Source organism: Henckelia pumila, chromosome 2 (genome assembly GCF_033568475.1).
Source record: "Henckelia pumila isolate YLH828 chromosome 2, ASM3356847v2, whole genome shotgun sequence".
NCBI classification, from domain to species: domain Eukaryota; kingdom Viridiplantae; phylum Streptophyta; class Magnoliopsida; order Lamiales; family Gesneriaceae; genus Henckelia; species Henckelia pumila.
The window spans coordinates 121,349,302-121,421,142 of NC_133121.1; the positions used below are offsets into that span (position 1 = coordinate 121,349,302).

General features: G+C 33.7%; 6 protein-coding genes and 1 long non-coding RNA gene across 11 annotated transcripts; 3 read left to right on the plus strand and 4 right to left on the minus strand.

Annotated features, from left to right (window-relative positions):
* Nucleotides 1–13,558: 13,558 nt before the first annotated feature.
* LOC140883311 (probable ATP synthase 24 kDa subunit, mitochondrial) lies at nucleotides 13,559–18,129 on the minus strand. The gene is made up of 7 exons (XM_073289732.1): nucleotides 17,994–18,129; nucleotides 17,742–17,844; nucleotides 16,390–16,534; nucleotides 15,467–15,577; nucleotides 14,465–14,611; nucleotides 14,120–14,242; nucleotides 13,559–13,979 (listed from the first exon to the last, which is right to left on the minus strand). Exons 1-7 carry the CDS (start codon nucleotides 18,033–18,035, stop codon nucleotides 13,916–13,918), a joined length of 735 nt encoding a protein of 244 aa, XP_073145833.1. The 5' UTR covers nucleotides 18,036–18,129; the 3' UTR covers nucleotides 13,559–13,915.
* Nucleotides 18,130–18,859: 730 nt separating this feature from the next.
* Nucleotides 18,860–22,991, minus strand: LOC140881426 (ras-related protein Rab7). 2 transcript variants are annotated; one of them, XM_073286724.1, is made up of 8 exons: nucleotides 22,828–22,991; nucleotides 22,691–22,717; nucleotides 22,399–22,498; nucleotides 22,140–22,286; nucleotides 21,570–21,650; nucleotides 21,347–21,492; nucleotides 19,623–19,735; nucleotides 18,860–19,272 (listed from the first exon to the last, which is right to left on the minus strand). In XM_073286724.1, exons 1-7 carry the CDS (start codon nucleotides 22,878–22,880, stop codon nucleotides 19,672–19,674), a joined length of 618 nt encoding a protein of 205 aa, XP_073142825.1. In that variant the 5' UTR covers nucleotides 22,881–22,991; the 3' UTR covers nucleotides 18,860–19,272; nucleotides 19,623–19,671. The 2 variants fall into 2 exon arrangements, with proteins under 2 accessions (XP_073142825.1, XP_073142824.1); XM_073286723.1 differs by having other exon boundaries at nucleotides 18,863–19,272; nucleotides 19,627–19,735.
* A 3,774-nt stretch (nucleotides 22,992–26,765) lies between these two features.
* LOC140884176 (uncharacterized) lies at nucleotides 26,766–30,507 on the plus strand. Of its 3 annotated transcripts, none has more exons than XR_012150576.1 (4): nucleotides 26,766–28,873; nucleotides 28,979–29,083; nucleotides 29,908–30,140; nucleotides 30,296–30,507. It is a non-coding gene; the product is annotated as an uncharacterized lncRNA (long non-coding RNA). The 3 variants fall into 3 exon arrangements; XR_012150577.1 differs by having other exon boundaries at nucleotides 26,766–27,510; nucleotides 28,551–28,873; nucleotides 28,979–30,140; XR_012150575.1 differs by having other exon boundaries at nucleotides 28,979–30,140.
* A 2,215-nt stretch (nucleotides 30,508–32,722) lies between these two features.
* Nucleotides 32,723–35,629, plus strand: LOC140881895 (NAC domain-containing protein 17-like). Its single transcript, XM_073287548.1, has 3 exons — nucleotides 32,723–33,027; nucleotides 33,775–34,920; nucleotides 35,198–35,629. The coding sequence occupies exons 1-3, from the start codon at nucleotides 32,859–32,861 to the stop codon at nucleotides 35,584–35,586; spliced, it is 1,704 nt and encodes a 567-aa protein (XP_073143649.1). The 5' UTR covers nucleotides 32,723–32,858; the 3' UTR covers nucleotides 35,587–35,629.
* Nucleotides 35,630–39,039: 3,410 nt separating this feature from the next.
* Nucleotides 39,040–42,171, minus strand: LOC140884204 (laccase-14-like). 2 transcript variants are annotated; one of them, XM_073290884.1, is made up of 6 exons: nucleotides 41,956–42,171; nucleotides 41,603–41,751; nucleotides 41,286–41,530; nucleotides 40,863–40,991; nucleotides 39,501–40,442; nucleotides 39,040–39,402 (listed from the first exon to the last, which is right to left on the minus strand). In XM_073290884.1, the coding sequence occupies exons 1-6, from the start codon at nucleotides 42,043–42,045 to the stop codon at nucleotides 39,272–39,274; spliced, it is 1,686 nt and encodes a 561-aa protein (XP_073146985.1). In that variant the 5' UTR covers nucleotides 42,046–42,171; the 3' UTR covers nucleotides 39,040–39,271. The 2 variants fall into 2 exon arrangements, with proteins under 2 accessions (XP_073146985.1, XP_073146984.1); XM_073290883.1 differs by having other exon boundaries at nucleotides 41,603–41,754; nucleotides 41,956–42,170.
* A 10,638-nt stretch (nucleotides 42,172–52,809) lies between these two features.
* Nucleotides 52,810–55,348, plus strand: LOC140884205 (laccase-14-like). Its single transcript, XM_073290885.1, has 6 exons — nucleotides 52,810–52,971; nucleotides 53,089–53,240; nucleotides 53,351–53,595; nucleotides 53,711–53,839; nucleotides 53,993–54,931; nucleotides 55,022–55,348. Exons 1-6 carry the CDS (start codon nucleotides 52,882–52,884, stop codon nucleotides 55,150–55,152), a joined length of 1,686 nt encoding a protein of 561 aa, XP_073146986.1. The 5' UTR covers nucleotides 52,810–52,881; the 3' UTR covers nucleotides 55,153–55,348.
* A 1,670-nt stretch (nucleotides 55,349–57,018) lies between these two features.
* Nucleotides 57,019–59,634, minus strand: LOC140884206 (laccase-14-like). The gene is made up of 6 exons (XM_073290887.1): nucleotides 59,545–59,634; nucleotides 59,252–59,403; nucleotides 58,559–58,803; nucleotides 58,336–58,464; nucleotides 57,310–58,239; nucleotides 57,019–57,212 (listed from the first exon to the last, which is right to left on the minus strand). The coding sequence occupies exons 1-6, from the start codon at nucleotides 59,632–59,634 to the stop codon at nucleotides 57,079–57,081; spliced, it is 1,680 nt and encodes a 559-aa protein (XP_073146988.1). The 3' UTR covers nucleotides 57,019–57,078.
* Between the last annotated feature and the right edge of the window lie 12,207 nt (nucleotides 59,635–71,841).

The following is a 71,841-nucleotide window of genomic DNA, read 5'->3' on the forward strand; positions in this document are numbered from 1 at the left end:
ACGAATCTTGATGGCAATGAAGTTGAATGAATCAATTCTCGATCGATCGAAAGAAGCGTTATTTACTCTATTTGTTGAGTCGAGTTAAATAGAGTCGATATGATTTATTTAACGCTTTTGATATATTGCTTATACTGAGATGATTTCTCACCGGAGTTTATCCGGCTGTTGCTTTGTTTTGTATGTGTGCATTGCAACAGATGGGGCAGGAGCTAGTCTGAGAGGACGTTGATAGCTCGGGAGCAAGATTTAGCAAGTGTGGACTCGGGTTTTAAGTTGAAAAACTTGACATGAAACTTATGTTTTAGAAGCTCACTTTTGAGACTTAGTGTAGCTTGTAGTTTCATGCCTTTTGAGCTATTTATTTGATGTAATAAATGCATGATTTGATGTTAGAAACTTGATATACGAATGTATGCATGTTCTTAGATTTTATAACATGTTTTAGACTTGAATTTGATAGCTTGGAATGGATTGAAGGGATCAAATTGCTGATAAAGAAACAGAGCAGATTTTTTGCCCAGGATTCGCCCGGGCGGCAGAAAACTACAGCCCGGGCGCACCCCGGGGCTTAGCCTACTGTTTTGGAAAAAAACAGGGGCGCTCGGGCGGCTGTTTTTAACCGCCCGGGCGCACCCCCTTTTGAAAAAAAAAAAATTTGTTTGATCCTTATTCTTTCCTTATTAGATTAATGATGCTTATTCATTAATTGCCCCTTAAGATTTGAGATTAGCAACCCGAGGCCCCACAACAGGTGGTATCAGAGCATAAGTTTCTCGGACTGAGGTAGAAGTTGAGCGGGGTAGATTGAGTCACATGCATTTATAGTATCGCATGATTATGCATTACACGATTTGATGATTTGATGATGTGATGATTTGCATGTGAGCGTGATCTATCTTTGAAATTCAACTGCCTGATTTACTGATTTGTAACTTTTTGAATTTCTTACTGATTTTGTTATAAGATTTTTCTCGGGTGATGTAAGCACCCAAAATTGAATAAACCATTGTTCTTTGTGTGAAGTAATCACCCCAGACTGACAGAATAGTATGGCCAGACGAAACAGATTGGTATGGTCAGATTGAACAGAACAGTATTGCTCAACTGAAAGAAGTATCTCTGATTGAACAGAACAGAATATCAGCGAATGAATAGATGTTATTGCAGGTAGAAGTTGGCCTGAAGTACTTGATCAGTTGTTCAAATACCTGAAAGATACAGATGAATATCGTATCAGATCGACTGTCTACCAACTTCAAGACCCAGCAACCAGCTGATAGATTTTGACGGTGAAAATGATGAAAGAACAGAGGTATATTAATTTGTTGGTAAGTTCTTAGAACATGATTTTTGTTTATAATTCTTTGCCACAACAGATATAAATGATGAGAAAGAAAAATATACCATCTCGAAGTTGAATATTTTGAATATTGAAGAATGTTTTATTAGAATTTTCAAGCCTACTATAATTCTTTGAATTGTAGTTAATGAAAAAGCTCAAGATTGAGTGAAGTAATTAATGGCTTGAATTTGAAGATTATGTCTGATTAAATGTTGACGACTGAAAGATTTTATGAAAGACATAGACAGGACTAAGAGAACTGAAATTGACTGATGAAGTAGAATGAATGAAATTGTAGATATGCCACAGTGTATGAGATAATCACCATTGGCTGCAATTTTCCTTCCACAAGAGATATGAAAGTAGTTCTTTACCTCTAATAGACCGATACAGATAACATACATTGTAGATGGAGTTATCTGGACAAGCAGATGTGGTAGATTATATTTGAAGCAAATCAGGTTTTAAGTTGATTTGAATGAAGAACAGTTCCAGAAATATACAGAGTAAGAGAATGAAAATGCACCTGAGAATGAAATTGCAGGTAACAGATTTATTTTGTTTTAACCTGTTTATGTTAAATAGTGTAAGAGATATATGATAGCGGAAAGCTTATTATATGATGATCTCTGTATCAGAAAAGAGAATTTGTGAATTGAACTGAAGAATGGAACTATTGCTTCGATGAACTGAAACTGAACATGATTGTGTTCATATTGAAATATTTGTTTATGCTGCATGATAGATGATGATGCACTAATAGAATACAGATGAGCAAAAGAATTGAGGATAAAAAGCTATAAAATTATATCAGCAAGAACATAATGGGCATATGAATATGATGATATGAAATAGAATCTCGAATTAAGATTCTGTGATTTCGGTTTGATATATGATGTTTGATTACAGAAATATTCCGAAATCAGTATATTCGATGCACTAGATATGTTCAAGATCTAAATCAGCATTGATAGATATGTCAATGAATAGAGATGACAGATAGATTCCAATAAGAATTCGACTTTAGTTTAAGTTGTGAATTGGAATTGTATAGCGACTTGATGAATTGATGAATTGAATGCTGCTTTTGAGGTTTATAGAATAGATGATGATATGAAAAATCAGTTACAAATGAGTCTTTTCTGATATTACTGAAGTTATTACATCATAAGGTCATGATTTTTGAAATTCTTGATATCGATTCTGAGGTTTTGTATTCGATCTCAATTGATTTTGATGGACTCTTATTCTTTGGTAGAGTCTGACTTGTTTTACTCGTCTTGAGTTGAGATGCTAGTGAGTTGTTTTCACTTAGCAGATTGTCATTCATACTATTGTTCTTTGGATGACCTTAACTTGAGTGAGTTTCTTTGATTATGAATTTCAAGAATTGTTGATTGTTTGATGTATACATTCAGTATATTTTGATGTTTTGGCTCGTAACTGATAGAATTTTCAATTCTGATTATCGGAAAAATTTTGAGTTGATGATATAATTTGTTGAGAATTGGAAAATAGAACGAAGAGACGAGATGAATATTTGATTGATTAATCTTTGATTTATGTGCTTGAGTGTCGAGATAGATACTTACACAAGCAGAATTACTGTAATTCAAGCTCAATTAGAATTGATTGGGAAAGATTAAAGCATATGGAGATGAAATCACGTGATTAGAATTCGATTGAGAAATAGGAATGAGGAATGAGATAGACATTTGATGAATTGATTTCAGATTTATGTGTATTCTGGTTTGAATATTCTGATGAATATATAACCAATTAGAATGATTTTCAATTGGAAATGCATCAGAATTGATACAAAGATGAAAGAAACACAGAAAGTAAACTGAAGCGATGAGAATTCAGTAAAGAATGCCATATTGAGATATGAATTAAAGTCTCAGACCAGAATGGATGAATTTTATTATACTTGATTATCTGATTGTGCTTGATATTTTCAAAAAGAGATATCAGAATTTGAAGAATTGCACAAAAATGAATTCAATATTCGTTCACTAATTGTTTTATCAGAAGATAAAGCAAATAGATGTAACAGAATCAGTACGTTTTCGAAGTTAAACGTATAGAGAGTTTCTGATGAAGTTGGAAAATTGCTAACTAGATGAGTTCAGTGATAGTTTAGAAACTCCAAAAAATTGAAACGAGATTATGATTTGAAAGAATAATTTTGTGAAACTACCAATATGAAGCAGTACATATGAGGTAAACAGGTGGTAGTTATGATTAAATTGACTGAAGTTACTGACTAAGGTGATTTGTCTGTACGAATGAATCACTGATCCGTGATCAGAACGGTGTGAGATATCACAGTAAGCCAAGAATTATTGTTTCAATTGAGACATTAGGTTTACTAGTGAATTGTAATGCAGACAATCAGAAGGCTCTGAGTACTTTTTGGATGTAAAAGTACGAGATGTTATTCTTGAATTAAAGAATAGTCAGAGCAGATGAATCGAATTTTTGAGACTGAACTTTATCTGACATGATACCGATTATCAACAACTCTGAATGTGGATACAACAGATTATAATTTGATTAATGAATAGTCCAAATAGACTATTCAGATTTTGCAGAATATACTGTCTGAGATGTGAATAACAGCTATCTATTCAGATCTGTGAAGAAGATAGAGATGTGATGAAAGTACAGGAATGATTAAAATCTATAGTCAGGATTAAGAATTTAGATGTATTCAACAGAATGTGGCATCGATTGATTGATTGATGTTCTGAGAGTTGGTTGATGTGATTGCATTATCATATTTTTCGATTGATGGATTATCTGAATTGATTTTCCAGATATTGAGAATATTCTCAGAACGTTAATACCTGATTTGGTATTAATTGAATTGATGTATTGCCACTGGATGAATTTAATTCCTGTAACAGCTATCGAATTTATCTTGAGAAAATGTTATGATAATCTGATGAAAAGAAATCAAATTTTTTTTTACCGAAGTATACGACGTTAGATCAGACATGAGTTGTCGATATCAGATCAGATTTGATTTGAGACATATAAAGATTTTGAAGATGAATCTGTACGAAATGAAACAGAGACGAAGTAACAGAAGTAGTAATTGAATGATAGATATAAATTTTGAAGCTGAAACTGATTAGTTAAGCGGAAAAGTTATTCTTGAAACATCATTCCATTCAGAATAGAAAAGAGCAGAGTTTAATTTATAGATTCAGAATACGAAGTTGAATATTGATCTTGAAACGATGAACTGAATGACAGTGTAGACTTGATATATTTTCTATGCATAGCATAGAATGATAAAGAGAATGAAACAAGTCGTCACTGAAGATGAATTTCATTGACTGAGATGTCGGACCGATCTGATGATGGGATTGATTGATTTATTCTTTTCAGTTTGATATGATGGATCCAAGTCATTCCACATATCTAAGATAAGGAAATGTCAGTTCGATTATTTCCTATGTACCGTCACTAGATGAGATAGCTATCGAAAAGATTTTGAGTTAAGTCGATTAGTCGACAGATCCTTGATTGAGGGAAGAAACAACTTAGAACGAATTCTTTTCAATGACTTGAAGTATAACTGAATAATAGAAAAAGATTTGAAGAAATAATCTGATATGAGATGAAGAGATGAGATACGAAGATCAGAGTTATATGATTGAAGTGAGAATAACTTCAGATAATCATTCAGCCTATCAGATTGAATAGTTCTATTGAATACGATTTCGAGGACGAAATAATTCCTTAGAGGGGAGGAATTGTAAGGCCCGAAAATATTAAATTATTAATTATGGGATTTGATAATTTAATTCCATATTATGGGCTAATATTGATTTAAGAAGTGAAAGAAATTATAGATTTAATTTTCGAGCCAAAAATATTTAATTCGGAATTTTCTGGATTTTGAGAATTAAATTTCGAGAATTCTTAAATTAAAAGAATAAATATTCGATTTGAATATTTATGAAATTTGAGATTAAATTCCATATTTCGGAAATTAAAAAAGATTAATTTTGAAGATACAACCCGATCAGGGACTGATTTGAGAATATCGAAGATTCGAGGACTAAAGAGCAATAGGCCGGGATTATTGATTTAATCTGAATTTATTTAATTTTAATCTGAGTATATTTAATTTGGGAATATTTTGAGTTTCGATTTAAATTCTAATATTCTTAAATTATTTTGGATTGAAATTGAATTAAAAAGAAGGTCGAGGACTGAATTGCAATTAATGAAGACTTGAGGGGCTAAATTGCAATTTATGCAATACATATCTGATTCTTAAATCATATTGTCAGTAATGAAACGTGGAGATGGCATATGTATTCAGAATATTGAACAGAGGAAGCCGAACCCTTCTCTTTGCTTTTCATTTCTGATTTTCAAACCGCCGTAACTTTTGATCCGCTCGTTCGATTTTGATTCCGAAAAGTGTTCTGGAATCCTTGCAACGAGGCCTTCGATTTGATGTAAGTATTTAATCATCTTGGCATGTTTTGAAGAACGAAATTTGGTAGAGATCAGTACTTTGGTATATGATCATGTTCTTGACGTGTTGTATCGTTTATTTTCAAAACCGGATCGAATATGGATTAAGGAATGAACTTGTCATGATTTACAGCATGTATATAAAGAGTTATAGCTGCTGATTGTGTTTAATATGCTGGTGTATGAGGTTATAGTGATGATATATCACACGTTTATGAAATTAAAGAAGTTAACGTCGAATTCGATATTTCGTCGGTTACCGATATTTAATCGCTACGCCGTCGATTGATGTTTTGAAGCCGTTTTGATAGCCAATGACTGAGATAAGACCTTCTTTGAAATGTTATTGATGATATAGCATTTTTATTTCTCAGTTTCAGATGAGTTTCGAAGGCTAACGACTCACGACTCCGAGTTGTATCGAAGAAGAAGATGTTGAGGTTTGAAGCGATATGATTGATGACATATTGATGATTTTGAATCGATATTGAAATGATTATATAGAATGAAGATTGATATGAATGTTTGATGCTTTGTTTCAGATTTGAAGCGTTCAAAACAGAAGAAATACGAAGGTATAATGACGACATCACGAGTCAGGGACTTTGAAACTCAAGAACGACTATTCTTGAGTTATCCCGCCAAAACCACATACGTATTTATTGTTTTGATTTGATTTTGTTGTTGTCAATCCATCCCAGGTAGTGGATCTTTGATTTGAGTCGATATGATTATGATACGAGACTATATTGAATTGATTCTATGCCAAGGTTGCGGTTAACCTTATTTTCTAGCCCAGAATGGCTACGTTAGATGAATATTCATATCAAGATCGGATACGAATCTTGATGGCAATGAAGTTGAATGAATCAATTCTCGATCGATCGAAAGAAGCGTTATTTACTCTATTTGTTGAGTCGAGTTAAATAGAGACGATATGATTTATTTAACGCTTTTGATATGTTGCTTATACTGAGATGATTTCTCACCGGAGTTTATCCGTCTGTTGCTTTGTTTTGTATGTGTGCATTGCAACAGATGGGGCAGGAGCTAGTCTGAGAGGACGTTGATAGCTCGGGAGCAAGATTTAGCAAGTGTGGACTCGGGTTTTAAGTTGAAAAACTTGACATGAAACTTATGTTTTAGAAGCTCACTTTTGAGACTTGGTGTAGCTTGTAGTTTCATGCCTTTTGAGCTATTTATTTGATGTAATAAATGCATGATTTGATGTTAGGAACTTGATATACGAATGTATGCATGTTCTTAGATTTTATAACATGTTTTAGACTTGAATTTGATAGCTTGGAATGGATTGAAGGGATCAAATTGCTGATAAAGAAACAGAGCAGATTTTCTGCACAGGATTCGCCCGGGCGGCAGAAAACTACAGCCCGGGCGCACCCCGGGGCTTAGCCTACTGTTTGGAAAAAAACAGGGGCGCCCGGGCGGCTGTTTTTAACCGCCCGGGCTCACCCCCTTTTGAAAAAAAAAATTTGTTTGATCCTTATTCTTTCCTTATTAGATTAATGATGCTTATTCATTAATTGCCCCTTAAGATTTGAGATTAGCAACCCGAGGCCCCACAGATATGTCAGATATTAACTCTCTACCTACTTGTGAGTCTTGCCTGAAAGGAAAAATGACTAAAACACCTTTTAAGGGAAAGCCTGAGCGTAGTCAAAATCTATTGGATTTGATCCATACAGATGTTTGTGGACCATTTAGTATTGGTACTAAATATGGCCATGCCTACTTTATTACCTTTACTGATGATTATTCAAGGTATGAGTATTTATATTTAATGAAATATAAGTCTGAATCATTTGAAAAGTTCAAAGAATTCAAGACTGAAGTAGAAAACCAGCTAGGTAAAAGTATTAAAGCACTTCGATTTGATCGAAGTGGTGAATACTTGAGCACCAAATTTTTAGACTATCTGAAAAAAAACGGAATTCTTTCTCAGTGGACTCTTCCTGCCACACCTCAGCTTAATGGTGTAGCAGAGCGTCGTAATCGAACTGTGTTGGACATGGTTTGATCTATGATGAGCTTCACTGAGCTCCCACCTTCGTTTTGGGGCTATGCACTTGAAACGGCGGTATTGTTGTTAAACAATGTCCACACTAAAGCAGTGAATTAAAATCCATACGAATTATGGACTGGCAAAACTCCTAAGTATTCGTACTTAAGGATTTGGGGATGTCATGCTTACGTGAAGCAGACAGTGGGAGATAAGTTGGATAGTCGATCTACCTTGCGTTATTTTGTAGGGTATCTGAAGAATTCGATATGATATTACTTCTATCATCCTACTGAAACAAAAGTGTTTGTTTTTAGGAATGTCACCTTCCTGGAGAAGGAGTTCTTACTTGAAAGAAAAGGCAAGATGATGGAACTCGAAGAAGTCCGACAAGAACCCGAGATACAAAATAACGATCTCACACCTCAGGAACCAATAAATGACACGCCACTTCTTAGGAAATCCAAAAGGGCTTCTAGACCTCCTGTTCGACTTAATCTCCTACTTGAAGGGGATCAAAGTAAACCCATCATTGGATGTGATCCAAGAAACTTTAAGGAAGCAATTTCTGATGCCGATTTGAATTTATGGCTTGAAGTCATGCAGTCTGAAATAGACTCCATGCATGCAAACCAAGTTTAGTCTTTAGTAGATCCTCCCGATGGAATTGTTCCTATAGGGTGTAAATAGATCTACAAGAGAAAACTTGGGCCTTATGGTAAGGTGCTAACCTATAAGGCACGATTGGTCGCAAAAGGTTATATACAAAGACAAGGTGTTGACTATGATGAAACCTTTTCATCAGTCGCAATGTTCAAGTCCATAAGAATCTTAATTGCCATAGCAGCATGGTATGACTATGAGATATGGCAAATGGATGTGAAGACTGCGTTCCTTAATGGAAACATTAAGGAAGAGATCTATATGATGCAGCCCGAGGGATTCACATCCATGGGAAACGAGCATAAGGTATGCAAGCTTCAGAGATCAATTTATAGTCTCAAACAGGCATCAAGAAGTTGGAACCAGAAATTTGATGAAACAATAAAAGACTTTGGTTTCATCAAGAACCCGAAGGAACCGTGCGTGTACAAGAAAGTAGTTAAGGATGCTGTGACATTCTTAGTGCTTTATGTTGACGGCATCCTACTCATTGGGAATGATATAGGGATGTTGCAGTCAACAAAGATATGGTTGTCAGGTAGATTTTCGATGAAGGACTTGGGTGATGCATCCTATATTCTAGGAATACAGATCTATAGAGATAGGTCTAAGAGAATGATAGGACTCACTCAAGCGACCTACATCGACACCATATTGAAGAGATTCTCTATGGATGAGTCCAAGAGAGGACATCTACCTATGTGTCATGGAGTTTCTCTATCCAAGTCAATGTCTCCCAAGACTGACGAAGAGATAGAGAAAATGACACACATACCATATGCGTCAGCTATAGGTAGTATCATGTATGAGATGATATCTACCAGACCGGATGTAGCCTTTGCTCTGAGTGTCACGAGCAGATATCAGGCCAACCCCGGTCAAATGCATTGGAAAGTTGTGAAAGATATTCTTAAGTACTTGAGAAGGACTAAGAATATATTCATGGTTTATGGGGGAAGAGAATTGAAATTGGAAGGCTATACCGACTCTAGCTTCCAAAGCGATGTGGATGACTCGAAATCAACCTCTGGGTTTGTATTCATGCTCAATGGCGGTGCTGTCTCTTGAAAGAGTTCCAAGCAGGACACCACAGCGGATTCCACCACTGAGGCAGAGTACATTGCAGCATCAGCTGCTGCTAAAGAGGCGGTTTGGATGAGGAATTTCGTCCAAGAGTTGGGGGTCATTTCTGAAGCTGTTGGTCCAGTCTCGGTGTACTGTGACAACACTGGTGTCGTTGCTCAGGCAAAGGAACCAAGGTCTCATCAAAGATCCAAACACATACTGAGGAAATACCACATCATCCGGGAGATCGTGGAAAGAGGAGACATTACTGTCGAGAGAGTGGCCTCTGCAGACAATATCGCTGATCCACTTACTAAGCCCTTTCCAAGACCATTATTTGACAAACATCGCGAAGCAATGGGACTACATAGTATGACTAGTTGGCTTTAGGGCAAGTGAGAGATTGAAAGAGTGGGTGCCCTGTTAGCCAACTTGTGGCTAAGAGCCTTTATCACTCTATTTGTAAACAATCTTTGTTTAATATAATTTACACTTTATATTGGCATTTACGTTATCTTTTATCATATTGTTATATTGTGACGTGCTATATGATGTTTAGATAAAGATCTTGAATATACTAAAGTGAATGCAAGATGTGATAGTGGATATGGATGACTATCATAAAACATTTCTTGTAATCACTGTATATTCTAAACCAGTTTCTAGTCAATTGAGCCGTCCGCAATAAGGATAAGGATCGCTCAAGATTGAGACTAGCATTTGCGATGCCGAGTACCACATTTTATTGGTATGGAACATAGAGATGTTCGAAGCATGCAAATGGATATTCATTGGATGAATGATCGAACTACCCTATTCGAACTTTCCAAATGGTTTTCACTAATTGAGTGGAAAAGTCTGTGGTTTTGGTTGTACATCATTAGTCCTTACTACTTGAAACATCATGGAGACTCTATATGCTAGTACTGTACTTTGACTCGTTTACCGACTCTATGAGGGTCATCAGGTATCGAGATTGGGTACAGTTAGACCACATATAGGAGTCAATACTTTATTGTCAAGGATTCACCACACGCTTGCGAGTGTGGATATCCTATGCGATCTGAGGAGATATTAGTGTGACAAATCTCTGGCCAAAGTACATGATGTGCTTTAGGTTACTTGGTTTCCTAGTTGCACATGCGATGTCACTATTTGATCTTTAAGAAGTATTGCATAGTTATCGAATCTCGAATGACTCTCGATATACCAATGGTTGTTGATTCGATCGGGATATATGGATGAAGGGATCGTACTGTACGCTAACCAAAACCCATTGGTTCTTGCAGGCACTATCAGTGATACCTAGGGAATCATGGGGCGATGTTGCTAGGCGCTCTTACCAGGATTCGATGGGCAAGTCGAAAATTGTTGTTCCGAGTCACAAAGGAGTTGTGGGCCCACGGCTAGCTGTATCCCTGAACCATTGAGGGTTACACAAGTAATAGATTTCTAATCCCCGTTGAGATAATTAAATTTAATGAGTTAAATTTAGTGAATGAGAAGTAGGACTTCTTATTAATGAGTAGAGGGAGTGAGATTTCCTAAAATGACATAGGGATGTCATTTGTGAAAACCACTGAATTCGGATTCAGAAAATTTATCTTGACTTTAAAATGTACAGAAAAGGTTTCTGTACATATTGGTAAAATTGGTTTGTCAATTTAAGTCACGATGAATTTTATATTAATTTTTGAACATGCGGGTTTTGCTTGTCAGGCTTGAACTTATGACTAATGGGCCCTAAGTTGTTAGCAGCTCATGTTATAAATAAGTTATTGCAGTACAGAAATTAGATAAGACAGCTCAAAAAATTTCGAAACCTAGAGAGCTCTCTCCCTAGGGTTTCGGCCGACCCCCCTCCTCCGTGTTCGAATTTTCAGTCTGCAAATTTTCGAATTTGCAGTCTATTTTAACAGATTAGATCTGTTTATTCTCTTCGTAGAAACTTCTGATAAACTTTCTAGTGCAGTCTGTCAGAGGGATTAAGAATTCTGTTCGTGGACCTGATTCAGGAGTTGATCGATCGAGTCATCAGTTCCTGGGATATACAAGAAAAGCAGATTTATCTGTTGGAGTCCATAACCTTAAGTTGAGACTTGAGAGGTAAAATTTAATTGTTATTTTATTTTACTTATTTGTTTTAATCGTAAGGATTTGATACCCACGATCTGAAATCGTTTCAGATCAGAAAATAAAAATTTTAAACCTTCCGCTGCCTTGGATATCATATCTACGGATCCGAGAACGTGTTCCAACACTATTCAAAGTCTGTTAAGAGATATGTCATATGTCGGTTGGATAGAGTTCCTTGGAATTCAATATATAAACAAAAAAAATCTCCCCCTCTTGAGCTAGCTTTCGGAAGGTTGCTCACTTTAGCCTACCCAGTTTTTTCGGGTGATATCACATATATTTGAGATTGGAAAAAAAATGAAATACAGTCTTTACGTTTGAAACAAAAGAATATATGTTTGATAATCTGAGTATTCATATGATTATTTTTCCCTCGACTTCCGAATTGATTTCATCTTTTATTTGATCCGGAACCTTGCTGTTACAGTTGGAACCTTGAATTTCGGCTATCTTATATATTTTGAAAAATTATATTAAAAATTGAATAAAATGTTTGCATGTATTATATAGTTGATGTCCCACTTATCGAGTAATGGATCAGATCCCGCTCTGTCCATATTCGATAATTTATTTATATCAACATGGAGTTTATGCGATATATATCTACAATTATAAAAAAAAATATTTTTTTACGATTTACAACTATTATTTTTTTAAAAAAAAAATAATATTTTCATCAACTTTTGAGGAGGTATGTAATGTAACATATATAATAAAAATAATAAAACAGAGGGAAAAAAAGTAAAATGGAATGATAATATTATCATCAACTATTATTTTTTCAATCCATACCTTTCTTCTTTATTATTCACGCGCACATCACATCCTGAATGCCACCACATGTGTAGTGGTCTGGCTGGGAATTTGGGAGTTCGAGCTGGTGATAATGAAACGAGTAATATTTTTGTGATACGGTCTCATTCGTGAGATGTGTCAACCCTATTTATATTTATAATAATAAGTAATATTTTTAGCATAAAATGTAATATTTTTTAATGGATAACTCATATAAGAGACTCGTCTCAAAAAAATGACTATTGAGACCGTTTCATAGAAGCTTTTGACCAATTAAATTGAGTTGAATTTTGGGTGGTGGGGGGAGGAAATATTAAATATATTTTTGATTAATTGGATCGATTAATTATAATGAGAAATAAAAATTGAACTGAAACCCTAATAATTCAAGCTTCCTATTTAGGTTAAATTTCTTTAATTGTTAGCTATTTTTCTTTGAGGTTTTACAATTGCTAATTCCGATTCCATTACAAATAATTCATATCTGACTCTAAAAATGTAGGTTGCTAAATATGGGAACTCTATGGGCTCGATTCGAAAAATTATGCAGATAGGGATTGAATAAAATTATGGAAGGTGAAACGGCCAATTTGCTTCTTTAATATACCTTATCCGTGTTTTGACCTTTCAAGAATGTGATTTAATTACGTAGGGCGGGCACGTCTATTTTATATTCCTAGGTTTCTTAGGAGACCGAACGATTTGTTCTATATCCGTTGAACGAGTGGAATCAATCTTATTTGCGATAAAAAAAAAAAATAAATTAAACATTAAAAAAAAGTTTTTTAATAAACCGTATCAGGTTGGATCCAATATCACTCTCACAAAACTGATCATAAATTCATAATACAATCATGATCTATAAGAGTAATGCGTTCATGAAATATCCACATTTCTTGTTCAATTCAAAACTAGAGAAACTATTGGGGATATCCGAAGAGTATCGGTGCAATGCAAGGAACTGATTAGGTTTTATTCATTCAGTTACTTTAAAACCGAATGAGACCAAAAACTTGCCATTAAAATGGATCACATGATGGCACAACCTTAAGTTTAAAAAGATCAAACTGTGTTCTTAAAACGAAACAGAACGCGCACACCAAATATCATCGTGCCTATGTACGAGGCGATGAAGTATATATTACACTCAAGTACATAGCATAACTGATGCCTGTTTCAAGAGAGAACTGCATAAAAGGAAAATTGCTCAACAAACGACCAAGTTTCGATGTGTACGTCGATTAAATTTCGACATTGCCATTATTATATTATTCGAAAAAGGTTGTAGTTTACTCTTCACTTTGTCAGCAGAATAATATCTCCTCACAAACCTAGGAGATTTCCAGAAACAGGATGCATAGCAAAAGCAAACAAGATAGATAATTGTTTCAGTTCTAAAGGAAGTTTCGGATGTCCAAAGACTTCGGATTGGGCACTTCCTCATCCTTGAATTCTTCCCTGCAAGAGTTTGGTGTCAAAAAAAGGTTTGAACAAACAAAAGTGAAAAACTAACTTTCCAGAAATTTATCACAAAATTTGCAAATAAAGAACCCTCAAAAAATCAGCATGATGCGATGAGCATGTAATTAAAGGGGTACCGCTTCTTTTGAGTTTCCATGGCCTCAACAGCGTCCTTCTTTAGTTCTTCCAGCTGAGCTTTAGCAATTTTCTGTTCCAACTGTTCCTCGTATTTAGGCAATTCTTCTTTACGGATGCCAAGCCTTCATAATCATTGGTAATGAGTAAAATCATTATATCAACATTTATCATGTAGGTAAGACCACAAAGTTGTAATGTACTTGCTTTCGGCAAACACGGTGCCAGATCCTAAATAACATAGGCCAACTAAACATTCCGGACCATTGTCCATTTGTCCCTCAGATTTTCTGTAACTTTCATAATTGAATTCTTCAAGAATTTTGAATTTTAATTCCTACACTTACTTTTGGTTGATCTTATCAAATTCTGACGTAAGGAGGGCCATTCCCTTCTTATCATTTCTCATGAGCGGTTTCTTCAGTTCTTTCTCAACTTTGTCCAGTGCATCCATCATCATAGCTTCTGCACCCAGTTCGTCAACAAGGCCACGCCTGCCAAAGGTTATTATAAAATGAATAAACAAAAGTAGACCTGATCATGGTTCCTTTCCATACATCAAATAAAACCAGAACCATCTCCAAAAAACTAGAACCCAAACTGATGTGTTACAGCTCGGTTCCCGTCCCTAGAAATAGAAACTCAAACTGGAACAGGAGCCATGCGGAACCTAAAAGTCCTCAAATTTAACGTGACAAATATACCACAACTTAATTCATCTTATTTAAACCACTTGATTTCCATAAATTAAATTCGAGCCCAATTTTTAAGAATAAAAAGTAAAATATTCTTAGTATTTTGAAATTATAATTATTGAATAATTAAATCAATTATTTTCACAACCTTAGGAGATGCAACACGATTTTTTTTCTTGATCGCTAAAACTCAAAGGACAAAACATCAATTCAAATCGGTTCAGATATAGTCAAACCAGATTTGGAACCATCAGTGCCTAGAGCCGAACCATGTTCAAGCTGTTAGGTTGAAAAATAGTAAGTTTTGTGACCGTCATCAAGATTAGATGAAAGAGTGCGTATAATTCGTACCAAGGGTCCAAAAGGACAGCAAAAATTATATTAAGCTGTCACATTAAAATTTCACATTGAAAATTAAAAAATAAACACAGAAAAAATAAAATTTTAGACAACTAGCTTAATATAATCAAGTTAGCCAATCTAAAAATCGGGTATTTTGATCATTTCTACATTCATTTCTGGGAGATAAACATGGACCACAAAAAAAAACAAAAAAAAGAGGAAAAAAGGGAAAAAAAAAAATCCACAAATATCATACGGACAAAAAAATCTAGGTGAAGAAAATATAATCAAAGCTTTAGTGCAAGAACATACTTGACTCTTATGTCCTTCAATGCCAGCAAATAGGATCGGGCGTCAGGGATACCTTGTGTCCGTGTTTCAATGGTGAATTTGATCCTCTGAGACTCAGAGAAAAGATCAGCCCTGCAGGATATATCATATCAGATAACAAAAGAAGACAAGGGATAAATCATAAATCAACAGGATGCCCAACACATTTTACTAGAGGATAGAACAGGGAGTAATTCACAAACACAACTACGCAAGGGAAAAGCCATATTAGAGAATAAATTTATACATGGTAACCATGTTCCCTTAAAAATCAAAGTGAACCTGGACAGTATTGTATAAACAGGAAAGCGGATACTGGATAGAAGGATAAGAGAGTCACTATGCAGCAGAAGACGAAAAATCCAGACCACACAAATTTGATCAATGATTTATATTTAGGAAGTACATGATAAAAACATAAAATGAGTGATCTCTACGTCTTCAACAAGAGTTGTATAGCCATTATGTTCGTCAATGGGTCAAACTGTTAGCAGACATTTTTTCTGTAACATTTTAATCTTGTAATACTTCAATGAACAATTACCTAAAATAATTCCGATATAACAGTGGCAAATAACTGCTGGAAATAACGCAAAGATAGGAAATTTCAAAGCTCCATTATGGGCTTCGCTCGTCCCCCTCGATGATATATAAAAGGTTCTAGCCTTGCACGCTGTCCACAATAATAACCTGGGTCTACACGTCTAAGATTATACTGAGGTAGACAGTCAACTATCACCCAGCATTTGGTCACCATGGAAAGAAAAATCAATGATTTTATGATTCCACTTAATTTTTATTCTGAAGAGTATCGTTTATTTGTAACAGTCATACAAGAGGGAAGGAAATTTAAACAGGGGTTACATTCAAGATTCACTACTATATGAAAGGTAAAAATAGCATACTTTTCCCTAACAGTCTTCATAACCTTGGCATAATCAGCCACTGCAGTCGGATCTTCAGGATCTATCGTAATCTTCTCTTTTCGTAGAATCCCTATGGCTGTGTCGAATTTCTTCTTGACCTCAAGAAAAATGCCCTTCAACATTTCTTCATAAAAATGTGCAACAGTAAGCAGCTAGTTCAAAAACATCAAAAAGCTAAACATTCACTGAGTCAGAAAACCTTAAATGTTGCATTCACTTAAATATACTTTCATTAAAAAAAAATCATCTCAGACGACAATTAAATGAAAGAAACTTGAGAAGCTACCAGGATCAACCAACAAAACAACGTTTTCAAGATACACAAGGCAACGTGCATCTATACTGCTTTTTAAGTAACATCTGAAGTTAAGAAATGATGCCTGGAAAAGAATAACAAAATATACCTTAGGATAAACTAAAAACCAAAGCAAGAGAAAACATTTCTTAGTACATTCTTGATTGAACAGACAACACTCTGTATCAGCACCACTAATAACTAACTCATTTTTACATAACAAATTTAGTTCGGAACATCCAAATTCACCCCACGTTGATCTCTGCTGTTTATTTCCCTTCCACCCGCGTGATAGATGCAAGTACTTATTTAAGTTTCCATTACATGAATGGACTGTGAATTCCAAAGTATTTATCATCTGTATGATTGAATATCAAACATGGTTGGTATCACACATTATATGCTGTACCAAACAATACAAAAAGTGAAACAACTGAAACCATCTATGATTCCAGCCTTCGGAACCAAACTTAACTCCTCGAGCACATAAAAATATTGATGTCAACGAGCACTGAGTTAAGCGGAATAAAAGACACATGCAAAAAAAGAAAATGAAAAAAGAGTAACAACAACAGGGAGAACAATGGCACTGAAAATCTTTTTTCTATTTACATCAGTGGCAGTACGTTCAAACAAATACAGGCAAGCCTACCAAAAATATATTGAAGGAGATGAGGCTTAAAAGTCATTTTGCAAAAACATCATCCAAGCAGGATAACATTTTACAAAATGAAACCTAGACGCCGTAAAATAAATCACGACATTAGACAATATAGATCACGGAAAAGATGAGACACTCAAAAGAGAAGAACTAAGAAGCTAAAATTGGTGAACTATTTTTTAAGCAGATAAATTCAAATGCAACATAATAGACTTCCTCAGCCTCTTTCATACAAAAATTCTGAAAATTAAGATAAGCATTTCGTCATTGGTCACAGACAAAATTTTAAACACGGTTAATGCCAAGAAAAATAAACGATTCCACAAAAACAACCACAACATAACAGTAATAAGAATGGCAAAATTTAGAACTCACCATCACCCTTCAACGCTGGGGGATTCGCGCCAGCTCCTTTCGAAATGTCACGAGCTGGAATAGCATACTCCGATCGCACTAGAACACTTTGTCCACTATAAACCTGGGAAAAAAACAAAATTAAAAAATCCAATCCAGATATATCTGTAATTCAGCAATAATTAAACGCAAACGAAATAATTTAACCAAATTTTTGCTCAATAGATAAATAGATCTATCATTTCAAAAAAATAGAAAGGGATTAAAACGAACCTGGCGAGTAGATCTGGAGAGGAGGCGAGTGGAGAAAGCCATTTCGGGTCTGGAAATAGCAAATGTCTTTGGGGTTTTCAACTGACCTAGTTATATTTCTTCGTCATAGGATTTCATGGAAGGGACGAACGGAAATAGAAATGCAAAAATAAAAAAAATAAAAAAGGCGAAAAAGAGAAAAATGAAACGTCGTCGTAATAGTGAGCTCAGCCTGTACTATCTGGGCCACGGATAAGTGGGCTTTCAATTAGCACATATTTGTTTATCACGATGAAATCGAATAGGCCGGATGAATATCGTTTGGTTATTTTTTCGAGAGTTAATTAATTATGAATGATAAAATTAATTCATTTTATAAATATATTTGAACAATATTGAATCATGTATCATATATTTTAGTTCGAAAAATATATTACGTAAAGTGTCGAACGAATGAATACTTAAGTCTTTTTTATAAGTAGTACTAAGAATTTGACATTCAAAATAGAAAAAAAGGGGACATTTAGTTTCTGTTTTTTTTGGGTGTATAATTGAAATTTTGCAAGCGCTGTACATTTTTCATATATACTAGTATATTGATGTACGTATTGCGTGTTTTTATAATATTTTTGTAATTAATTTGATTTATATACAAATAAGAAAAATATTATAATTGTAAAAAATATTTACAAACTAATCTGTAATTTGAAATATCGAAATTAAAAAAAAAACAAAAGTATAATATGTGTATCACATAAGAATAATTTTGGCAAAACAAGAACAATTTTGACAAAACAAAAAATGGTGTTTAAGAAGGAGATTCTTCATATATATATATATATACAGGATGAGATAACATAAACTCGCATTGTTAAAGCAATGAATTTTACAGCGTAAAATCGTTTCTATATATCATATAATATTGTTAGATATTTAATATGAAATATATTGATAAATTTGACACGAAAGAGGACAATAATCACAGTTAGCGCCCGAATTAATGTATCTATCCAACAAGCAAGTTTGGATAAATTATGAACTCGACTTAAAATACAAGCTATGACAACTTGTAATTCAACATGAGGAATAAAGTAAGTTAGTATTTGGGGTAAAAAGAAATATCAAGTTTAAATTGGATTTGGGTTAGGTAATTTCAAATATATCTCCAACTCCAACCAATTCAAGAAGCTATTAGGAAGACTCGGATTGTTGGCATCTCTCTGCTTGCAATCCATGTCGTACCGTAAAATGTCCAATGCATCTAAAAAATTCCCAGCAAATGCAGAAGCACTCAATAAACCTACAGGAAATCATGCAAAATAACCACTCAAAAAGGTTGCATGTATTTTGAGACCACATCGAAACAAAGATATAAAAGATGATAAATCATGGCATTCAAACAAGGAGCTTTGCTAAAACGTCAACTTCACACGTGAAAGCTTAACTCCACGACATTTTAGGGACAAAAAGGAACTTAAGCTGTTCAAACCTTGAAAGAACAGTGTGAAAACAAGATTACAAACAGTTTGAATCGGATTCAAATGAGCGTGGTTAGAGTGGTTCCAGTGAAAAGGGTTGTCCCAAACTTCAAAGAAATGTATATGTCGAATACAAAGAATAGCTATGAAGTGTCAGCATCAGAGAAAAGACTTACACAAGGAGAAAATTAACAATGAGTTTATCAAGTGGTAAATCTGCATCAGCATGAGCAACCACCACGTTGCTCTGTTTCAGAAACAGCCTCTGTTATGCCCTGGAAGTATCTGTGTAGAAAATTTAAAAGGCAAAAAGGAATAAACATTGCTTAGAATAAACTTAAAATAGGCTGTCGAAGTTAGAGAAATTAAATGTAAGAGAACAACAAATTATTTAGAGAGACGGGGATGGAAAGATTAAACAAATCTCAGGTAAATTAAATTTATAGGAAAACATCTGGTAGTTCTTATTCAAAATTAGCCTATGTCATAGCGGGTTAAAATCTGATGTTTCTGTATTACTTAGGGTCAGGTCTCATGCAAAATTATTCCACCTGAATAACTTATTCGGCTTATCTGAAGTTTGGAACTGGAAAAATGTTCATACAAATCCTTGGAGCTACAAACAAATCTAAAACCCCATTTATACGTCCATGGAAGCACGCACACGGATCTCTCTCTAAACAAATTCCACAAATCCCTGACAGATGCATCTATGAAATACACAATTTTGCTTAAAACACTACAACTTCATCTTGGATTGAAATTCTGCAAAGCTTCAACGACAGATAGTAAAATTCTTAAAAACAGTGGCTCAACAGGAATCAGGCTCGCCCAAAAGCTCAATTGAAACAGGAGATGATTAAAGCTTTGGAACATCTTTTGTCAGCCTTAGATGGACCTTTCAATGTATCGTCACTTGCCAGTTTCACCACAGGAAATAATCACCGAAGGGGAACATACCATAATCTTGTGCGTTGAATTTGACACTCATTTTAAAGATACCATAATATTATCACGACCTCAACCACAGAAAAGAGTCACTTGCCCTCCTACAGCTCATAATAAATAGCTCCCAAGTATGTTAGTAGTTTGTTGTTCTACAAGACTGTACCTAAGGTTTTTGCCTTCGTAATTACTAGGCATTGATGGTTGTGATTAATTTAAGAACAAAAATTATTAGCAGTGAAAAATGATATATTTCTCACTGTAAGTATTCATCACATAACAAACAAATACTGAATGATATAAATTTTTATGCCATATGTGCGCACCCTTCTATTGCCATGTAATAAATGTTGCGATGGTTGAAACCGACACAACAAACTTAAGGAAACTAGAGTTTTTCTTCTTCCTCACTTTATATTGATGAGTTAATACATCTACATGAACTACAAGAATCAGAACTCAGGAGGAAAGCAAAGTCAGCTAAAAATTGGTGGAGACAATCCAATTCAGGGTTGGATCAAATTTGGTGTTGGAAGCAGGATCCCACTTTAAATGGTTCGGATATAGATCCAAGATGGATTTATTAAAATCCCGTTAAAATTATACATCTGACTACCATTTAAAAATTTAACAGCATACAAAAATAAACATACATAGATAAAACCACTCCATTGCCACCAAAAAACAACAGCACAACACATATATCAAGCACTACCATGCAATTCACAAACGCTTAGATTTTTTCCTGATGACAAGGGTCTCAAATTTTTTTTAATCATTTGGGTAGTCAAGAATGTTAAACAAAGATGAGCAATTTGAGATGAATTGAACTGCCAGTGTGTTTTTGTGCCTCCAATATGCATGTAACGAAGCATGTATATAGAGAAAATAAGAGCGAGGTGAATCAACATTCAAACGTGCAGACAATTAGAGCATTTAAGTTTTACTTACATGTCCTGATCATTCTCAATCGTAAGCGCAGTTTTTGCAATACTTGAGAATGCAGGTTCAACATTGAGACCCTCTTTAGCTGATGTCTCAAAGTAAGGTATGTTCCCTTTTGATGCACACCATTCCTTGACTTTCTTTTCTGAAACCTGTATTTGACAAATTACTGAATTAGAGCTAATAAACAATGTGAAAGAAATTTTAGAAGCACAACAACTGAACTTACCACTCTGCTATTACCACCATCTATATCAATCTTGTTTCCAAGTAGTATAAATGGAAATGTCCTTGGGTTAGCTGGATTAGCCTGCACCAAAATCCCAACTCTATTAAAACTAATGTCTATGTTTCTCACTTCAAGATTTGTGATATTCACAAAGCAACGAGAAAGTAAAGGTGCATGAGTTATACTTGTACCTAAATGTATTGAAATTGGGAGATATATAACATTTATGGAATGTAAAATGTGTGCGACTAAAATATCTTGACTGATAACAATTTCATTCAACTTTAAGAATTCAAAATGTATATCACTGCGTTTTTAAAATTTAAATTTTCACACAATTTCAGTGCGCAAATTTAATGTCTTATTCATTTTAAACAGTTTTTTCAGAAATTGTTACAAATCAATCAGAACAAAAAAGTTTTTTATATCATTTTCATGAAAAGATAAAGCTATTAATGATTAAAGAAAACACTGCATTAAAGAACTGTGACGTTAATCTTTCAAGCAAAAAAGAAAAGTACAATATTATAAACTAACAAGATGGAAAGGTAAGACGAAAAATCCACCAACCTGCTTAAGAAATTCTTCGTGCCAATTGTCCAGTGTTTCAAAGGACCGCATCACGTTCACATCATACACAAGAACACAACAATCAGCCCCTCTATAAAATGCAACTCCGAGACTTTGAAATCTCTCCTGGCCAGCAGTGTCCCAAATCTGCCAAACAAAATTCACTCACATTCCTCGAAAGCAAACATGACTGTCGACATTTTAAAATTCTCCACAAAAACCTTCAAACACAATATCGAGACACTGATAGGAAACCCACTTGCAGAGTGACGATTCGTTCGTCTATCTGAAATTCCTTGGTGACAAAATCAGCCCCGATTGTCGCTTTGTACTGCTGACTGAATTTCTTATGCACGTATCTATTTTAATATGTCAAAGAATTCCATGATACAACAACAAGAAGCACACCAAAAGGTAAATGCATCAGAAATCGAAATCGCCCCAACTGCCAATTTTGCACGCATAATTTACGTACAAAAACTGCAGATAAACAATCAAAAGACGAAATTATCCAGATCAAGGAATAAACGAAGCATAACACACAAGGATACTGGTTCATCAACGAGGTTTTGCCTACCCTGAACAAGATAAACACAATTAGGAACAAAAACCTAAATTGCAACATACTATAAAAAAAATAAAGATAAAAACTGAAACTTGGCATAAAAAAAATGAGGAAAAAAAATACCCGCTGTCCCCGAGGACGATGACCTTGAGCAATGTTCGCCTACGGATGGACATTTTCTTGATTAATGCGAGTTTTCCCAAAAAATTGTTTTTTTTTACAAAAAGTGTGAGAAATGAGAATTGTGAACAAGGGAAAGAGAATGGAGAACGGGGCGCCAATTTAGATCTCTATCAGAATTTCTCTTTTGACTTTTTTTTAATATATTCCAACGAATCCATCACTTGTCGAATATGGATTCATAATTTTTTTACCTGAATATTTTTTAGGAAAATTGCATATATCAACCTTATGAAATTCCGTGTTTGTGAAATTCCGTGTTAGCTAATAACCTCTGTGAAAATTTTTTAAGCTAATAACCCCTGTAATTCTAGATTTGTAGCATACACACCTTTTTCAGCTAAAAATGACGAAAATACCCCTACATAAAATAAATGATAAATTAAATAGTTCATAAAAGTCGAAGGCATTTTCGTCATTTTTTAGCCAGAAGGGGTGTGTATGCTACAAATCTAAAATCACAAGGGGTTATTAGCTTAAAAAATTTTCACAAGGGGTTATTAGCTAGCACGGGATTTCACAAGGTTGATATATGCAATTTCCCCAATTTTTTATTACATCAATTTTTATTTGTTATTATCTTAAATTTTAACTCAAATTTATTCATATACTTATTTTAAACTAAGGTTTCGTTTAATAGTCTATATTATTAATCTATATATAACTTATATTATACAATTTCGCGTTCTTTTTATGGTATTATTCATCAACATTTTAATTATTTATTTTACATCAATCAAATCATTAATTATTTATATTATATCAATCAAATCATTGAATTTAAATTATTACATTATCCTTTATAAATAATATTATTAATATTTTATTTATTGATAAAAAGACAAAATATTATACAATCAACGATATTTGTTATTATTCGATTTTAAACTCGATAACTCGTTTTACATTTAAAATCTTATGGTTAGATGAGTTACGCGTTATTTATTTTTTTTGTTCCATCATATTTATCCTATATATCATGATAAGTTATATTCTCTTGTTTGGTCCACGTGATTTTTTTCATATTTTTTAATATTTATTATTTAAAATATTACTCCTTAAAAAAAGTATATTGACATATTCATACAAACAAAAATTATGTATGAATATGTCAATATATTTGATAGATTTAGATTTCTAATTTTCTATGTTAGTATTATTCTATTGTTTTGATTTTTTTTTTTTTTATGAAATTGAAAGTTCTCCCGTCTCCATCAATTCGTTTGGAAATTTGAACAATGAATATTTTGTTTTAAAAAGTGTTTTTTAGGTTGGATTTTATTTTAATAAGTTCTTTAATTATAATTAAGTAAAAGTTGTGATTACGTTGCATTTGGATGAACAATAAAATACACTTTTAAAACTTTATTTTTTTGTGTTTCTAGACTTTTATTAGTTGAGAAGCATTTGAAAAACTATAAATTTGAAATTTAAAAATATATTTTAGTTTCATTAAATGCGTTTTGAAGAACTAAAGATCCATTCGATTGTAAAATAATAAAAGCATTAAGTATATTTTATCTTTCAGATTAATTTAAAAAGGTTGGCAAGGATAAAAAAAAACACAGTTCTACAATTTTGGAAAATTATTAAAGTGAGTTAATTAGGTTTGAATAATGTTAAATGTACATTCAATATCGTCTACATCAATTTACTCAATTTTATGTAATCTTTTTCTATTTATAATATAAGTACACTATGTTTTTTTAAGTATAAGAACACTATTAATTATATGGAGTCATGTTGTCTAAAACACCACACATCTTATCAAATTAGCTACCATGTTCGATTTTTCCTGCCAACACTTTCTTGGACTAGCTTATTGCACAGGGTTTGACTAGTGTGGTTTACCTGACTAGCGTAATTTGCAGGCTATTGCGTTAGTCCGGGGTTTACCCAGAGCGCACCGAAAGATAGCAGCTGCGGGTTCCCACGTCACAAAAAAAAAAAATTAGCTACCATGTTTTACTATATTATAATATCATTTTATATATTTTTTTAATTATTAATTTTTCACCATTTCGTTAAAAATAATTAACAAAAAAATACTTAAGTTTTGCATGGAACAGATGTGTGGCAAGATTCGCTGGGTTTATTTAATGATGATATAATGAAATATTTGTCTGATCTCAACCTACAAAAATCCAAAATTGGTTATCCAAACTCCAAAGGTTGAGGCTGGGCAATATATATATATATATATATATATATATATATAGTATAAAAATATATCTGTATTGTCAGTTTATTTATTTATTTATTGTTTCCGTTTACTCTTTTCCATGCCTAACGTTTAATCAATCGCAAACTAGAAAATCCAATTATTATCTTTTTTAATCTAAATGTGCGTAGGCCATTATAAAAGAATCAATATTATATTATCATTGTATCCATGGGGCCAACAATTAACGAGTTATACCGTCAAAACAAAAACAAAACAATTGACAAGTTATTAACTTTATTTATGAAAACTATAAACTTTTTGCCTCCATCGTGCTGGCTACTCCCTGTTTGAAATCATAAATAATTAAGGATGTATCTTTTGTTTGCCTCGTCTCTATGAAAAATATATCACAAATGAACATATTATATATACAACTTGTTCATATTATGTGTGAGACACGCACATAAAATTGTTGGAACTTGGAATCGGTTTATAACCTAAGAATGCCGATAATTCAAACTTGATAATGTTCATTTGATAATTAATAACAAATTAATATTAATAATGAAACCCGTGTTTAATTTGAAGTTTACGTGTCTTTCGTATTAGCATTATTTATAGAATACGCACACAATAAAAAATAAAGACACAAAATTTCAATGTAGTTCGGTCGAAAAACCTATATTTATAAGGTCACGCCTAAATATCAAATGAATCTAGCTACTAAAATTAAATATGTTACAATCACGTAAGAACTTATTCAATAATAAAAAGACTATCTCTTTTCTTCATGACGAACACTTTCAGCAGATTCACTTGACGAGCAGCATTCGTCTTCCCGCTCTCTTCGATGCGGCGAATTGTTCTCTCCCGAGGAATGTATCACGACATTCACTTGTTAGTATGTACCACGATCAAGATTATGCTCTCAACTCAGAATGTTTCGTGATATTTTTTTCAACTTGTCTCACTGGATGTCGGGACAATTTGTAGAATTTTTTTTCTCCAAAATACGTCCCGCACATGTTAATGATGTATCAGACTCATACTGCAGATATCTCATTAATCTATTAGAAGAGATAGCTAGATTCAAAATATTTTAGATTTATGCTTATCAATATCAAATTTATATCACCTTGATACTTTTGATAACTTATTCCATGTACATGAACAATTTCTCAACTTAATTATACACTCATGCACATAATATATTGTTGTAAATATTAGTATAAACATACGATTATCTTTAATCATATATCACACATATAATATCAAGATAACAATATTTATCATCAACATCTCATCATTACTAATCCAAACAAACCAAAACACCTAACTAATCTAGATAATATTCACACACCAAACACTACAAGAATATTTGCATTCAAACACACTTAATAGACAACGGTTTTTAAAAAAACCGTTGTCTTTTTTCCTTTAACAACGGTTTTATTCAAAACCGTTGTCATAGGTTTAAACAACCCGCTCATAGACAACAATTTTTAAAAAACCGTTGTCTATGAGCCGGTTTTTTTAATTAAAAGACAACAGTTTTACTGAACCGTTGTCTTTTAACTTTGTTACAAGAATATACAAGAACGGTTTTATATAAAATTGTTGTCTTTGATTTGATTTGATTTTAAAAAAATTGATTTTTTTAAATATATTGATGGCTTTTGTCATAAATCCCACGTACGCTTGTGTCATAAAGCCCATGTACTTGTACAGTATCCAAATCCCCACCCACTCTAATTCTCAAGTTCCGTTTCATGGTCTTACAAGGGTTTCCGATTCATCGCATCTCGTCAAAGAAATCGTCGCTGCTCATCCCTCTTCGCTCCGTAACAGCTTTCCACTTTCATTTGATGGGCGAGAAGGATAATAATCTATAGTAAAAGGGTTGAAGGCGAGCGAAGCAGAGAGGTACGCAATGCGTTTGTCAGAATGCGCGGGTGAGGAGAAGAGCTCGATAGGAGTGAAAAGCTGCCAAAGACATGTCAACTCCGTGTAGGGAGACGAGGTAGGTAAGTTTCTGGAGGGCGGTTGATTTGGTTAAGGGATCGGTAGATTTTATCTCCCAAAATTTTATTCTCCCTTCGATTTTTCCTCCACTGTCGTACGTCATCGGAGAAGGTGCAACATCTACCAGAGAAGATTGCTTGGTGCTTGGAGATCTCGATTATGGTTGGAATCGCAAGGCTTCATCTCGGTACTTGCACGACCAAGATTCTCGATTTTCCCAGTCACGATCCTCTTCAAATTTCCACTCGAATCTTGGTTAGTTTCTAATTATATATATATATATATATATATATATTTACAACAAGAAGCCGACGATTACCTCACGGGAGATTCAGACTGCCGTTCGATTGGTGCTTCCCGGGAGTTGGCAAAGCACGCTGTTTCTGAGGGGACGAAGGCTGTTACGGAATTCACCAGCTCTTGAAACTATCATGAATTAGGTTTCCTATTTTCTCTGGCTTTTGTTAATAGTTTCCGTTTTGTTATGCTTGTGTAAATTACTAGACTTGTTTGCTTTATGAATTTGGTGATGGAAGTAATCATCTAGTTTTCCTGTTTCTGCCTCACTTTGGTATCCAATTATAATATCTGAATTCTGGTTCTCATCAAATTTTAAAATTTGTCGGTGTGGCTATGAAATGGTCTTCTGAAATGAATTTATGGCATTGTTGTCGATTGTTTTTATGAATCAATTTTTTTGGATCTATTTTCGTCTGATTTGTTGGTTTTGTTTACTTGACGATGGTTTAATAATCTAAAACAATCAATTGTGATCTTTGGTGTGCTTAAATCATGATTGGTTGATAAAGTGGAAAGGGTCTCAACCATGTGTGGCTTTGGATTCTGGATTATGAAATTTCGAGGTGACTTGAAGGAGTTATTCATTTTATCTAGTAATGTATACACACACACATATATATTTTTTTGAATGCTTAAAATCTGCTTTTTATCTTCTAGTTCGAACAATCAATTGCGATTTTTGGTGTGCTTAAATTAAGATTGGTTGATAAAGTGGAAAGGGTCTCAACCATGTGTGGCTTTGGATTCTGGATTATGAAATCTCGAGGGGACTTGAAGGAGTTATTCATTTTATCTAGTAATGTATACACACACACACATATATTTTTTTGAATGCTTAAAATCTGCTTTTTATCTTCTAGTTCGAAAATCAATTGCGATCTTTGGTGTGCTTAAATCATGATTGGTTGATAAAGTGGAAAGGGTCTCAACCATGTGTGGCTTTGGATTTTGGATTATGAAATCTCGAGGGGACTTAAAGGAGTTATTCATTTTATCTAGTAATGTATACACACACACACACATATTTTTTTTTGAATGCTTAAAATCTGTTTTTTATCTTCTAGTTCTAACACATCTAGTATCTGTTGAATTGTTGTACAAAAATTTATTGGCGGTAAGTGTGGTTCTACTTATCAGCTAAAATCAAGTTTAATGCCTATACATATGGTTTGGGAGACAGAGATGCATAGGAGACGACGACGACTCCGGTAGGAATATCTTTTTGATGCTTCTTTTTCTTGATTTTGCTGACACGATTCAAAGGAAGATGGAGCATGTAATTTTGTACTTGGAGAAATATGTGGAGAAAATAACTGAGGCAATGGATGCAGTTACAGGCATGAAACTTGATTTTAGCTATTTTACAGTCTTTTTTTCCAATGTAAAGAATTCTCTACTAATTAAATGTTTTGAGTAACTTCTTGTTACTGCTTGCTGAACTTGCCAGGGACCATTTACCCAATTGTGTACAATAATTGCTCAATTCCTTCACATTAACCCAGGGTCTGCCCTTCTCTTGTGCTACTTTAAGATCAATTTTTTGGTGGATCTGTTGCATTATGATTTATATGTTGTGCCTAAGTTCGAATTATATTAATCTTTTTTCAGTATCGTGTTCGTTCTCATGTAGAGCTGATGTGGTAATTGAGTTCTACAACCCTAATAGGTTCGCTCAACCAGATGATACAATTTAAAGAGAAATCACGAAAGACAGTGAGTTTTACAGTTGCAGCTCGTTCATATATCTAATGTTTAATTGTTTCATATATGTAACCTTAGAGTCCTCTCAAGTGTTACTTCTTTTTTTTGGAAAATCTGGACCGAATACTAGATAGGTTGCTGTGCAGTTAATACTACTTAAGTCTTCTTCTTTGCCCTTTTTTTAATATATTTTCAATTTTTTGATAATTTATTCTCATCAGATACCTTAAGCCAACAAATTTTGTGTAAACCAACTATTTTTTCCTCTTAATAGAAACTCTATGATTGAATAAGAGTACACACAATCTGTGATTCATGCTCTGTGCTTCAGCCCAAATAGGTATTGGTTGTGTACTGCCACAGAGTCTAGTATCAAGATTTGGGATTTGGAAAGCAAGAGTGTCGTGGTAGATCTTAAGGTTGATTTGGAAAGCAAGAGTGTCGTGGTAGATCTTAAGGTTTTTTGTATGCCCCAAATTTTTATATTAAAATATGCTAAGGAAGCTTTGTACCCCTAAATTTTTATATTAGTTTTACCCTTTCAACATTAGTCCCATCTTTGATACTCTGCTGTGCTTACTAATGATTCAGTTCTTTTAACTTCTTCAATGTCATTCTTTTTTGTGCTTCATTGATTTCAAACTTGTAGATACTGGTATTAACTGGAACTAGAAATAATTTAAAAATGCCATAATAATGTACATGTGTAACAACAAAGAAATAATTTGAGAAACTTGTGTATTATTTACTTTGTTATATATTCAGGTTTTCATTTGTCGAATCATAGCTGACTCGCTAAATTGCTTGATGTACATCAATTACTGCACTTTTCTTAGCTGGAGTGCTGATGGAAGCACACTTTTTAGTGGTTATACATATGGTGTTATTCGAGTTTGGGGCATTGGACGCTACTAGAAATGCGATTTTAGTGGAGCTGCCAAATATTTTTAGCCGGAGCTTGCGACGCTATTGATGTACTTTCAGTCGGAGAAGGATTTATGGAGTAGTTTGATCTTCTCGGCTCCGTTGTTTGTCATTCCCAAACCCATGAAGCCCTTGAAACCCTCAGGTATTTTTTGGCATGATTCTTTTGAAATCTGGAACTAAATGTATCTAGAGTTTAATGAAAATATTGAAGTTTATGATCGTGGCAGTATAATTATCAAGTATATATGTATCTCAATTCAAGAACAACCTACATATGTGTTTGTTTACGATTAGCAGGTTTAAAAATACGCCATTTGGGAAGGTTGGAAAAGACACCAAGATTATGATTTGCAGTGGCGCCTTTTCGCCGACATCTGAAAAAAAATCATATGTTGTGTTGCTCTACTTTTATTTTATTAGTGTTGTTATTTTGTCTATTTTTTATTAAATTTATTTAGAATGTTATAGATATTATTTTCGAATGGTGGGAAATTTTATATTAAATTTTATTTTCCAATTTTGTATTTTAATTTTAATGATTTATAATACCAGAAAATTGTATATTAATTTTTTTTTTGTTTTTTATTTAAAAAAAGACAACGGTTTTTCACCGTTGTCGTAGGCTTTTAAAACTGTTGTTGAAGTTTGTCTTTTTAAATGTGACAACAGTTAAAAACCGTTTTCTTTGAAGAAAAAGACAACGGTTTTACAACAGTGAAAAACCGTTGTCTTTGTCTTCAAAGACAACGGTTTTTAACTGTTGTCATTGAGCGCGACATTTAACAACATAGTTTTTAACAGCAATTTTAAAAGGCTTACGACAACGGTTTTTTACCGTTGTCTTTAGCCTATTTTCTTGTAGTGAAAATAATCAAAAACAAGCCAATTAAAAACTACCTCTAACAAATTAAATAATAATGTTCGTTTGCTTGTTTAACTTTACTGATTAACATTGTGCTAATTATTATTCTTTCCTCCATACCCAATCTCGTGTTCTGGAATGTGACTTTCAAAGTCTCGGTTGATCCTTGAAAATTTAAGCACCTAAGCTACGTGACCACTCTTTTAGCTATTTGCTCGATGTAAGCAAGCTAGGTTCTCAATAATTTAATTAATTAATTGCTAAAAAGTACGTATATATATTGGATGCCTTATTCAGTTATTCTTAGGTAATGTTTGTGACCTCTAAAAATAAGTGATTATGGAAATTTTTTTAACAAATTTTCTCAATAATTTAATTAATTAATTGCTAAAAAGTACGTATATATATTGGATGCCTTATTCAGTTATTCTTAGGTAATGTTTGCGACCTCTAAAAATAAGTGATTATGGAAATTTTCTTAACAAATTTGTTAAGAAAATTTTCATAATCATTTATTTTTAAAGGTTGCAAACACTACATTAATTAAGTACCGTTTAACTTGATCAATACCTACATTTTGACTTATGTGACGTCCACCTTAACAGACTCATACATAGACACTATGAATGAGAATGAGGACTTTGCTATGATTAATATTTTGATCACTAGAATTTTTTTAATCAACACATAGAATTAATTACTTTTGTCCTGGATTTCGCATTTCAAATATGAAAATTGAGTTTTTTTGTCAGCCAAACAAATTAAACTCTTTTAGCCGGAGAAAGATTGATACCGTGACAAGTTATCTTTAATTAGAGACAAAATTATGAAAATACGACCAGTAGATTTAACCAATAGAAATGATCGATATAAGTTGTTCCTCCCTAGCCCCCAAAAATAAGTTTGTTGTCCTCAAATTATTATGTAATTAAAGATGTACGTACTTGGACTTCTAAAGGAATTTGCCCAAAAAACTCTCGCCTTTTGACATGCTCTTCGATTAATTAATTGACATGCCCAAATACTGAACATACTGAAGGTGTTCTGATAGTCTGTAAAGAGATTTTGATAACAAATTAATATAATTGATTTAAAATAATTTTGTAAAAATATACTTATAATATCGTCAAATACATCTATAATCATTATCCGTACGCTGTCTTATGGCGGAGCCAGAAATCCTAAACTACCCGGGCTAAAATTTTAAACTATAAAATTGTTTAAACTTTTGAATCGAACCACCCAAACTACTATCAAATTAATCTAAAATTTTCCTAGAATCAATATATATAAAATTTTAAAATTTTTCAGGCCACCCGGGCTACAGCCAGGGTGCCGCTATATATGACTCCGCCACTGACGCTGTCGAATCATCTATTGTATTGTTTTTTTCGTCCATTCTATATGTAACTTGAAGTTTCAAAGTCCAACAACGTACGAAATTATAATGAAGCAGCTTGCTTACATTTCATGGTTTTTTTTTTTTGATGAACCACATTTCATGGTCTTTTAAAGTAGAACTTGTCAGAACACCAATATTTTCATCCTTTTTTTATAAGTCTTTTTTTGTAAAAAAATGACTTATTTGTTTTTTTCCCCCAAATGGTATTATTGATACATATATTTGGATTTGTGACGAAATTTATATATATATTTGGACTCGTGAAGAAATTTAATTGATTACCCAATCTGGGTAACATTATCCGTACGGAACATAGAGACTACAGTGGGTGGACACATGGAAGGTTCCTAGCGCAAGCAGCCCACTGGAAGGTCAGTGGACTTCACTCACACCAAAGTAATCCCCCCGAGACTCTTTGATTTCCAAGAAATTTCAACTCAAAAGATTAGTATTTTAAAGTGGTCGAATTCTGTTTCCCCAAATCATCTCCCATTTCTCGCCCTTTTCTCCAACATCGACTGCTAGGTTTTCTCTTTTCACACTGATCGAAAACCCTTTTATTTATTTGTTTTTTGGACACAAAGATTAAAGTAAATATGGATTGTTTTGGCAACGGAAGTATGTTTCCTCCGGGATTCAGATTCCACCCAACTGATGAAGAGTTGGTGCTTTTCTATCTCAAGGGGAAGATCTGCCGGAGACGATGCCGTGATGATGTAATCGGAGACACCGATGTTTACAAGTGGGATCCCGAGGAGTTGCCTGGTATGATTTTTTTTCTTGATTGCTGAAAATCGTTGACTTTGATTTGCCTTCGGGGGCTTTTGATTTTTATGGTTATTGGGTATTACTCGATGATTATCATAATCGATTTGGGTTTTGCGGTGTAGTTTGTTTAGTTTGTTGACAGATCAAAATGCGATCTTTGTAGTGCTGATTTCTGTTGAAGTCGAGATTATATACTTTGAAGTTTATGTTTTTTTTTAAAATTTTGGGAGATAGCTGTGATTGTTTGTTCTGTATTAACATTATGTTACTCACTTTCTCTTGAATGTGATCTGACATTGAAATTTAGCCAATAAAAAATATAAAATTCGGATGAAATTTCGATATCTATAATGTTAACTCACTGAATTATGGGGTTGAGTTTTGTTTTGTACCCCCGCACCCCCTTCTTTTCATTTATGGTGATGTTTCTTTAACAGTTTTTCGAATGTTAACTCAGTCTCAAGTTCATGACCCTACAGATTTTGTTAGACAGAGAAGTTGGATTTTGGACTTGTACTTTCATTTTTGGAAACATGCAGAAGTGTAGTTTGTGGCTCCAAACGCTTAATTCAGTCTGAAATCTCTGTTTCAGTATTTTTCTACTCTTTTACGTGTGAGAGTAGATGTTTGTGACTTGTGAGAGTTCAATTTTGATTCTATGCCTTTACTTTGTATCAGGAAATTTGATATAGTCAGCAATGCTTGCAGCTTGATTTGCTGACAATTCATACATCTTATATACAGGGTTATCAAAGCTGAAAACTGGTGACAGGCTATGGTTTTTCTTTAGTCCTAGAGATAGAAAATATCCAAATGGAGCAAGGTCAAACCGAGCGACGAGGCATGGTTATTGGAAAGCGACGGGGAAAGACCGTGTCATCGTGTACAAATCTCGCTCCGTGGGGATAAAGAAGACTCTGGTCTTCTATGGAGGTCGTGCACCGAATGGAGAACGAACAGATTGGGTGATGCATGAATATACTATGGACGAAGAGGAGCTGGGAAGATGCAAGAATGTGCAGGATTACTATGCACTCTATAAGCTGTACAAGAAAAGTGGACCTGGTCCCAAAAATGGCGAGCAATATGGGGCACCTTTCAGGGAAGAGGACTGGGATGATGATGATCTTGATGTTCATTACCAAATTAATGGGGATAACTCGATGAAACGAGCTAACAACACCGTGCTAGTTGATGATCCAAAAACTGTTATTTGTCAACCACGTTCACCACCAGATGAGCTTGAGGAAATCTTGAATCAAGTGGCAAATGATTCTGTTCTAGTTCCACCTCATTTAGCTGATTTTGGATTTTCTCTGGATCAGCTTCTTGGTGAGGTGGAAAATCAGAGTCCCTCAATGGAGCATCATCCTTCAGAAGATACGGCCTTTCCGTTTCTCCAACCATGTAGCCAGCAACATCATGTACAAGCTAGCTTTGACCTTGCACAGTCTGACATTAGTCAATTGCTAAATGAGGCGCCTGAAGTCACTTCTCAAAATCTTAGTGGGCAGGTGCTTTGCTTGACTGAAGAGGATTTTCTTGAAATGAATGATCTAATTGGTCCGGAAGCAACTTTGCAAAATCTTGTGGGACCAGTTGATCAGAACCTGGAGAATCTGCAGTTCAATGAGTTTGATTGTTTGGGCGAGATTGACCAGTACCATGACGCAGCATTGTTCTTAAATGAAATGGGGCATGGCGAGTCTGGTCAAATTTCACTACTACAAGGGAATCATTATGACAATGTTGCGATGGACCCGGCCACAAGCTCATTTTCGAACAATCTTCAGAATGAAACAGTGAACTACCAGTGGACAGAAGAGCAAAGATGCACTACTTTCACTGCGACAGACACAAATCAAATGTTCATTAGTTCCTCAACATCAGGTACCAAAGCTATTGCAAAGTTCAGTTTAGAGAAGCTGCATATGTATATGTGATTTATTCCAACTTTACTAGTTACACGATGTTTGTCGTTTATATTTACTAATCTCATCGAGCTATTGCTCAGATGGATGGTATGGGAAGACCATGTCATCTTCCAGAGGCAAAAACTCTCTGTGCCCAAGTGGAAACGGGGGAGTTTGAGCCCACCTTGAAGAGCTCTTCTTCTAATGTACTAGTATCAAACTGTGTTCTAATTTTGTAAGTTTTAAACTTTTAGGTTTGATCCATCAAAATCAGATTCATAAGCATAACGGTGGCGATATTATAAACTTTACCACCAGAGCAAATGAAAACCAAGACAACAAACAGGATGATGGTACAGACTCCTGGTTATCGTCTGCTCTGTGGGCTTTTGTGGAGTCCATACCAACTACTCCTGCTTCGGCTTCTGAGAATGCTTTGGTAAATAGAGCTTTCGAACGAATGTCTAGCTTCAGTAGGATAAGACTAAATGCCAGGAACATGAACGTTGCGACAGGTAACACCTCTGCAAGTTCAAGGATTTCGGGCAAATTTATGAGTGGTTTTATATGTTTTTCTTTAGTTGGAGTGTTGTGTGCCATCTTGTGGATGATGATTGGAACCTCTGTAAGAATGTCGGGTTGAATATTACTGATTAAATAGTTAATGTTTGAATAGAAATTTGTGCTCCAGCGACTCACTGGATGGGGAAAAAAAATTTAGAGTTAATCGTGCGATGGGGATGAGAGAGCAAGTAATTTTCAGATTATATGTTTTTTGATTTCATTCTTCATTTACAAAAATATTTCATTTTTTTTTATTGACAAAAAAAATCATAAATCCCTATTTTAATCAATTATATTTCATTTGCAATTAATATATATTCATATAATATTTTTTTGACCTTTATATATATTTACAATTTTTTAAATTTTAATGATTGTAGCAATTTTAACATAAAAAAATGAAGAAAATAGAAAATAATGAATTTTATGGTATTTTTAAATTGGAAGTAATAATTTTGATTAAGCGTGTGGTTTTAATTTTGATTTTTTTTATCCTAACAATAAAAATGAATGAGTATTTTTATGGGTTAAATATATAATTTGATGTTTTATTGACTGATCAAATCAGTTAGTATATGTTTGTCAGGTTTTATATATAGTGATATACAATAATACAAGAGAAACTTATATTAAGTATTAACTATACATAGGTATGATATAATTTTGGAATTGTTTAAACATCTTTCATCTTATGAAATTAGCATTATTTTACTATATTATAATAATAATTTGCCATCTTATATTAACTATACATAGGTATTATTTTTCATCTTATTTTTTTCCATACATATTAAGAAAATTTATTGGAAAAACAAATTATGTACACATTTTTTATTCTATATTTATTTAATGCATTCAAAAAATGGATGAACAATTTTCAAGATGTAATTAATAAGAGAATATTTGTAAATGAGTAAAAAAATATTACTAAATATTGTTATTGTTTTTGTTATTATTATTATTATTATTATTATTATTATTAAAAAAAATACATAAAACACACATCATAATTCATGTGTCCATATCCGTTAGTAATAAATAATAATAATAACTAGAGCTGGGATATCGAACCAAAATACCGATTTTTTGGGATACCGTACCGAAATGTTTTCGGTATATATACATTTTTTTGGTATATCGAATTTTTTTTCGGTATCTATACGATATTAGTATGGATTTTTTCCATACCAAAATTTTGGAATTTCAATATCGGTATCGATATGAAATTTTTTTATACCAATATTTTTGATACGGTATACCGAAAACCCACCCCTAATAATAACCGAGCCTGAGGTGAACAGATTTCAATTTGGGCTTGACTCGAAAAATGTTACCGGTCTGATATGAAACGAAGATGCTCTTTATTTATTTCTTTTTTTTTTTACGAAAACTTCCATTATAATTATTTGGGAACTTAAAAAGAGTTAATAACATTATTTTATTATTTAAAATTAACTACATTTTTTAAATAAATAATGTTCTAGATAACTTATTTTAAGAATCGAAACTATGAATGAATTTTCTAAAAATAAAGCCAATCAAAGGATACAAATGTCAATTTTTATAAAATTAAAAATAAAATATATTTAACAAAATATAGAGTATAAATAACACTCTTATAATTATTACAATAGGACATTGTTGAAAAAAAGGACTCGTATTATATTACATTCTAAATTCATGGATTCATATTATATATTTTTAAATTATAAAAATAGTCACTTCTAACTAATAATTAAGCTTGGTTAGTGGGGCGTCGAAAAATTTATCGGCGAGACCACTCCGATGCTTAAGTCAGAAAATAGATTAGAAAAGAGAGAGTGCGCTTAGGAAAGTATAAATATATGGTAATTTGGAAAAGTGAACTCCTCTTTTGATACCTGTTTGACGATATTTATAGGTCTTGGAACGAAGATACTCCTCCGATATCTCCGGGTAGTGGCCACGATGCTGCGTCATGGATGATAATGTCGGGATACCCGGGGATATGACATGGTAAAGTGAGGAGGAAGTGCTCCTCAATAATAGGGATATGCTCTTTCGGGAGCTGACTTGGTCATACGAACTCCCCGGATCATGTGATCATAACCCGAGCTTTGCATTGTCTTCCCCGAGCTTGGTATACAGCATCTCGAGCTCCTTCTATTTCCGGGCTTTATCCATCGTTCTTATAAATCAGGCCTAGCAGCCAAGCCCGAATCCGATGATAAATTGGGATTTTCTCAGGGTATCACCACTCCTCCCTAAAATAGCTCGAGCTAAAGCCTTACTTGCTGTCCTGAAAGCTTCCTCATGAACTTATCTTTCCCATCCATCACGACCTTGATATCTCGGGATATCAATCCATATTTTATTCTCATTTAATTCATTCAAAACAATCGCAAACTTTTCACCATTTATTTAATACAAATAATATATATTACTAGAAATTACAAGACAAAAATGTTACAAAATCTAAAATTATATATATCTGATACGTACATCCAAAAAAAAATCTTATATAACTGAAAAAAAGAGATTATTTTTTCTTTCCCGATCGAGTTTAAAAAATACATTATAATTAGATTTCGAACACGATGTTTCACTCCAAATTTACCAAATTTAGGACAGTAACATGCACGTACGAGTTAGGTAATAGTCCGCCAACCCCACGTGATTCAATTATTGCACATTGCGTGGAAAGGTCAGTGGGCGCCGCCATAAAAGTATGTAATATAATTCCATTACGCTGTCTGCCAAATTGGACAAAAGACGATCCATCCTGTTGGTTTGAAATTGGTACTCTTTTTTGGACAAAAATATGACATTTGTTTCACTTTTTTTAGCATATAATATATTAAAATAATTAAATTCGTCGTGCATGCATGTGTTTTTTTAGTGATTGTAACCGTCATTATAATCATTAATCAATCACAAATATTCAATAATACATCAATAATCTAATCACGAATCACCAAATACAACAAATTAAACTTCAAAATTTACAATTCATGCTTAAATTAAATTGGATTATTATGAATTATATTAATAATCAGTTTTCACTACCACTGCCTCTTTCATTTTTCTAAAAGTCCCAACAACAACTTAATTAATTAACGAATGAAACCTTCAACTCCAAGATTTTGAATAGCTTAGAGAAAAAAAATGTCTTTAAAGTTCAAAAACTGTAAAGTCGAATTGTGTCAAGTAAAATATCGAAAATTGCAAATATAGTCCTATATGTTTGTCACTTTGCGATTTTGGTCTTTTATGTTTTTACATTTTAGTTTTAGTCCTGCATGTTTTGATAGGTCCTTTTATTCAAAAATGCTTACGTGACACTGTACACGTCAGCTCCACATCAGCACTGAATTAGTGCCACATCAGCACCACGTCGGAAAAAAGACTAAAATTGCCAAAAAAAATAAAGATAACAGACTAAAACTGAAATCTGAAAATATAAAGGACTGAAATCGCAAAGTGACAAACATACAGAACAAAAAAAGCAATTTTTCTAGTAAAATATTAAAGAATAGGCATTAAAGTAAAAATGTTGACAACAATAATTTTTTATTTATTTGTTCATATCAGCTGGTGAACAATCATTCATTAAATTCACCAAATGCATTACACTTAAAGACCAATTACTATTACAAATATAACATTCAGTATACAATATACATAAATGTATATTCAACTATTTTTTTCGAGTGAAATAAATTAAGAAATGAAATTATAAACTAATACATCAGGACTTAGTTATAATAATATCACTACGATGATCATCAACACTTGGGCATATCGGGAGGTGGTGGCAACATTTTCGCATTCCTCCCTTTTCCATTTTTAACAATAAATGTCATCCCCATTCCCCAGCTTACATGACGTTCGAAATGGCAATGCATGAACCAAACTCCTGCAACAAAATATATATCATGAAAATTTGAGGATGACCGATATATATGTATGATACGATGTTGTTTTGTATATGCGTATGTGTATATATATATATACCTGGATTATCCGCCCGGAATCGGATAGCCGTCCATCCGTTTCTTGGAACCGCAATAGTTTCCATCAATGGAGGGTCTACTAGATTGTAGTTCAAAGGATCCCTGGTTCTGTTAAAGTTCCCGAATCCGGACCCGACCACGTAAAAACTGTATCCATGCAAGTGCATGGGATGATCCACGCCTCCGGCTATGTTTGTTCCTTGGAAAACAAGCTCCACAGTAGAATTATACTCGAGAACATTTACATCTGTTCCATTTTCAGGCGTCCACAAGAGAGAAGGGACGTTATTTTGTGTGAAATTATAGGGGAAAGGCGGATTATCCGGAAAATCGGTCTCATAAACTTGGGTGATACTCTTGTAGTATGCTTGAAGAATGTCGACTTTCGGCAGCACCAAGGTTATGTTATTGACACTTGCAAGTAGCCGGTCGCCATTCGGTCCACCGCACTGGTTATCGATCGGGCACGATCTTGTGTTGATTGAAATAGCAAACAACAATGTGTCTGTGATGTTTAAAGGGACATCAACGGGGTATCTTTCGTTGGATAGACTTCTGAGCTGGTTGGTGAATGTGACGGATGCCTGCGTGTCGTTGAATCGGGGGAATGTTGGGAGGATAAGTGAGGCTGGTGGAGTGTAGTTTCCCGAGTATTCTATGATTCCGGTGGTGGTCGTGTTGTCGAATCGTCCGGCACTGGCGTAAACCCTAGAAGCCATGTAGTAGTGGCTAGGGTTTTGATTAGCTTCCAGCAAAAAATCGATGGTTTGTCCCGGGGAGATGGTGATGTAGTCGGTGTTTATCGGCTTAGTGTAGCTTCCATCGGATCCAACCACGGTGACGTTATGGTTTGCGATTTTGAAGAACATGATGTTGTTCATCACCGCATTAACCATTCGGAACAAATATGTTTTGCCATATTTCACTGTCACCTTAAATGTATCTGCATTAAATATTGTGATTATCATCGAACATGATCGAAAAACATTAGCTACAAAAGGTTAATACGTCGTGCTTAATCGGGGTCCATGAGACAGCGCACCAACTCATTTTCGATGAAAAAATTGGGAAATTGGACCTGGTCAACCATTTTTTTTTTTCAAAAAAAATAAAAATCGACCGGTTTAGATAATAAAAAAAATTGGGTAATGCTACATGTACATTGAGAGTTACATGTTACACATTACATTTATAATTACATAATTATCCTACATGCATTTTTGAAAGATTTTTTTCATATAAAGTGCAGGAATAATCATGTAATTTCAAGTGCAACGTGTAACCCAACGTGTAACACTCCGTGTACATGTAGCATTACCCAAAAAAATTACCCCTAAAAACCAGCTAGCAGGAGATGACAAACCTTGTCTTGAGCAAGGGTATAGGTCACCGGGCTGGCCGTTGATAAGGAAAGCGTCGGAAACGTTGGGGTCGCCTCCAGACCGGAGAAATTCCTCCATAACTTGCTGCACATCACTTTTCCACCACTCTCCTGCATATTCCACAACATTCAAAACCATTCATTACTTATCCATTTCATTATCTCCTTTTCGTATATTATGTAGTAATAATACTATTTTAGGATCGTGCTGCTACGTGTACAATATTTAGACTTATACATTGAGTTATAAAGTGCATTTAAAATTACAAAAATATCCTAAATGTATTTTTGAAATTTTTTTCCAAATCACGGGTAAGGATAATTTTGTAATTTCAAAAGCAATTTAAAACCATCATTGTACATATAACATTTTTAATTCATAAGTTTATATTTCTTATGGTATACCTAAAATGATGGGCACTTCAGCATGAGGTTTAGGGAAAGGATAGTCGTCTCTCTTCTGTGGGAGAACAACGAGAGCTCCGAGCACGGTGGCCCTCGACCATTCGCTATGTGCATGCCACCACAGAGTTCCTTCCTCGTCCGATAGAACGACCCGTTGGGTAAATTTAGTACCGGGTGCGATGGGGCACTGTGTCACGTATTCGGGCCCGTCGGACCACGGATACCTCGGCTGCTTCACTCCATGCCTGAAACCAACATATATAATCAAACACACGAGTTTCAGAATTATCATTGGAGAAATAAATAAAATTTCATACCAGTGAATGGTAATATTATGATCTGCAAGATTATAAACATCGACTATGACCAAATCTCCTTTTCTGGCATAGATAGTTGGCCCCGGAAATTGCCCATTTATCGTGAGCATGGTCTTGTTGGCGCATAGCCTGGTGTATGAAGTATTCCTCTGCTGTAAATGAATTAAAAACCATGAGTACTATTATAATATAATTATTCTCGATCTGTATTAATTTGTTACATGTTATGTCCGGTTGAAGTACCAGAAATCAATAAATTTCGGAAAAATAAGAAAAATAATTATATTAGCCGATTTTGATTCAAAATTATTGATGTAGCTAAATTGATTTTAATAGTGAAATGAAAAAACTACCTCAAACTTATAGCGACGGACTGCGGCATGGCTAGGCAATACGCCACAAAGAAGAATTACAACTATAACATGAAATATAAAAAAATTCATGATCTTAGCTACCAATTTCTTTCAATTTTTGCTACCAAAAAAAAAAAAAAAAAAACCCCACTTGCTTAATTTTCTTTAATGAATTTCTGCGATTTTTAAACTAAACTCGTTATGTGTTGTATATTGTTATGATTTAATTACATAGTTTGGCTGGTATTTATAAAGAGGGCATGGGTTTGAACTTTGAATAATCAATAGCAGTAGACAAAGATGACGGCTAAATATGGTATATCGCTTTCATATTTCTCGAAAAATCAACTCCAATGGTTTTGCACTAAATATCAATTGCGTTGTTTTTGACCACATATCGATCGATGGAAGAAGCTGGAAAAAAACTTTTATCTTGTTTTCATTATCTTAATTTGCTTAATATATATTCGTTGTAATATATATATGGTGTGAAAATGACCAATATTTCTAACTTTGAAGGCAATTATTAATTTTTCAAAAAGAAAAAGAAACTCATGAAGACCATCGAAACTTCGTTATTATATATATAATTATTAGTATGCTCCTTAAGATAAGAGCTGACAAATGTTGATGATTATCGAAGACTCGTTGACATATATGACGAGTTTTGGAAAGGAAAATACTTAATTTTTAAATGGTTTTTAAATATTATTTACTAAAATAAAATTGTCTAAGATTGAAATTGAAGTAAAAACAGATATAGTTCTAATTTTAGGCTCTTTTACAATTCTATATATATTTCTCCAAGTATTTACAGTGATCCGATGGCAGCTTGTTCTTAGATAATCGTCTCTTCCGCTATGCGGACTCTCATCGAGTCTCCTAATGTTAGGTTATAAACATAGGAGATGTCCATCATATATAAAAGACTTGTTTATTATGTGACGTGATCCATGAGTTTATACACCACTCTTTAATATTAGCTTAATATTTCAACGTGAGATATTGTAATTTTATAATTAAGGTTGAAGGCTCAGCCAAACAATGGAAAAATGATGTATATAAAATTTTTAAATTTCTTTTGAAGAAATTTTATTTTTGCAAATTAACGCACGGATATAGAGTCATGCAAATAATTTTGTTGAACAAACATTGTTCGAATAGAAAAGTTTTTAGTAATTAAGCACAAAAATAAATATTAAAATAATGTAGAACTTTCATGATTTGATTTCTAATTATATATATAAAAGTTAATAATATAAAGGTGGATTTGTACCAAATCACTTATTCCACACGTTACAAACTCAACCTTTTTCCATCTATTTTTACATTTTCCAGCTGAAAGTTATTTCGCGTAACAAAAAGTGAGAATAAAACTAATTTCCAGATGAATATTTTAAGGTTCCAAATAGATTTGTAATTCTCCTAAAATATACCCAGATAATCTTTTCTAAGCAAGTTTTTAATTAATATTGGTGCAAATTCAAAAGGTGGGTGAATTACAAGTACCCTTGATTAGCATGATCATGATATTTTATTTCATATAGACTAAAGTTGCGCTTGGATTTCGATTATAATTTGTGTTAACAATGAAACATAGAGAAATCTGAAATTCATAATTTAATTATTTACACATTATTTAGATGAAATAAAAATGATTCTAAATCACCACTTTATTAGCTAGATAAACTTAAAATTCATCCTAACCACCATGTATTACCATATAAACATAAAAAAAAGTGGATTTGATGTTTGTGGTGCTATTTCTTTAAATGCTTCTATCCAAACGAAGCCTAAACAAATATTTTATTCACCCACAATTACATTTTATAATACAATTTCAAACAAGAGTACCGTTCCGAAAGAATTAAAAAAACATACATAAAAGTAAAAAAAAACCACTCACAAAAAATGCCAAAACAAATATTTTAATATTATTTAATCTGTTTGAATGATTCAAAAGTTTCCCTTAATCATCAAGTGCACCACTTGGGCATATCAGAAGGTGGTAGAGCCATCTGAGCAAATTACACGCGGTGGATGAACCACACTCTTCCTTCAGGTTGTAATGTATTAAATATCTTTGAACTTGTACCTAACTAAATCTAAAAACAAGATCAAAAGTGAGGGTTCCCAAAATATTTAGCCAAAAGATGCGTATGATACGGGACACAACACAATTAACACACCAACACAAACCTTGTGTTTTTGAGCACTGATATAGATCAGAAAACATGATCAGAATTATTTGGGTTTCCTCCGTTTGCAAGAAATTCATCACAAAATCTTACATGCATATATGATTTAGTGAACAGATCATGAGGCAACATTATATTATATTATATATCCATTAATAATAAGCCGGAAATTGTTTCGAAATATACGTACCGATTAAAACGGGGAATTCGGGGCCAATATCCCATTCCGCCCATGAATCGGACGAGTTGCAATCCATATCCAAGAATGAAATTAATCGAGTGCCTTAATCTCAAAAAGAAAAGAAAAAGAAAAAGAAATCGAGTGCTATCGGCCAACCTGCAACAGTACTTTACATGACTCATCAAGATATGACATGTAATTATTGGTTCCGATCCATTCGATTACGCACCTTTAATTCCTCAGACGTTGTTGATAAATTAATAGGATCACTAAGCACGACAGGACCCTCATCTTCCCCACTCATTAATTCATCGAAATTCGACACAATATTCAATTTGAGTATTTGCGAATTAAGCCGCAATGAGTGGGGAAGATGAGGGTCTTGTGGTGCGGTCTCCAATTTTTTGAGAAAAAAATACTCCAAATCTGCTTTCAAATTCGTTATTTATTCAGTCATCAACCTTTGAGATAAGCCCAAATTCTAGAAGGGAAAAAAGCCCAAACCCTTTGAGCAAAAAGCCCAGGAACTCTAGAAAGGGGAAAAAAAAAACCCTAACCTTTTAAGCAAAAGAATGTCTTTAAATGCTATTGTGAGAGAATTTGACATCTCAAATTTAGTGGATTGAAACGAATCTCCGTAGAAGATCTTATACGTTCCCAAATTCTTTTTGGGAGAATTATATTTTTAGTTATGTAATTTGTATATTTTATATGTTTGATCATGTTAACCGTAAATTTTGTATTTGTAGTTCTGTAATTTGCATTTTTTTTCATTTTTGATCTTATTAACCTTGGATTCGTATTTTTAGTCGTGTAACTCACATTAATTTTTAATTTTTGGTTTTGTTGAAGATGAATTTGTACTTATAGTCTTATAACTTTTGCATGTCTTTCTATTTTTGGTCATATCAACCGTAAATTTACATTTTTAATTCTATAAATTACATGATTTTTTTTTCATTTTTATTAACAAAAAAATCCGTCACATTTTCCTCCAAATAATATTATAAAAAACATAACGACATTTGCCTTAAAAAAAAAAACATAACGACATGCACGTATACAAGTTTTCTTTCAAAAATCAATATTGTCCTCCACTAGGGATGTTCATCGGTCGTTTCGGTTTGATTTTGAGTAATTTATTTTGATTTAGGTTTTAGATATATATAATCCGATATTCAAACCGTTCTCATTCAATTCAGTTCTGTTTTCTATCAAAAGAGTTTATGTTCTGTTTTCTATCAAAAGAGTTTGGTTATTTTAATTTACTTTATTTGGTTTCGACAATTATTTAACTAGAAATAAAAAGTATTTTTTAAAATATAATATATTATGATTTACATATTTTTTTTCAAAACTTTTAAAATTTAAAAAACTAAATAAAAACAATCAACTAAAAATTATTCAAAATATTATTACACCAAATATCATCTTATAAAATAAATAATATAAATAAAACTATTAATCTAATAAGAATCTTGTTTTTTTCGGTTTAGATTTGACATATTGTAATAGACCGGGTGCATCCCTCTGCCTCTGGGTAGCTCAAGTGGTACCAGAAATCAGAGAATTTGTACTTAAGCCTGGTGGTACGAGTTGACCAGAAATGACCCGAACCCGATTAATTTAGTAGAAAATCGAACCGAAACTTTTAATTATTATTATTTTTATATAGAATTAAGATATATTTATTATATTTTTATACGTTGTATGTTTGAAAAAAAATTATTGTATATTAATATAATAGATTTTCGTCATTTAATGTTTATTTTGTTAAATTTTTATTTTTTAAAATAATTTTTATTTTTTCTAATAAATATACTTTAAATTTTCTAAAAATAAAGGATCAAATTTAAATTATATATAAGCTTAAATTTTGTTATTATGTGATTAAATTAAATATTAATACTATTATTGTGTGTTTTGAATTTTTATTTAATTATTTTGTTAAAAAATAAAATAATAAAATTAGGTTGTTCGGGTTGATCGGGTTAGGAGGGTTAGCCGGGTTCGGGTTGGGTTGGGTCTTTTCGGGTTGGTTCGGGTTTGAGTCGACAAATTTTTTAGAATTATTTTTGTCAGCCCGACCCGAACCCACCCGAATTGACACCCCTGGTAAACGTTACCCTCACAACACCTCTTACTGTGGGGATGCTTAGGGCTCCAAATCCTTTTGTGAAATGGTTTAACAACGTCATTAGGAGAGATGTCAATATGAGTTAGGACCGTCGGGTTGACCCGCCCCACCATACAAAATTGGTGGGCTAGGTTGGCAATTTCTCAACCCGCCTAAAAGGTTGGCCGACCCGCACCACCCCGCCCCGCTCTGCCTAATGGTGGGTTGCGACTGGTTGTGGGCCGGCCCACCTCGCTGGCCCGTTTTGACACCTCTAGTCATTAGTTACTTAATCACATGATTATGGTGTAAAGGACCAAAATGGATGAACGGAAGAAATTGGAAGGATTATTATTGATTTAAGCATAGATAAATTAAAAGGGAAAATTGTAATTTTGATCCTGTATATTTGTCACTTTGCGATTTTAGTTCTCTATGTTTTCATATTTCAATTTTAGTCCTGTATGTTTTGATTTTGGAAATTTTAGTCATTTTTTTCGAAAATACTTACGTGACACTATACACGTCAGCTCCACATCAGCACTGCATTGATGCCACATCAGTGCCACATCGGAAAAAGGACTAAAATTATAAAAAAATAAAGATAACGGACTAAGAATGAAATTTGAAAACATAGCTAGAGGACTTAATAAATCGCAAAGTGCTTAATATACAGGACCAAAAAAATAATTTTTCCTAAATTAAATGACTAAATTTGACACTACCCCAAACATACATGACTAAAAATGACATTTTGCCAACTAAATTCGTCTTCTGGTATATATTGTTATGAACTAATTACTTATTCTGGTTGGGTTCAGGTCAATCCGAGTGGACCCGAAATGACCCGAACCCGATTACTTTAGTAGAAAATCGAACCGAAATTTTTAATTATGATTATTTTTTATATAAAATTAAGAGACTTATATATTTTTATACGTTGTATGTTTGAAAAAAATTTATTGTATATTGATATAATAGATTTTCTTCATTTAATGGTTATTTTGTATAATTATTATTTTTTAAAATAGTTTTTTATTTTTTGTAATAAATATACTTTAAATTTTCTAAAAATAAAGGTTCAAATTTAAATTATATATAATCTTAAATTATGTTATTATGTGATTAAATTAAATATTAATACTATTATTGCGTGTTTTGAATTTTTATTTAATTATTTTGTTATAAAATAAAAAAAATAAAATCGGGTTGTTCGGGTTGATCGGGTTAGGAGGGTTAGCCGGGTTCGGGTTGGGAATTTTCGGGTTGGTTCGGGTTCGGGTTGACGATTTTTTTAGAATTATTTTTGTCAACCCGATCCGAACCTACCCGAATTGACACCCCTAGTAAACGTTACCCCCACAACACCTCTTACTGTGGGGATGCTTAGGGATCCAAATCCGTCTGTGAAATGGTTTAACATCATCATTAGTTATTTAATCACATGATTATGGTGTAAAGGACCAAAATGGATGAACGGAAAAAATTGAAAGGATTATTATTGATTTAAGCATAAATAAATTAATGGAAAAAAATTGCAATTTTGGTACTGTATATTTGAAATTTTGCGATTTCAGTTCTCTATGTTTTCATATTTCAGTTTTAGTCCTGTATATTTTGATTTTTGGCAATTTTAGTCTTTTTTTTCGAAAATGCTGACGTGGCACTATACACGTCAGCTCCACATCAGCGCTGCATTGATGTCACATCAGCACCATATTGGAAAATGACTAAAATTGTCATAAAAACAAAGATAACAGACTAAAGCTGAAATTTAAAAATATAGTTAGAGGATTTAAATCGCAAAGTGCTTAATATATACGACCAAAAAAATAATTTTTACTAAATTAAATGACTAAATTTGACACTACCCCATGTTTTGAATTTTATTTAATTATTTTGTTAAAAAATAAAAAAATAAAATCGGGTTGATTGGGTTAGGAGGGTTAGCGGGGTTCGGGTCGGGTTCGGGTCGATGAATTTTTTAGAATTTTTTTTCAACCCGACTCGAACTTACCCGACCCACCCGAATTGACACCATTAGTAAACGTTACCCCCACAACACCTCTTACTGTGGGGATGCTTAGGGATCCAAATCCGTTTGTGAAATGGTTTAACAACGTAATTAGTTATTTAATCACATGATTATGGTGTCAAGGACCAATGGATGAACGGAAGAAATTGAAAGGATTATTATTGATTTTAAGCATAGATAAATTAAAGAAAAAATTGCAATTTTGGTCCTGTATATTTGTCACATCGAAAAAAAGATTAAAATTGTCAAAAAAACAAAAATAACGAACTAAAACTGAAATTTGAAAACATAGCTAAAGCACTTAATTAAATCGGAAAATGGTTAATATATACAAGATCAAAAAAAAAAAATTTCTAAATTAAATGACTAAATTTGACACACGTACCCCAAATATACATGACTAAAAATGACATTTTGCCAACTAAATTCGTCTTGTGGTATATATTGTTATGAACTAATTACATATTCTGGTTTGTATTTATAGAGATCCAAGACCTGTGTTTGAATAATCAATACCATGATAGAAGAAGATGACGGCTCAAATATCGTGTCATGCACTTTTATATTTCTTGAAAAATCATTTCCAATTTTAGGTTTACACTTAAAGTGTGAATATGACCAATATTTCTAACTTTGAAGGCAATTATTTTTCAAAAAGAAAAAGAAACTGAAGACCATCGAACCTTCATTAATTAATATAGTATCGATCCTAAAGATAAGAGCTGACAAATATAATGTTGATTATTATCGAAGACTCGCGTAGACATATATATTATATATAGACGAGTTTTTTTTTTTGAGCCAGATATATAGACGAGTTTTGGATAGGAAAATAATTATTTTTTAAATGGTTTCTAAAGTTTATTTACTAAAATAAATTGTGTAAGATTGATTGAAGTAAAAACAGATATAGTTCTAATTTTGGGCTCTTTTAAAATTCCACACACACACGGATATATATATATATATATATCAGGGAAAATAAGTTTTTTTGGTCCAGTAACTTTATCCCTTTTAGGTTTTGGTACACTAACTTTGCATTTTCAGTGTTTTTTGGTCCAACTGCATACATGTCAGCTTCTGATTGGTCCAAATCATCCGTCATGGACCAATCAGACATTGACACGTATGCAGTTGGACCAAAAAACACTGAAAATGCAAAGTTAGTGTACCAAAATCCACATCGAAAAAGTTAATGGACCAAAACCAAAACATGGACAAGTTAATAGATCAAAAAACTTATTTTATCCCATATTATAATTAAGGTTAATGAAGGCCAAGACAACAATGAAAAAATGATTATATAAAATTTTAAAATTTTTTTGAAGAAATTTTACATGCAAATTAACTCAGTGATAGAGTCATGCAAATAATTTGTCGCTACGAATAGAAATTTTTTTAGTAATTAAGTACAAAATTATATAATATTGAATCCTTTTCTATACCCTTTAAACTAAATTCTTCTTGTTTTATATATTGTTATGAACTAATTACATAGTTTGGCTGGTATTTATAGAGATACAAGGCCTGAGTTTGAATAATCAAATACCAATAGAAGAAGATGACTGGCTAAAATATTAATTGTGTTGCATGCATGCACTTTTATATTTCTTGAAAACATTTTCGGCGTCCCTTGACCTAGCTGTTGCTTGTGCAACTCTAAGTGGTGCCCGACCTGACCTGCTTCATAAAGAATTTGGAGATTCGCTCTACCAGACCGAACCCGCATCATCATATATATATATTCCGAGCAAATTAACGCAATATAATGATGTAGTCGTGCAAATAATATAGAACACGCATATATTGCATGAATAAAACTAATTTAAAAATTCAGTACAAAAATAATATTATAATGATAGTAGAACTTAGATTTGATTTATTATATATAAAAATTAAATTAATAATGTGAAAGTGGATTTGTACCAAACCACTTAATCCTCACATTAGAAAGTTATATATTCGCTTCATAATTTGCAGCTGAAAGTTATATATTTCGCGCGCCTTACGAAAAGTCAACATGATAAATTTTAGATGCAGGATATAGTAATATTGTAATAGATAAAGTTTACAAATCTGAAGATTTTGTTTGAAATATGGATGGATGAATAGCGAAAGCCATACAATATTGAAGTGAAATATGGATGGATGAATAGCGAAAGCCATACAATATTGAAGTGTAAGAAAAGTCTTTAGCAGCCTCAGAAGATCCATGCGTGTTGCCCTTTCAAATTTCTCTTGTTGGCTTTATATGCATGTTACCAAATTAATAATGCTGTACGATGTTTTTTGTCCAAATTCCTGGGTTTGAAATGTTACTTCATCATCCTCGAATGTTCCTAATTAATTAATTAAAAACCACTAAATTCATTCATTCATTCATTGTATATGTGCGACAAGACACAAATGGTCAAAGTCTCGATTTTAACCGCTTTTGAGTTGGCACATTTATATCGTTGCATTATAATTATCATGATGAAAAAGTAACATTTCGTTTTTAATTATAGTTTTAGTCTATTTTTTTAATTTACGTCACGTTGATGTGATTTGATGTTTATGACACGTTAAACAGTTAGTGGCGGTTCGGCACGGTATATTGATCTTTTCAAAGAATACTGCATATCGTATTGAAAATTTCGATACCGAAAAAATGGTATAACATAAATTCCATACCATTTTTATCGAAAAATTTCGGTATACGGAAATTCGGTACGATATCAGTATAATACTGTCTATACCGACATTATTTAAAAAAACTCTTGTTTTTTACCATAAATTTATATCGTCTATACCGACTTAATTAATATTTAATTATATGTATATTAATTAATTATTTAAAAAATATGAATGTTATTCGGTACCTAACTTTTCAAAAACGTATACTGATACCGATATCGAAAATTTTGTACCGTACCAAAATTTTTGGTATATACATTGTTTTCGGTAAGATATATGCGGTATTTAGACATTTCGATATTCTTTTCCAATAAAAAATAAAAAAGGTTTATAACTTAGATTTAAATATGAAATCGATAAAAAGCCGAATTAATATTTGATTTAGAATAGTACACATGAATTTTTTAACTGGACATATAAATATTGTTCGATATATTGAATATATTTTAGAATGAATTAGAGATGGTGACAGGATTAGTTAATTAATAACACATCAAAGAAAACGGCCAAATTAAAGTCCCGTCCAAAAAATACAAATTAAATATTATATTGTGGCTGCTAAGAGCTGGAACCATAAATTTTGAATAATTGCAAACTTTAAAGTTAACCTTTGAAATCTCAGCCAATGAATGATTCTCTGCACCTAACCTGGATACAACTTTTTAGGTAAATTGTTTTTACAGTTTTCTACCCAAAAGTAAAGAATTTATAAAATATGGCCAGCACAGTATTAATTTGATATTTATGACAATTATTCTCTCCGTCCGATTATATAGTTCTAAATTTTTTTTCACAAAGATTCAAAAAAATTATTGAAAAAACAAATTTTATACAAACTTTTTATTTTAAATTTTTATCTCTATTTAATGTATTAAAAAAATGATTGCACAATTTTAAAGGTGTAGTTAATAGAGGTATATTAGTAAAAGAGTGTAAAAAAATATTACTAAATATGCTATATGACTATATATTTGGAACAAATAAAGAAGAAAAACGTGGACCATATAATTAGAATCGAAAAAGTATTTTTAAAGCATTTTTGCTTTTTCTTATTAATCACTATAAATTAAAAAAAATTGTCCATAATATCTAATAGTTCATCTGTTATAAAAGTCCTAAATTTGAGATAAGATCTCGAATTGAGAACTGAATTAAAAAAAAAAAATCCCGGCGAATTTAAATGATTACGCATGTCTGGCTAACATGCATTATGAATAATTCAATATTTAAAACATAGTAGGTAATCATTCACATGACTAGATAACCTCAGTAAATAGCCCATTAAATTATATTTGTCAGTCATAGCAAAACACTTGGTATTTTTATTTTATGCTAATTAAAGTTTCAGGGACCACCAGTCTCCTTTTTTATGTCACATGTTTCATTCATTTTATTAGGTACGGTGGCTTTCGTTTTTTCACATTTATATAATCATATATCGAATATCGTTATTATCTCTAGCTTTTGTATTTTCTTGTTAAAAAATATAAATATAATGTCCCCGGCCAATTTAATTTGTTTATGTATTCATAATAATTGGGCACGTTAAAGATGTTTTGAAATAAAAAAAGTGAACAAGCCGCAGCCATTGTTGATCGATTTGAAGTACCAAATATCCATATAAATACTAGACCATGAACACCAACTGGAACAAGATAATTTACTCGATTGAAGAATAATCAAACTTACATTAATTTATTCCGAAAGAAGGTGTTTGAAGATGAGGATCTTTCTCTTGTATTTCAATGTCATTGTTCTTCTTTGTATCATACAACAAGGCGATGCCGCGGTTCGCCGTTACAAATTCGAGGTGATTAATAATCTATTAGAAACGCTATTAAAATGTCTACAATTAATATGTTTTTTTTAAGCTAATTAATTAAGTATCGAATGATTCAAAATGTACGTGATTAATTTAATTTTGCAGCTTCAAAACACATCGTACTCCAGGCTTTGCACCAACAAGACCATTTTGACCATAAATGGACAATTTCCAGGGCCAACCATTTATGCAAGAAAAGGAGATTTAGTCATTGTTGACGTATATAATCGTGCTAATCATAATATCACCATTCACTGGTATGAAATGTCATCCGTATATATTTTACACTTAGCTCATATATAATACATGCAGAAATATATATTCAAATCATTATAGCATACATCAATTCAAATATTATCTGGATCAGGCATGGGGTGAAAATGCCGAGATATCCCTGGGCAGATGGCCCCGAGTTTGTGACTCAATGTCCCATCAGTCCCGGCACAAGGTTCAGGCAAAACGTCGTGCTCTCCGACGAGGAAGGTACTCTATGGTGGCACGCACACAGCGAGTGGTCACGTGCGACGGTATACGGTGCATTGGTGATATTACCAGAAAAGAGAGACCATTATCCATTCCCAAAGCCTCATGCCGAAGTCCCCATTCTACTAGGCACGTTATGAATATATATATAATCTTTTTAATCAATATTTTTCGGGTTTTTCGCCATTTTTTTTTTCCGGTTGCAAGTGATCACTGAACGTATTGAGGTTGTGGATACGTACAGGAGATTGGTGGAAAAGTGATGTTCAGGAAGTTATGGAGGAATTTCTACGAACCGGAAGCGACCCGAATATTTCCGATGCTTTTCTTATAAACGGCCAGCCGGGCGACTTGTACCCGTGCTCAAGACAAGGTTTGTAAACATATATATATAGACTTATAATCATATGTCTATTTTATCACATAATTAAAGATTCGATGTACTTCAATAAATATAGCATAAGCTTGCCTTAAAATTTAACTAATGTAGCAAACTAACCATATATTAATTAAACTGTAAATGCAGATACCTTCAAGTTGCAAGTGGAACATGGCAAGACATATTTAGTACGACTGGTGAATGCTGTAATGAACAACATCATGTTCTTCAAAATCGCCAACCATAATATAACCGTGGTCGGATCAGACGCGAGCTACACGAAGCCGATAAACAGCGATTACATCACAATCTCCCCTGGCCAAACCATAGATTTCTTGCTACATGCCAACCAAACACCTAGCCACTATTACATGGCTTCTCGAGTTTATGCTAGCGCCGGAAATTTCGACAATACCACCACCACTGGGATCGTAGAATACGTCGGAAACTACACCCCGCCATCGACACCGGTGCTTCCGACGCTTTTCCGGTTCAACGACACGTCCGCATCCATCAACTTCACGAGACAGCTCAGAAGTTTAGCTAACAAAAAGTACCCCGTCGACGTCCCTTTGAACGTGACCGACATATTATTCTTCACTCTTTCGATCAACACAGCGCCTTGCGCGAACGATTCGTGTCTGGGGCCGAACGGCGACCGGTTCTTGGCGAGTGTGAATAACATAACCTTGCAGTTGCCGAAAACGGACATCCTTCAGGCTTATTACAACCGCATCAGTGGCGTGTACGAGACCGATTTCCCCGATAATCCGCCTTTCCCGTACAACTACACGCAGCAGTTTGTTCCTCAGCTGTTGTGGACTCCTGAGAATGGAACAGCTGTGAATGTTCTTGAATATGATTCCACGGTGGAGCTTGTGTTTCAAGGAACAAACACGGTTGCGGGTATTGATCATCCCATGCACTTACATGGATACAGCTTTTACGTGGTGGGATCGGGATTGGGGAACTTCAACAAAAGCACGGATCCTTTGAACTATAATCTTGTCGACCCTCCGTTGATGGAAACTATCGCGGTTCCGGTGAACGGCTGGACCGCGATACGATTCAGGGCGAATAATCCAGGTATATAATAATTACTTACTATATAAATTCATCCTGATCAAATATTAATTATATTGATGATGCATATAATATGTATTGGATAATTTGTAGGAGTTTGGTTCATGCATTGCCATTTCGAACGTCATGTAAGCTGGGGAATGGGGATGACATTTATTGTTAAAAATGGAAAAGGGAGGAATGCGAAAATGTTGCCACCACCTCCCGATATGCCCAAGTGTTGATTAATTCATTATATAGCTAGGTTGAAGATGTACGCGGATGCTGTGTTTTTCAATCGACCTATTTAGTTTCGGCATTAGAGCTTGTGTACAAGTATTATATAATGGTTATTTTTTTGAGTTTTGCAAGATTTTCCCCCTCAATTTATAAATGTAACATAAATGCTAAGAAATAAAAGACCTTCGTTTTTGTTACTTACGTACGGCTAGACGATTTTATACAGCAGGTTGTATATTGGGGACATTAATGCCGTAAAAGTATTGTATTAGTATTATTTGCATGACCGATCGCTTGCCGCTTTACCAAAAATTATAATTATATTAATGGTTCAACTCAAAGTGCATAGCATTCCAATTACACCGTGGTTTGATCGCTATTAATTATTGCACCCCAACTATATCTATATTTTTATTTTTGACCTTTATTATCGAATATATTAACATGAAATTTATTTTCTTGAATATCGTATCAAAATCCTCAGTTTATTGGATGTAACCATAATTTTAGTGTATATATATGATGATTAAAATTATGGATAATAAACTCAAATTGAGTATGTGATGAATTAATTATAAAGCAGTGTTTTCAAACTGGATCGGACCGGAACCGGTCATTGGTCCTGTCCGGAACACTCTCAAAAATCATTTTAACGGTTGAACCGCTCAGAACCGATCAAAACCGGTCGAACCTGTCAAGACCGGTTCAACCGGTATTTCAAATTTTTTTATTTTTTTTTGAAAAATTAGTTTTTTTTTAAAAAAATTTTAAAACCTTATTTAATATTTTATTATATATATACATGATTATTTGGAATTGGTACATCATTAAAAATATTATTTTAGTATTATTTGAGTTTTTTTAATTAATTAATTTATTTTTAAAAATATATATAACTATACTTAATATTTGAATATATTTATATCGTTATTTATTTTTCAAACTAGGATAAATATATATATTTTTTATTTATATATACATCTTTTAGGTTTTTAAAATTTAAAATATATTATTAATTATATTATATTATATAAACGGTTTTCCGGTCCGACCGTTCGGTTAAAACTTTCCAACCGATTGGACCGTTTTTTCAATTTAGACCAGTTCGATCACCGGCGCGGTAATGAAAACATTGTTATAAAGTATGGGATCTTTAATTAAAGAAACCATCACTAATTAATTAAAGAAATTTATCCCATGCGAAGGACATTATAAATTTTTAAAGAGGGCCAAAAATTTTCAGGTCTCTTATAAGGTAGATTCATATATACATTATGGACGAGTTATTTTCTGTTGGTTTAATATAAATTAGAGTATCAACAAATTAAGCGTCTTATATTGTTTATTATCAGAAAGACTTTAGCTCTATTAATTCTATTATATATGTATATGTGTGTGTATGTGTGTGACAGTTAAATCAATATTGATTGAATAAAGTACCACTAGGCTTAGTAATAATTCATTCCTTTGAATCCAACCAATATTTTAGTTCTCAATTTAACTTGGTTTATCTTAAGTCAACACCAATAATTGTTGGAATGTTTTACTATATATATATTTTTTTGGTCCCCTCAAATTTGTATGAACCAATTTGTACATATATGTGCTGATGGGCAACAAAAAATACGTGAATATATATATAGAAAGAGATTGATTCTCCTAAAATATATCAAGAAAATCTTTTGTAAGCAAGTGTTTGTAATTGGAGCAAATTTAAGGGGGTGAGTACTTAATTAATACAACTTACAAGTACCCTTATTAATTAGCTTGATCGTGATATTTAATATCTTTAATAAACATGAAACAAATGTTTTATTCATCCACAATTACATTTTATAGTACAATTTGAAACAACCGGACAAAACATACATAAAACGAAATAGCAAAATCATCCATGTTTGAATGATTAATTCACAAGTTTCCCTTAATTATCAAGTGCACTTAGGCATATCCGGAGGTGGTGGAGCCATCCGAGCTTTTCCGCCTTTCCCGTCTTTAGTTATGAATGTCATTCCCATTCCCCAGCTTACATGTCTCTCAAAATGGCAGTGCATGAACCAAACTCCTGCAATATCAAATATATATATATAATATACATCTCAAAAATGAAATAAAAAATGTTATATATATATGCTATAAAAAATCGTTTAATTAAGTAGTACCTGGATTATTTGCCTTGAATCGTATCGCGGTCCAACCATTTCTTGGAACAGCAATTGTCTCCATCAATGGAGGGTCTTTGAGGTTGTATTTCTTGGGATGTATGTCTGGGTCATAGTTCCCTATGTCCGACCCGACAACATAAAAACTATGCCCATGTAAGTGCATAGGATGATCAATCCCTCCGGTGATATTAGTCCCTTGGAACACTAGTTCCACGTTAGTGTTATATTCAAGAACAAGAACACGAGTCCCGTTTTGAGGATCCTCCAGATTAGGAGTAATCGGCCCTGTATAATTGAACGTATACAACGGAGATTCAGGGAAGTCTGGTGTGTAAACTCCTTGTATTTTGTAGTAATAAGCATCAAGAATCGATATGCGCGGCAGCAACAACGTTATGTTGTTCACACTCGCCAGAAGTCGGTCTCCGTCGGGCCCGACGCAGTCGCTGCAATTGCGTGTGTTCACCGAAAGCGTGAAGAATAGTTTTTTGTCGACGGTTTGAGGAACGTCGACGGGGTGTTTTTTGTCGTTCAAGCTTTTGAGCTGGTTTGTGAAGGCCACCGATGCATTGGTGTCGTCGAAGGCGAAAAAGTCGGGAACCGTCATATTCGTCGGAGGGGTGTAGTTTCCGGCGTATTCAATGATTCCTGTGGTTATGCTCTGGTCGAAAATCCCAGCACTGGCGTACACACGGGCAGCCATGTAATAGTGACTAGGTATTTGGTTGGCATGTAGCAAGAAATCTATGGTTTGGCCGGGGGAGATTGTTATGTAATCGCTGTTTAAATGCTTGGTGTAGCTCGCGTCTGATCCCACCACGGTTATGTTATGGTTTGCGATTTTGAAGAACATGATGTTGTTCATTATTGAATTCACCAGACGGAATAAGTATGTTTTTCCGAATTCCACCGTCACTTTGAACGTATCTAATTAATTTGCATGCGCAGCTGAATTAATTATATAATTCTCTTAAGTAATTACAGATCTAGAGAAGTAATTAATTATATATTTTTATTACAAACCTTGTTTAGAACAATTATATAGATCGCCTGGTTGACCATTAAGAAGGAAAGCATCAGAATTAATTGGGTCTCCTCCATTTGCAAGAAAGTCCTCCATAACCTTTTGTATATCAGCTTTCCACCACTCCCCTTAAAACGCATGCAAAATCTTCCAACCTTTAGTAATGATCGAATAAATCGTGTTATATTAACATATATATATTATGGATGTTAAAATATGTACCGATTAAAACGGAGAATTCGTCGGTGGGTTTAGGGAAGGGATAGCTGTGTCCCTCCTCCGGTAATATTATGAGTGCGCCGTAGACGGTTGCGCGCGACCAGTCATTGTGTGCGTGCCACCACAAGGTACCTTCTTCGTCGGAGAGCACAATATTGTACTTGAATCTTTCGCCAGGTTTAATGGGACATTGAGCAACGTATTCGGGGCCATCCCACCAAGGATATCTTGGCATTTTCACTCCATGCCTAGTTCAAAAATATTCAAGCATTATCGAGCAAAGAATATTAATTTGTTTGAATGGTGGAATAGTTTACTTTTTGTACACAACTCAAAACAAGTCAGCGAGATGGATCGGATCGGATCGCCCTAGTGTATGTAGTGATTTGAATGAACGAAATTGTGAGCTAAAAAGAAAATAGTATTTATAAAATATGATATTAATTTAATTGGCAAAAATCAAAACTATCATATTGAATTTGTTCGAATCTCCTATATTTTTAAAAATCTCCCAAGTTTTTAAATGCCTTAGTAATTAATTAAGTAGTATATAATTTTTTTTTTTTTTGTGTATAAGTATTTAGAGCCTAAAAATCTTGCCGTTTCAGAACTTGTGTTCCCTATATATTACTATATATAGTTAATTAACAAATATTTAAAGTTAATTTAGAGAAATTAAAATGTTAATTAATATACCAGTGGATGGTTATATTATGATTAGCACGATTAATAAGATCAACGGTGACTAAATCTCCTTTTCTTGCAACAATAGTCGGCCCTGGTGACTGTCCGTTTATTGTCAAAATGGTCCTGTTCTCGCAAAGCTTCGTGTACACTGTATCTTCAAGCTGCATATTCATAAATGAATCATATATATGCATGAAAATTATATAAATAAATCTCATAATAAACATCAAATTCAACAGATGAAAAATAGATTAATTACTACTAATTATTTGATATTCAATTCTAACAAAATTTGAACATACCACAAAAGTGTAGCTTCGAATTGCGGCATCGGTCGCTGGTACACTACAAAGAAGAACAACAATTGCCAAAGCCAAGATAAAAACCTTCATATTTATTATTATTTTTTAAATATTGAATACTTTTCTAGCTTAGTATTTTGTTGTTTTCTGGTGAGAACAAACATTCCAGTATTTATAGTAGCTAGCTAGACGAGGTAGTACTATGGCAACACTTCAACTTAAAAATTATATTGTGTAGATAATCATGTGTTTTGCACGTTTCTTAATTTTCAAATTAATAGTTCGTAGTTTGTCCTATAATATTAATTTATTATAAGAATCTCTATATTATATATATCGGGTTAGGATTGTTGGTTTTTGGTTCGGCTCGAATCGGGTTGGACCCAAAAGCTAACCCGAAAAAATTAATCAGGCTCGGGTCAACCCAACCCGAGATGACACGAATTTTTTTTATTATGTAAAATTAAGAAAATTTGGATATATTTTTATATATTATACGTTTGAAAACAAATTATTGTAATATATATAAGCTTAGATTTTGTTATTATGTTTTTAAATTAAATATTACTATTATTATTGTGATTTTTAAATTAAATTAAAAAATAAAAAAAAAATCGAGTTGATCGGGTTAGTTGGGTTAGCTGAGTTCGGATGGACCAATTCCGTGTTAGTTCGGGTCGGGTTTTAGTTGAAAACTTTTTAAATAGTATTTGCATCAACCCGACCCAAACCCACCCAAATTGATATCTCTATTTACACCATGTTAAGTTCAAATTAGCTTATACTAACGAGCATTGAAATAGTAATTGATTATATCCCTAATCATTGATTGATTTAAAATTTTTCATCTCACTTTCATACTATATATATAATATTTACAAAAAGATTAAAGAAAAATGTAACGCGTGTCACACTATGCAATATTTGTATTATCTATTATTATATATCTTACTTACTATATTATTAAAGTAGAGACCCTTTAATTAACAAACTTTATTTGAAATTATCATTATCTCCTAACTTAATTTTCAATAAAAAACCAAAATTATTGGGCAAAATAGTCATTTTATACGGTTTCCTCTTTTCTAGCCATTAAAAACTCACTTTGTGCCCTTTGATATTATTTTTTACAAAAATGACACTCACTTTATAAGATATATATATATATTTTGTGAATATTTATTTAGAAAAACGTTATATTTTTATTATTTTTTAATTTTAAAATTTATTATTTATTTTTTTCGTTAAAAAAACAAAATGTACGAGCACGCAATGCGTGCAGCGAAATATTAGTATTTAATAATGCAAGAGAATGCTAGAGAAACATTATCAATCAGGTATTTTGACGTGAACTTTGAAATATAACTCTCATATAATTAACATGGCGAAATACAATTTATGGCTATAATGTAATTTTGCTTATCTAATCTTAACAAATTAATCCTTAACAAACCTTTTTTTTTTTTTTTTAAATGATCATCCTCCCAGTGTATTGAATATTTGAATTACACCACAGAAACTCAATTTTCAAATTGAAAGTTGATCACGGTTGGATATAAGTTATATAACTGTGAAGTGTGGAGTGAAATCTATAACTGTGAAGTGTGGAGTGAGGAGTGAAATCTATTGTTATAATTTTCATATTTCTAAGGGAGTGTTTGCAATCACTAAAAAAAATTGATTGTTAGCTTTTGGCTTAAAAAAATTATTTTTGTGTGTTTTTTAAATCTAGATTATGTGTTAGTTTATGCTTAACTTAATTGAAATCCAAAAGCTAGTCATGTGATGATTATGATTATCCAAAAGTGATTCTAATAAGAAGGTCATTGCTAAAATCACTCTAATCGATTATTTATCAAACATTACCCAACTTTGATTTTTAGATTTTCACATTTGTTTACAAACACTACCAACTTTTGATTTTTCTTAACTTTTTTATAATTTATAAATTAATCACTTCAACAAAATCACAATCTATTGCAAACACTCTCTAAATTATCCTTGACCCCTTCATTACACCGTTTGGATAGTTTTTTTGTTAATCTTCAACCGTCAGACTACATTTTTTGTCCTATTATTTCTATTTTTCATTTTTGATCATACTAATGATGAATTTATATTTTCAATCCTGTAATTTGCATGTTTTTTTTTAATTTTTAGTCCTTTTACGATGAATTTAATTTGTAGTCTCATGACTGTGCACTGTTTTCATTTTGGGGTTTTTTAACTTGTATGTTATTTTTATTTTTGATCTTTTTTTTACTCTAGGTCTATTGTGTTTATCGGTCATTTTGTGACCGAAAATGAATGCAAACAAATTTAAAGGATAAAAAATGAAAATATTATACAAGTTATAAGACTAAAATTGAAAATTAATGGTAACAAGACTTGAAAATGAAAAAAAAGTGTAAATAATATATAAAATAAAAAATGCAGTTATCTATTTGAAAATCCCTCCCAAAACTCAATCACCTCATTTTCTCCATTTATGAAAATTTTCTTCTCTTAATTACAAATGCCAAAATCAGGCACGGATCTACGTGAGGATGCCGCACATTGCCGTCACTTAACATGCAACCCTCCCAAATCTTACATCCTGAATCCAACACTGGCCATAACCTTTCCTTCCACATTCATTTTCAATTTTGTGTCCATGCTTCACCAGGAAAATCATATGCAACGTTCTTTTTCAGCCGGAAATTTATGAGTTTTTTTTTCTTCTTAAAATTCAATTTAATTCAAACAAAAATCGTTTTTAGATTAATAATAATGTTCTAGATGTCAAAGTTATTTGACAACCCACTAAAATGTTGTATATAGGTGATATAGTCACTTTTTTTTAATGATGATTAAACTCACAATCGCCATAATTCGATGCACATTGAGTACTAAATATTTGAATATTAATGCATGCGATGAGGCCGCATATAATCACTTAGCGTTGGAAATGTACCAATATTATATAATTTATATTAGACTTAAAATTATCGCTCAATTCTTATCTTCAAGAAAAGTAAGATATATATATATATATATATATATATATATATAGACACACATCATACACACAATCGCCATAATATGTGTGTATAAAAGTGTACTTGCTGAGCTGTAAATTAGGAAAAAGATAAGTACTCGTAAAAAAAAAAAAGAAATATTATGGCATCATTTTTAATTACGAATATGTTTTGCATGTGCGAATAAAATAATCTAGAAATGAAATCAACGCCCTATATATTTAATTTAGCAAACTGCATCATAAACTTGCTAAAACTACAAGCAAGAAGGATAGCCACTCATGAATACATACAGGAGCTTAGGTTAAAATTAAATAATACTGACGGCTTCTGCATATATGTTCTTTTTTTCGATTCTGATCTATATTATCAAATTCAGTTTTAATCACATATTTCCCTATTTTTGGCATGTTAACATTGTATTTGTGTTAAATCAATGTCACGTTAAAAATTGACTAAATCGTTGCATAGTATGGCAATTGTTGACTTAAACCGTTGCTAAAAGCGATGGTTTATATGACAGTTTATAATTCCGATCCGTTGCAATATTGACAACAGTTTTATAAAAACCTTTGCCCCCCAATTTGCAACGGAATATTTAAACCATAGCCATTTTAATATGTTTTTATTTTTTAAAGGATTAACTCCGAAGGAGACCACATTCCACATGAGTCAGAAACACATAATATATTTTTATTTTTCGGTATTATTGGCTACGGTTTTAGTTTAACCGTAGCAAATAGTATTTTTGGAGGAGAATGAATGAATGTTTGAGACCTATTAGCGTTTTGCTCAAGTGAAAGGGAAGTTCAAGTTATAGAATATATATAGGGTGTGTTGTTAGACTTGATATTAATTAAGTCTCATCCATTGTTTAATTTACGTACAAAAAACAAATTTTCCTCAAATTTCAAGGCCGTCATTATACCTTGATTTCATGGGATTTTTCATCCTTAATTACATAAGTCATAACATATCATGAACAATATTTGTGGAAAAAAATTCACAGAAATCCTAATATACCCTCCTTTAATTCTTTTGTTTTTTCTCCCAATTTCTCTTCATTTTTTTTATAATTCGATTTATCAATTTTATCTATTTTTTAAAAAATACATATATATTTTTATACCCAATAATTTTGATAAGTGAAAATGACTCACATTTGAATCAATAATAAGTTACAATATTCAACAAAATTAATCCAAACCAAATTATATGAATACAAAATTAAACATAAGATTATTTATCATAGGTGGAGGATAAAACTGTAATTCGTCCATCATTATTTATTATTTCAATCTCAAAATTAATAACTCAAAGTAAATATCTTATTGATTATCCATCGTTATTCCACGTCCTTTAAAATCATTTTAATAGTTCTATTATTATTTATCCAAATGTAATCTAATTACACTAAGTAAACACAGTCATTAGTCATATAGAATTCATCCTGATGAGATGATAATTATATGTGTGTATATGTATGTATATATATATCTATAATTTATTTAAAAGTGAAAATTTGGTTTTTCATTAATCCAAACTAGTAATCTACGCACGCAAAAATTCGCGTGCATAAATAATTTATATTACGTATAAAAAATAATGAACTTTTTTTTTTCATTTTTAAATTGAAAAATAAAATTGAAAATGATAGTTATAAGTAGTGAGAGAAATTTTTGTTCATCCATTAATTTGACCAAGGTGGTTATTCTAAGTATTTATGCATTATTATATTGTATAGATGAACCAAAAATTTAAAAATAATCATAATAAAAACCCCGTCGTCTTCATCGACTATCTCCTCCCACATAATTTGTCATCGTACGTTGGCCATGCCATATTAAGTATCATTTATCAGCAATCGTCATTTGCTTGTTTAAGTTTTGGTCAATTAATCCTGTAAGTTCCCATCAATTATCATCGTGATTGTAATTAAATCCCGCCATTCGGGGAATATTATCGCCTAAGAGAATGACATTTCACCAATCGGCCTCCACACACATAACATATATACATAAATCTCAGAAATTAAGCTGCGTATGGGATAACCTTCGAAATACATTTAATTAGTTTTTTTTTGTTTTCGAAATTTTTATTTACCTTTTTTTAAAAAATCTTTTATTTTATAATTTAATTACAAATATTTAGAAAACAAAAATAAATTAAAAAATAAAATTATGATTATACGAACACGCAACAGGTGCTCCAAGACGTTAATATCTATAATTTGAGTTCGCTAATTAATAAAACCATGTGCATACCAAAGCAACGAAAGCGTTTTATATATTTAGACTTTAGTAAATCAAAGAGGCATAACTATTAAAATAAAACTCCTAAGAGATACTCTCACATGTTAATTTTGTGAGATAAGTTTTCGACTCAACCCGACTAATGAAAAAAATATATATTAATTTTCACTATAAATATGAATTGAGGTTAACACATTTCACAAATATAGATTTATGAGACCGTCTGATAAGAGACTCACCCAGTTACTTATTTGTGTCTCTAATCATTGTGATGTATTAAATATAATTACGTTTCTATACAAATAATAGTATATTTATTCCCTGCAATCATTATGCAAGTTGTTTATATATCGTTTCATTAACGTTATGACGTGAGGTTTTCCACATGTAACGCAATAAGATGTGAACGTGTTTTTTTTTTTAGAACAGGTTTTGCACCTTTGATTTACTAATCTCATGTAATGTTGTTTAACCTAACTAAGAGTTGAATTTTCCCGCAAGAACTAGCTAAATTTATAATTTTAGCTTTAATTTCGCTCAATAATTATTTTGTGAAAATGGCATTTAGGTCATTAGGTGCGCATAACATAACGATTATATATCTCAAATCGGTTATCGTAAAACTAATGTTATTATATCATGATAGATTATTCAATGTTCTTCCTCGTGAAAAAGTTTGAATCAATTAATTCACATCAATTGAAAAGTCAATAACGGAGTACTTAGACATTGAAATAAAATATATATTGAAAACCAAATGGCAGTACTTCGCAAACTTTCCCAAGTTGCTCTATCTCCTCGCACATTGCATCATATTTTTTGGATTTTTCTTCAAGCTCCTTTTGCGACTTGAGAAAATCATTTCGAGCTTTACTGTTTTCCTTGCCAAGTCTTTTGCACTCACCCCTTAATGACGTCAGCTCGTCGTCAAATTTTTTCCCGGAATTTCGAGACCTCTCTTCTCGAAATTAGAAAGTTTGACCAAGCGATAAAATCTGTAAACACTCATAGATAAAGAAAATTATTTATAATGTAAAAATCATAATAAATAACAACAAGCAAGTAATCATATACCTGGAAGACAGACGAAGCAAGAGACCGAGTTAACACTTTGGTAGGTTGAGGCAATAGATGCAATCTATCATGATCTCCAATCAGGTCCGCTCCCATTCTCCAACCAATCTTCGGATCTTTCAAATCCCAAAAAAATCCAGCATTATTATTTTGGTTCACTCCTTCCACGAAGAAGTGGCGACCCTCGAAAGCTCCTAGATCAACTAATCGTTCATCGTCACGTTTTTTCTTCGGATCTCTTAGATTTTCACCCTTTTTACTACGTGTATCGATGTCGGGTCCAACTACAACATCTTTCCTTTTACCACCATTTTTTCTATCATGCACATCAGATCTTTTGGAGGGTGGGCCCAAACGGTGAGCATGATTTGAAGGCCCGGGAGACTTCCTCCCCCGGGGAAGCTCTTGAGAACCAGCAATAGCTCGCTCCTTTGCTGAGTCTTTTCTTAGAATTTTTGACGCATCCTTCTCATTTTTCTCTATGCACGCCCGGATCTCCGCCAAGTTGATTTTTTCTCATACAAAAAAATAAGGAGAATAATACATAAATAAATACAAGAAGTTCTCAAATTACACCGAGCAAGGTACATTAAATTAAAAAGAAAATACAATAGCATGCAAGAGAATGAAAAAGAAAATACCAGCAGGAAACAAACTTTTTGGATCAACCAACTTTTGGAAAAGACCTAAGGAGCGACATTCGAGTTGCAATTCACGACGAGTCTTGTTAAAAATAATTTTTCTATGGCCCGGACTCCAAACTATGGGAACCTCCTAACCATAATCCCAAACATAAACAAAATTTTTTCTCCAATCGCTTTTCGGAGGTGGACAACGAGATAAAAACTTACAATCTTCCCGAATTAAAAAATAAATATAGGACCCCGACATGGAACGACGCACCGAGAAGAGCACATAAAATAAATCTATAGTTGGAGACATTTTAATTCCGTTCACTCTACATAGGAAACACATAAAAAGGAGAATCGCACTTGGTGTTAATTGACTTAAACTCACCCCAAGACTATCTATAATTTCTATCAAAAGGGCATGAGGAGGCTGCGAAAAACCAAAATTAAAGTACTCCACATATACAGTTAAATAACCCGAAGGTGGTTCATGGCAAGGATCTTCATTTTTGGGAATCTTAAGAATATGTTTAGAGGATAAGTCAAGTTTTTGGCAGGGAGTTAGAATCTCAAAATCATCCAAAACACGCTCTCTCACTCCTCCTGAAGACTCTTGGGAACCACTATTATCGCAAGAATTCAAATAACTCAAGGGAGATAGGCACTCATCAATTTCATTGTCTTCGCCAGACCTCGCGGGCGAAGAGGGATACGTATCTCGGTTAGCAACTAACACCGAAAGTACCTTAACTCGTGAAGGATGCCCTGCAATAATTTTTAAAATAAATTTTACTAAAGAGTAATACCACATAAATCAACCCAAAAATAATAAGTAATATCATCAAATACTTGGACATAAAAATTAATTTTTTATTTCTTGACATATATCATATATGTGTATATACGTATGTATATGTCTCTATCTCCATATTGACCGTATTCATCACCGTCAACATCATCCTCAAACGCATCCACAACCCTCGTCACAGCTGCTGTCGCCACCGCCCCACAGCCGCTGGCAGCCATCTTCGACGAGTATCATGGTCGATGGCCGAACACCTTCCTCGCGCAGCAGCCTCCTCGCCCAGCCACCATCCTCGGCCGAACACCTTCCTCGCGCAACATCCTCCGTCGAGCCAGATTAGGAGAGCTTGGAAGCTACTCCAAGGCTGGAAGTCGACGGAAGCCCATCGCCGTCCTTTCTTTACGAAGCAACCTTCTCGGCCGAACACCTTCCTTGCGCAGCAGCCTCCTCGCCCAGCCACCATCTTTGCACAGAAACGCCATGACTCGTAGCCTCCATCGAGCCAGATTAGGAGAGCTTGGAAGCTACTCCAAGGTCAAAATTCGACCGCCGAGCGCCGCCGTCTATCCTGCTAGCGCCGCCGCACCTTATAGCTGCCTAACGAACGTCGTCGCCCAATTGGTCGTGAGTGAAAGAGGATGTGAAGAAACTTGGTGTCAAAGATGATAGAGGCCATATACACACGATAAGGACATACGTACACGACAGGAAATTTTTTGCAAAGGAAAATGAAGATCCACATATAGATACATACAACTCAGGTAAAGACGAAGCAAAAAAAAAAAAAGGGAACAAACCGTTCAAAGCAATACAAACAGGAGAGAGAAATAATAATGGGCACATGGTGTGTAGTTAATTATTACCTGTCATATCACTTTGTCTCTCCTCCATTTATTTTTGATATGCGATCGTGAATTCTACAATAAGGAAAACCAAATTTCGTTAGTAAGTTGTGATGAAAACATACTGCGGTGCTGAATTTATAATGACAGTAGTTGATAGAGTTCTACTGGGTTTCTGCAATTAATATACTGGCAGGACTTTGATTCTTATCCAATTACACCGTAATTATTATTCTTTCAGGATTTTAATTTCATTGCATCATAGTCCTACTACGGTTTCTACATCATGATATTTCCATATCTGAAGAGCTTTCGGCCCCGCGACCTGACAGGGCAGGTCGATCCCCGTAATTTTCGCAGTGGCAAACAATATTCGTTCTCGGCAACTAAATTTCTGACAATACTCCGATAAATATTCTACTATCGGTCCTCTCAACAAACGCGACACACCCGAGAGTGGGGGGGCCTATGATAGGTTACACCTAAAAGTTCAACTGGGCCTGAGCCCAATCAGGAAGATCCATTCCAAATATTTACTAAAGAGTAATACCACATAAATCAACCCAAAAATAATAAGTAATAGCATCAAATACTTGGACATAAAAATTAATTTTTTATTTCTTGACATATATCATATATGTTTATATACGTATGTATATGTCTCTATCTCCATATTGACCGTATTCATCACCGTCAACATCATCCTCAAACGCATCCACAACCCTCGTCACAGCTGCGGTCGCCGCCGCCCCACAGCCGCTGGCAGCCATCTCCGACGAGTATCATGGTCGATGGCCGAACACCTTCCTAGCGCAACATCCTCCGTCGAGCCAGATTAGGAGAGCTTGGAAGCTACTCCAAGGCTGGAAGTCGACGGAAGCCCATCGCCGTCCTTTTTTCATGAAGCAACCTTCTCGGCCGAACACCTTCCTCGCGCAGCAGCCTCCTCGCCCAGCCACCATCTTTGCACAGAAACGCCATGTAGTGACCCTTACCCGGATCACCTACTAAACAGAACTTAGGCATGCAATTAACTTAATAAAACAGATATAAGAATAATTTTGCGGAAACCATAAATAAAATACAATCCCAAGGAAAGGAATTTATCCAAATAATATACAACCAAATCGAATAGCTGTATCAATCCAAAACAACAGAAATAAAACCTAGACGAAGCTCCAGCTGGCCAACCACTGCCTAGCCTCTCTTGGATCCCCCAGCCTCATCCAATCGCAAACCTGCCCCATGGAATAGGGTGTCCAGAAACACAGAGTACGAGACGTGAGCATAAAATACTTAGTACGAGAGTATGAGTATACATGCATGCAAAGTGAACTCCCTATAAACTCGAGGTCAAGGATCAGATAACAGAGACAGACCGGGCCCTGGTATGTAGCACGATGTGCCTTCGCTTCAGGAGGTGGCTCCCATACCATAATACAAGTGGATATGCCGGACCCAAATCGATGGAAGTCCAACCACTAACAGGATAGAAAAAAACCCTACTAACAGACATCTCGAAGGAGATAGCTCAGTATGGAAATGAATGCAGCATAAATCAATGACATATAAATCATGCAGTCACATAATACATGCATACTCAGTCAGGATATCTCGAACAGTACTTCCGTACCTCAAATTAGTGCAAGCTCTACCAACTCTAGGTCCACGCCTATAGTCTGCTCTACACTGCCAAATGATACTACTATCATTATAACGCTCTAAAAGCCTTAACTACGCTAAAGCATACTCCTAAATATTTTTAGGAAGCAAAAGCTATACCTTCGTCCGTCGTTAGCCCTTTGATGTCGATGCCTCCAAAACTTGGGCACAACTCCGCTACGACTATCGAACGCCTCGACGACTCCCGGGGCAAGCCTAGGAAGGCTAGAACAACTCGAATACGACTAGAGTTAGAGAGGAAATCCGGAATTGGCAATTGAAAATGAATTCTCGGCCTTCTATTTATAGACAACGATCGGAACCTCCGATCCTCGATCGGAACGTCCGAACTTCGATCGGAACGTCCGATCCTGCCATCGGAGCTTCCGAAGATCCTGATCTGCCACGTGTCAAAATATGACTTGTTGACTTCGGATAGGGGTGATCGGAGCTTTCGATCCTGATCGGAGCTTCCGATCTTGCCACACGTCATGCCTGACGTAATACCATCGGAGCTTCCGATTCTGCATCGGAGCTTCCGATCCTGTTCGGAACTTTTGAACTCACCTTCGGAGCTTCCGAACTCTATCCAAGTAATTATGATTAAATTCTTAATTACTGATTTTGGTTACGGGCTACTACATTCTCCCCCACTTAAGATATTTCATCCTCGAAATCAAATCTTAAGTACTGAATGAAATACAGAAATCAGAAACATTCTTTATTCAAATCAAACATTTACAGAGTTTGCAACTGAATACAACTTAAGAATGAAATCAAAACAACTCAGGATGGTCTTCACGCATCCTATCCTCAAGCTCCCAAGTAGCTTCCTCAGTGCCTCGGCGCTGCCACTAAACTAAAACCAGAGGAATGACTTTGTTCCGCAAAACCTTATCCTTATAATCCAGGATACGAATAGGTTTCTCAACATAAATCAAATCCTTGCTCACCTGAACCTCAGACCGCTGCAAAATATGAGATTCATCCGCCACATATCGTCGCAACAAAGATAAGTGTAACACGTCGTGAATACTAGAAAGATGCGGTGGCAAAGCTAGCCGATAAGCCAAATCGCAATGCTCTCCAAGATCTCAAACGGACCGATAAACCTGGGAGACAACTTGCCCTTAAGGCCAAATCTGAGAATCTTGCGGAAAGGTGACACTCTCAGAAATACTTTCTCCCCGACATCGAACTGCAATGGCCTACGCTTGGTATTAGCATAGCTGGCCTGACGATCCTGTGCAGTCTTAATCCGTTTCTTAATCTGATCAACAATGTCTACCGCCTGCTGGATAAGCTCCGGTCCCTCAGCCTGTCTCTCCCCCACTTCTTCCCAGAAGAGTGGAGTACGACAACGTCGCCCGTACAATGCCTCAAAAGGTGCCATCCCAATACTAGTGTGATAGCTGTTGTTGTACGCGAACTCGATCAACGGCAAATGATCCTGCCAGGCTGAACCAAAATCCATGACGCACGCTCTAAGCATATCCTCCAAAGTACAGATAGTGCGCTCTGACTGACCATCAGTCTCCGGATGATAGACAGTACTCAAATTGAGAGTAGTACCCATCGCACGCTGAACACTCCCCCAGAATCTAGAAGTGAACCTGGGGTCCCGATTGCTGACAATGCTCACAGGCACTCCATGAAGTCGAACGATCTCCTGAATGTACATCCGTGCCATGCAATCCACAGAGTACTCTCGGCTATAGGCAATGAAATGCGCTGACTTGGTGAGTCGGTCCACCACAACCCAGATAGCATCACAGTTCCTCGGGGATACCGGCAAATGGGTTACAAAGTCCATTGTGATAAACTCCCATTTCCATTCAGGAATAGGCAGACTGTGAAGCAATCCTCCAAGTCGTCGGTGCTCTGCTTTGACCTGTTGACACACCAAACATCTCGAAACAAACTGATAAACAATCCTCCAAGTCGTCGGTGCTCTGCTTTGACCTGTAGATCCTTGTACATCTTGTTGCTCCCAGGATGAATACTCAACTTAGTGCG

Excerpts from the sequence above, each read along its gene's own strand:
- LOC140881895 (XM_073287548.1), top strand. The coding sequence starts at position 32,859 with ATGGATTGTTTTGGCAACGGAAGTATGTTTCCTCCGGGATTCAGATTC. Across the intron at positions 33,028-33,774 it reads GGATCCCGAGGAGTTGCCTG|GGTTATCAAAGCTGAAAACT; the intron begins GTATGATTTTTT and ends TCTTATATACAG. Across the intron at positions 34,921-35,197 it reads CATTAGTTCCTCAACATCAG|GTTTGATCCATCAAAATCAG; the intron begins GTACCAAAGCTA and ends TTAAACTTTTAG.
- LOC140884204 (XM_073290883.1), bottom strand. The coding sequence starts at position 42,045 with ATGAATTTTTTTATATTTCATGTTATAGTTGTAATTCTTCTTTGTGGC. Across the intron at positions 41,531-41,602 it reads CATAATATTACCATTCACTG|GCATGGAGTGAAGCAGCCGA; the intron begins GTATGAAATTTT and ends TGTTGGTTTCAG. Across the intron at positions 40,443-40,862 it reads ATACCCTTGCTCAAGACAAG|ATACATTTAAGGTGACAGTG; the intron begins GTTTGTCATCTC and ends TATTTAATGCAG.
- LOC140883311 (XM_073289732.1), bottom strand. The coding sequence starts at position 18,035 with ATGGCTTTCTCCACTCGCCTCCTCTCCAGATCTACTCGCCAG. Across the intron at positions 16,535-17,741 it reads CCCAGCGTTGAAGGGTGATG|AAATGTTGAAGGGCATTTTT; the intron begins GTGAGTTCTAAA and ends ATTTTTATGAAG. Across the intron at positions 13,980-14,119 it reads ATGGAAACTCAAAAGAAGCG|GGAAGAATTCAAGGATGAGG; the intron begins GTACCCCTTTAA and ends AAACTCTTGCAG.
- LOC140884206 (XM_073290887.1), bottom strand. The coding sequence starts at position 59,634 with ATGAAGGTTTTTATCTTGGCTTTGGCAATTGTTGTTCTTCTTTGTAGT. Across the intron at positions 59,404-59,544 it reads TTCGAAGCTACACTTTTGTG|CTTGAAGATACAGTGTACAC; the intron begins GTATGTTCAAAT and ends ATGAATATGCAG. Across the intron at positions 57,213-57,309 it reads ATTCAAGGCAAATAATCCAG|GAGTTTGGTTCATGCACTGC; the intron begins GTACTACTTAAT and ends TTGATATTGCAG.
- LOC140884205 (XM_073290885.1), top strand. The coding sequence starts at position 52,882 with ATGAGGATCTTTCTCTTGTATTTCAATGTCATTGTTCTTCTTTGTATC. Across the intron at positions 52,972-53,088 it reads TTCGCCGTTACAAATTCGAG|CTTCAAAACACATCGTACTC; the intron begins GTGATTAATAAT and ends TTAATTTTGCAG. Across the intron at positions 53,241-53,350 it reads CATAATATCACCATTCACTG|GCATGGGGTGAAAATGCCGA; the intron begins GTATGAAATGTC and ends TATCTGGATCAG.
- LOC140881426 (XM_073286724.1), bottom strand. The coding sequence starts at position 22,880 with ATGTCCATCCGTAGGCGAACATTGCTCAAGGTCATCGTCCTCGGGGAC. Across the intron at positions 21,651-22,139 it reads ACGAAGAATTTCTTAAGCAG|GCTAATCCAGCTAACCCAAG; the intron begins GTTGGTGGATTT and ends ATTTTGGTGCAG. Across the intron at positions 21,493-21,569 it reads ATGGTGGTAATAGCAGAGTG|GTTTCAGAAAAGAAAGTCAA; the intron begins GTAAGTTCAGTT and ends TGTCAAATACAG.